The sequence below is a fragment of the Scyliorhinus torazame genome, chromosome 5, assembly GCF_047496885.1.
Source record: "Scyliorhinus torazame isolate Kashiwa2021f chromosome 5, sScyTor2.1, whole genome shotgun sequence".
In the NCBI taxonomy this organism is placed as follows: Eukaryota; Metazoa; Chordata; class Chondrichthyes; order Carcharhiniformes; family Scyliorhinidae; genus Scyliorhinus; species Scyliorhinus torazame.
Genome location: NC_092711.1, coordinates 150907624 through 150979431, shown reverse-complemented (window position 1 = coordinate 150979431; position 71808 = coordinate 150907624). Strand labels below are relative to the sequence as shown.

General features: G+C 49.1%; 1 protein-coding gene and 2 long non-coding RNA genes across 3 annotated transcripts; 1 reads left to right on the top strand and 2 right to left on the bottom strand.

Annotated features, from left to right (window-relative positions):
- Positions 1-12042: 12042 nt before the first annotated feature.
- LOC140422114 (uncharacterized) lies at positions 12043-17411 on the bottom strand. Its single transcript, XR_011947262.1, has 2 exons — positions 17162-17411; positions 12043-13150 (listed from the first exon to the last, which is right to left on the bottom strand). It is a non-coding gene; the product is annotated as an uncharacterized lncRNA (long non-coding RNA).
- Positions 17412-20142: 2731 nt separating this feature from the next.
- Positions 20143-27133, bottom strand: LOC140422054 (uncharacterized). The gene is made up of 2 exons (XM_072507031.1): positions 27043-27133; positions 20143-24479 (listed from the first exon to the last, which is right to left on the bottom strand). Exon 2 carries the CDS (start codon positions 24110-24112, stop codon positions 22937-22939), a length of 1176 nt encoding a protein of 391 aa, XP_072363132.1. The 5' UTR covers positions 24113-24479; positions 27043-27133; the 3' UTR covers positions 20143-22936.
- Positions 27134-31228: 4095 nt separating this feature from the next.
- On the top strand, positions 31229-59382 carry LOC140422119 (uncharacterized). Its single transcript, XR_011947267.1, has 3 exons — positions 31229-31533; positions 56397-56459; positions 58227-59382. It is a non-coding gene; the product is annotated as an uncharacterized lncRNA (long non-coding RNA).
- Positions 59383-71808: the final 12426 nt, after the last annotated feature.

Here is a 71808-nt window from a genome sequence, read left to right as displayed (position 1 = left end):
TGTCCATTTATCACATCCTTTATAATAGATTCTGGTATTTTCCCAATACTGATGTCAGGCTAACAGGTCTGTAGTTCACCATTTTCTCTCTCCCTTCCTGAACAATGGGGTGACATTTGCTGCCTTCAATCTGCAGGAACTATTCCAGAATCTATAGAATTGTGGAAGATGATCATCAATGTATCCACTATCTTTATATCATCACTTTTGACTGGTTCTGAGACACTTAAGTTTGGATTTCTGGTGCAGAGTAAAGTATAACCGTGGAGTGGAATTTTAGATTGTGTAAAAGGACAAAGTTCTATTTTATAAATAAAGATGGAGGTTTCTGGCAAAAATAGTGTTTAGTTAACGTTGCTTCTAAGGCATCGCAGTGGTTAGCACTGCTGCCTCACGACGCCGAGGACCCGAGTTCAATCCTGGCCCCGGGTCACTGTCCGTGTGGTGTTTACACATTCTCCCCGTGTCTGCGCGGGTCACACCACCACAACCCAAAGACGTGCAGGATAGGTGGATTGGCCGCACTCAATTGCCCCTTAATTGGAAAAATTAAAAACAAAATGTTGCTTCTAGTTTGTTTGCTGCAGTAAAAGCCATAAAACCTTAACTCCTGTTGTGTGATCCTTTACATTGTTGACTTGGAATTGATATTTTTAAAAAGTTATTGATCTGTACAGAGATCCTAATCCACAAGTTTTGACTTCCCATTTGAGCCTCAGGCAGTTTTCTGGCTCACTATTCTCGTGTCAGTGACAGCCAGGAGATGGAGCTGAGGGCTGAATTTAAGTTACCAATAACGGGGCCTGCACCCCAGTTGGGAAACTGCCATGGGTGTCGCACTAATAGAGAGACAGGAAGGTGCTGGAGGACTGACTGGGAAATGGGCCTCCAACCAATTAGGACACAGAAGGAGGTGACCAGGGCTGGTAGTGACGTGACCCCCCGGTATTCAGTGCCCCGGTGTCCAAAGTGGGGAGTCACGGGAACAGAGTAAAGAGAAACCATTTGGGTTCTGAACATTGTGAACATCCCTTTACTCTGCTTGCTATTTATTCTCAAGTAATTTTCTGTTTCTTTGTTTATCCATGTTGTTTCATTAATAAACAATTAACAATAAAAATATTTGATTTTGTTGGATTTTTCATGATTAGATTGATGTAGTTCAGGGAAAGTGGGTGAGAGGTTGACAGGCTCTTTAACAGAAAGTGAGTCCCTCTAAGGCGATTGGCAAAGGAACCAGAGGGGTAGAGGAGATGTGATTTTTCTTTTGACACGCAAAATGGGGTTCAGGTTCTGATTGACTCATTTATTCAGGCTCCTTGAGGGAGTAACACGGGATGTCAATAAAGGGGAACCTGCAGATGTGGTTTATTTAGATTTATAGAAAGTATTTCCCAAGGTGCCACATCAAAGGTCACTGCACAACATAAGAGGTCATGGTGTAGAGGGCAACATATCAGCAGGGATAGCGGATTGGTTAGCTCATAGGAAGCAGAGAGTGGGTATAAATGGGTCATTTTTGGGTAGGTAAGATGTGACAAGTGGAGTATCACAAGGATCAGTGCTGGGCCCTCAACTATTTACAATCTATATTAATGAGTTGAATGTGGTTAAATTTGCTGATGACACAAAGAGGGATTGGAAATGAATTTGTCAAGTGGACTTGGAGAATGCAAAGGACATCAAATAGGTTAAGTGAGTGGGAATGAATTGACAGATGGAGTATAATTTGGGAAAATGTGAATGTGTCCACATTATTTAAATGGGAGAGAGATTACAGAACTCTGAGGCACAGCGGTATCTGGGTGTCCTGGTACAGGAATCACAAGTTAGTTTGCCGTGTTACGACACCTGGGCTCATGCGCGGTCAATTCCAGCCCCACGTGCCCCGGAGTCACAGCACAAGCGAATTGACCAATAATTCTTATAAAAATACCCTATGTCTTTGGCCCTTGGCTGCCCAATAATCAGTCGCCATGGTTGCAAATGTAAATACGATTACTGTTTATTTATAACAGCAAACACAACTGATTTACAATAAGCCAATTCCTAATTCCCACTTTAACCTGCCCCCAACCTCTACACACACAGAGACAGACAAATACAGAGGGGTGGAAAGGGATAAAATCATAAGTGAAAGAAATTCTTTTTTTCAGATGATGTTTTTTAGCACACTTTACTTCACAGCAAGCTTGCAGATTAAAGTCTTTAGTTTACAGTCTGTAGTGATCTTCTCTGTAGGTTAATTTGTTCACGTTCTTTGTAGTTTAGAAATGCAGTACTCACACTTTTCTGGAGCGGCACCTCATCTCTGTTCAAACTTTTCTTTCAGTTTGTGGTTTGTATTCAGGTCTCCATGGTTTCAGGAATACAGCACCCACAGGCTATCTGGGAAGAGAGATAGCACTCACAGCTGACTTCTGGAGAGAGAGTTAATCAGTTCTGCCTCTTGTGCTGCTAGAATCAAACTGAAAGCTTGGGACTCTGAAAAACATCCCAGTGGGATAGGATCCAATCACCGCCTGTTACCTAGGAGCACAGCCTTTTGGACCAATTCATTGGCCACCAGCGAATCAATCAAACCGAGTCCCAACCCCAATTCTCACACTGGTGCCTAAAGATCTGCAGCTCCAGTTTAAACCGGCACAGACACCTGGATTCTTCTGCTTGAATTAAAGATACAGGCTGCTTGCCTTAAAGTGACATGTCCATTAATCATCCATGGAGCAAAAATGTAACAGCAGAAATAAAAGAACGGGGAAATAAGGTTATGAAAAGGAAGGGCCCTTCCAGCCGGTACAGCAAGTGATTAGGAAGGTGAATGGAATATTGTTATTTATTGCAAAGGGACTGGAATATAAAAGTTGGGGTGTTTTGCTGCAGTTGTACAGGGCCTTGGTGAGACCATGGGCTGGATTCTCCACTGGCGAGATTCTCTGTTGCGCCGGCAGCGCACTCACACCCGGGGATTTCCAGGCGACGGGCTGGCAACAATGGGAAACTCATTGGCCGTCTGGCAGGATGGAGAATCCCGCTGCTGGCAGGGACGCGCAGGGACGCGCCGCAGGATGGAGCATCCCGCTGCTGGCAGGGATGTGCTGCAGGATGGAGAATCCCGCTGATGGCAGGGATGCGTTGCAGGACGGAGAATCCCGCTGCTGGCAGGGACACGCTGCAGGATGGAGAATCCCGCTGCTGGCAGGGACATGCCGCAGGACGGAGAATCCCGCTGCTGGCAGGGACACGCCGCAGGACGGAGAATCTCGCTGCTGGCAGGGAAGCGCTGCAGGACGGAGAATCCCGCTGCTGGCAGGGACACGCCGCAGGACGGAGAATCCCGCTGCTGGCAGGGACATGCCGCAGGACGGAGAATCCCGCTGCTGGCAGGGACACGCCGCAGGACGGAGAATCCCGCTGCTGGCAGGGATGCGCTGCAGGACGGAGAATCCCGCTGCTGGCAGGGACACGCCGCAGGACGGAGAATCCCGCTGCTGGCAGGGACATGCCGCAGGACGGAGAATCCCGCTGCTGGCAGGGATATGCCGCAGGATGGAGAATCCCGCTGCTGGCAGGGACATGCCGCAGGACGGTGAATCCCGCTGCTGGCAGGGACACGCCGCAGGACGGAGAATCCCGCTGCTGGCAGGGACACGCCGCAGGATGGAGAATACCGCTGCTGGCAGGGATGCGCTGCAGGACGGAGAATCCCGCTGCTGGCAGGGATGCGCCGCAGGATGGAGAATCCCGCTGCTGGCAGGGATGCGCCGCAGGACAGAGAATCTCGCTGCTGGCAGGGATGCGCTGCAGGATGGAGAATCCCGCTGCTGGCAGGGATGCGCTGCAGGATGGAGAATCCCGCTGCTGGCAGGGATGCGCTGCAGGATGGAGAATCCCGCTGCTGGCAGGGATGCGCTGCAGGACGGAGAATCCCGCTGCTGGCAGGGACGCGCTGCAGGACGGAGAATCCCGCTGCTGGCAGGGACGCGCTGCAGGACGGAGAATCCCGCTGCTGGCAGGGACGTGCTGCAGGACGGAGAATCCCGCTGCTGGCAGGGACACGCCGCAGGATGGAGAATCCCGCTGCTGGCAGGGATACGCTGCAGGACGGAGAATCCCGCTGCTGGCAGGGACACGCCGCAGGATGGAGAATCCCGCTGCTGGCAGGGATGCGCTGCAGGACGGAGAATCCCGCTGCTGGCAGGGACACGCCGCAGGACGGAGAATCCCGCTGCTGGCAGGGACACGCCGCAGGACGGAGAATCTCGCTGCTGGCAGGGATGCGCTGCAAGACGGAGAATCCCGCTGCTGGCAGGGATGCGCTGCAGGATGGAGAATCCCGCTGCTGGCAGGGACGCGCCGCAGGATGGAGAATCCCGCTGCTGGCAGGGATGCGCTGCAGGACGGAGAATCCCGCTGCTGGCAGGGATGCGCCGCAGGATGGAGAATCCCGCTGCTGGCAGGGATGCGCTGCAGGACGGAGAATCCCGCTGCTGGCAGGGATGCGCTGCAGGATGGAGAATCCCGCTGCTGGCAGGGACGCACCGCAGAACGGAGAATCCCGCTGCTGGCAGGGATGCGCCGCAGGACGGAGAATCCCGCTGCTGGCAGGGACACGCCGCAGGACGGAGAATCCCGCTGCTGGCAGGGATGCGCTGCAGGACGGGAATCCCGCCCCATATTTAGAGCACTGTGTACAGTTTGGGTCTCCTTATTTCAGAAATGAGATAATTGCATTAGAAGCAGTTCAGAGGAGGTTGACTCCCAGATTCTGTAATGAGGGGGTTATCCTCTGAGGAAAGGTTTGACAGGTTGGGAATGTATCCATTGCAGTTGAGAAGAATGAGAGATGATCTTATTGAAGCACGTGAGATCCTGAGTGGAATTGACAGAGTGAATGCTGAGAGAATGTTTCCCTTGTGGCAGAGACTAGAAATAGGGGAGACTCGGTTAAAATCTGAAATGTCCGAGCAGCCACTCAGTTCAAGGGCAATAAATTCTGGTCCAGCAACTCCCACATCCCATTAAGAATTTACAAAACTCTCTCCACAAAACCTCACTCAATTTCACTCCTTTATTGTCCAGTTCTGGCTCCGCCTGGGGTAACATCTACTCCATATTTTCTTCTTGTGCGGTGAGTTCTAGGTTACTGGTACATAAGGACAGATGCTTCAAGGAACAAATCAAACATGGATGTAAAAGATTCTCCAGCTCTCTCTTTGTGGACAGTTCTTACTCAGTATTATTTCTCCCAAGCCCTTCATTGTCCCATTATCGCTTTAATTTCACTCCCACTTTGCCCATGTCCAGTGTGTTTAATTCTATTCTGATTGTTTTAAAGTCAGTTTCTCTCTGGAGTGTGTCAATGTCTTGATGATGTCACAATGGTGCCTCAATCCCCTGGCCACATTAACCATTTCATCTCCTGCTGTGTCTCCAGTAGCTGTGTGTGTTTGGGACCCGGTCTTCAGTCCATTTCACCACGAATTTAGGCTTGTTATTTTTCACATGTAACAGATCACATCTGTACACCCACACCGGTATCCCAAAATCACGTCACATATACTTAACTCTCAGATGCTCTGAAGATCAAAGTGAGTGTCTGTTTGTCTTATCTGCCCTGTTATGGTGCTGATATTTCATGTTGTGTCCAAGCTTTCAAATGTGGATTTCTTTGAAACAAAGTTCATGGGCCAGGATGTAAATATTTCCAGGAGAAAGCGATCAATTTATTCATCCCATCTAAACATTCCAGACTTTCACTGGAACACAGGTGGAGACCAGATTGATATAGGTTTGCCTTTCAGTAGTCAATGGTCAGACACCCTGTACCATTTGTCAAACTGGACTATTTGACGAACTGCGTGTTTTAATTAACATCCCTCTTTCCTCCAGTTGCTCTACTGTGGGTAAAATCCCTTCGGTTGAGGACGGGTTGATGGGTATTGTTTGGTACACGGTGGAACATTACCAGTGAATGATGCTGGTTCCATCTGTAATTGGCCACAATCATTCTAACCTTTTGCCACATTTGATGTTCATAAAGCTGATCTTTCCTGATGGTTCTGATTGACCATGTTACTTTCCCATTTTCAAAGCTTAAGGGAGAATTCAATTAGGATCAAATATCCAGACCCAGAATAGCCTGGTCCACTGGGCCTATCCAGACTGAGGATATCAATTCATGTAAACCAAATTCTATTGATGTGGAGATGCCGGCGTTGGACTGGGGTGAGCACAGTACGAAGTCTTACAACACCAGGTTAAAGTCCAACAGGTTTGTTTCGATGTCACTAGCTTTCGGAGCGCTGCTCCTTCCTCAGATGAATGCAGAGGTCTGTTCCAGAAACACATATATAGACAAATTCAAAGATGCCAGACAATGCTCGGAATGTGAGCATTAGCAGGTGATTAAATCTTTACAGATCCAGAGATGGGGTAACCCCAGGTTAAAGAGGTGTGAATTGTATCAAGCCAGGACAGTTGGTAGGATTTTGCAGGCCAGATGGTGGGGGATGAATGTAATGCGACATGAATCCCAGGTCCCGGTTGAGGCCGCACTCATGTGTGCGGAACTTGGCTATAAGTTTCTGCTCGGCGATTCTGCGTTGTCGCGGGTCCTGAAGGCCGCCTTGGAGAACGCTTACCCGGAGATCAGAGGCTGAATGCCCTTGACTGCTGAAGTGTTCCCCGACTGGAAAGGAACATTCCTGCCTGGTGATTGTCGCAGCGTCTGCATGGTCTCGCCAATGTACCACGCTTCGGGACATCCTTTCCTGCAGCGTATGAGGTAGACAACGTTGGCCGAGTCGCACGAGTATGTACCGCGTACCTGGTGGGTGGTGTTCTCATGTGTAATAGTGGTATCCATGTCGATGATCTGGCACGTCTTGCAGAGATTGCCATGACAGGGTTGTGTGGTGTCGTGGTCACTGTTCTGAAGACTGGGTAGTTTGCTGCAAACAATGGTTCGTTTGAGGTTGCGCGGTTGTTTGAAGGCAAGTAGTGGGGGTGTGGGGATGACCTTGGCAAGATGTTCATCGTCATCAATGACGTGTTGAAGGCTGTGAAGAAGATGACGTAGTTTCTCCGCTCCGGGGAAGTACTGGACGACGAAGGGTATTCTGTCGGTTGTGTCCCATGTTTGTCTTGTGAGGAGGTCGGTCCGGTTTTTCGCTGTGGCGCGTTGGAACTGTCGATCGATGAGTCGAGTGCCATATCCCGTTCGTACGAGGGCATCTTTCAACGTCTGTAGATGTCTGTTACGCTCCTCCTCGTCTGAGCAGATCCTGTGTATACGGAGTGCTTGTCCATAGGGGATGGCTTCTTTAATGTGTTTAGGGTGGAAGCTGGAGAAGTGGAGCATCATGAGGTTATCCGTGGGTTTGCGGTAAAGCGAAGTGCTGAGGTGACCGTCCTTGATGGAGACGAGTGTGTCCAAGAATGCAACTGATTTTGGAGAGTAGTCCATGGTGAGTCTGATGGTCGGATGGAACTTATTAATGTCATCGTGTAGTCGTTTCAGTGATTCTTCGCCGTGGGTCCAAAGGAAAAAAATGTCATCGATGTATCTGGTGTATAACGTCGGTTGAAGGTCCTGTGCGGTGAGTAGGTCCTGTTCAAACTTGTGCATGAAGATGTTGGCGTATTGGGGTGCGAATTTGGTCCCCATGGCTGTTCCGTGCGTCTGGATGAAGAACTTGTTGTCGAAGGTGAAGACGTTGTGATCCAGAATGAAGCGGATGAGTTGCAGAATTGCGTCTGGAGATTGGCAGTTGTCGGTGTTGAGTACTGAGGCTGTTGCAGCAATGCCGTCGTCATGGGGGATGCTGGTGTAGCGTGCCGAGACGTCCATTGTGACGAGGAATGTTCCTGGTTCAACTGGTCCATGGGTGCCGAGTTTCTGTAGGAAGTCCGTTGTGTCGCGACAGAAGCTGAGTGTACCTTGTACGATGGGTTTCAAGATGCCCTCGATGTAGCCAGAGAGGTTCTCACACAGGGTCCCATTGCCTGAAACGATAGGGCGGCCTGGTGTGTTGGCCTTATGTATTTTCGGGAGGCAGTAGAGATCTCCAATGCGGGGGGTACGTGGGATGAAAGCACGTAGGGTGCTCTGAAGATCTGGATCCAAGGTCTTGATCAGTCTGTTAAGTTGGCGGATGTGTTCCTTGGTCGGATCTGCGGGTAACTGTCTGTAATGTTCTTGGTTGTTCAGTTGTCGGTATACTTCTTTGCAGTAGTCCGTTCTGTTCAGTACGATAGTGGCCCCCCCTTTGTCTGCTGGTTTGATGACGATGCTGCGGTTGGTCTTGAGAGCGCGGATGGCATTGCGTTGTGCTTGGGTGACGTTCGGGGCTGTCTTGTGAATGCGACTGATGAATCTGGCATTGACGCGGCTCCTGACGGCTTGAGCATACATGTCGAGTCTAAGGCAGCGGCCTTCCGGAGGGGTCCAATTCGACTCTTTCCTCTTCGGTTGCCGCACCGCAGATCTCTCGGTCTGCTGTTCCGGTTCATTGGTAGTCTGCTTGGGTTCGCTGTTGGCCTCTTGGGGTCTGTGCTATTGACATGGCCATGTCAACCCTATTGACATGGGTTGAGTTCTTTTAATAGTATAATTATAATCTTTATTATTGTCACAAGGAGGCTGACATTAACACTGCAATGAAGTTACTGTGAAAATCCCCCAGTCGCAATATTCCGGCACGTGTTTGGGTACACCCGAGGGAGAATTCAGAATGTCCAATTCACCGAACAAGCACGTCTTTCGGGACTTGTGGGAGGAACCCGGAGCACCCGGGGGAAACCCACGCAGACTCAGGGAGAACGTGTAGACTCCGCACAGACAGTAACCCAAGCCTGGAATCGATCCCGGGTCCCTGGTGCTAACCACTGTGCTACCGTGCCGCCCCATTAATAGATTGTAGCATTTTCCCACCTTCTGATGTCAGGCTAATGGGTCTGTGGTTCCCCGTTTACTCTCTCCCTCCTTAAATTGTGGGGTTACATTTACCACCTTCCAATCTGCAGGAACCATTCCAGAATCTACAGAATTGTGACAGATGATCACCAATGTATCCACTATCTCTACAGCCGCCTCTTTCAACACTCTGGGATGTAGAGCATCACGTTTGAGGGCTGATTAACTTTCAACCACATTAATTTCTCCAGGACTACTTTTTTACTTATTAATCTCATTCAGTTCCCAGTCCTCAGGCTGACTACTATTTTGGCCACTTTATGAGCCTCTTCCTTTGATCTAATGGAATCTTTAACTTTTCTTGTTAGCCGCAGTTGCATCACTTTTCCTGTTCGATTTTTTCCCCTAAAGGAATCAATTTTGGTGTGTATATGTGAAATGAGTTGCAAATGTCCCAGAAGACCATAGACTGCTCTCCCCCTTGAGAGAGCGAGAGAGAGAGACAACTGGTGGTTTAACCTGAGGGTCACCACACCTCAGGCGAGGGGCAATGTTGCGAAGGTGGACCCTTCATGGATAACCTCAGCCAATACGACAGTTGAATCCCTGCTATTGGAGTCACTCCACATCATGAACCAGCCATCCAGCCAACTGAGCTAACTGACCCCCCCAGTAGATGAATAATAATGCCTGAAAATATTAGCTATTGCCTGTCTCCCATCATACCATTTAATGTGGTTTCCCAGTCTACCTCAGACAACAAGTCCCTCATACCCTGATTGGGTGTTCACCCAGATAAATTAAACAAAAACATGTAACCACCAATGCCCATCTTCATGGTAATGTGGCATGATTTAGGGGGATCCAAACAGAAATGGAAACTGAATATCTTCTCTCTTCGAAACACCCCTTCACTCTGTGATCGTTGTGAAATTTGAACCAAGGTAGTCGCAACAAGGCTCAAAGAGCGTCAGCCATCTGGAGGCAAAGCCATAGGACTGCCAAGTCGAGCAGAACAAAACCCTCCGACCCTCCCCAGTGACCAACTGACAGAATGAACAAAATACAGTCTTGGATGTAACTGAGAGCAGAAACAATAACAGCAATAGCCCTTGTAATCACTTGTGAACTTGTTGGTGTCTCAGCAGGTGCGATGAATCATGGATTCCCTTCCAACACAGAGGAGAATGACCTCTCACCAGTGTGAATTCGCTGGTGTGTCTGCAGGTGGGATGGATCACTAATTGCCTTCCCCTACTCAGAGCACGTGATTGCCTTCTCCCCAGTGTGAACTCGCTGGTGTCTCTTCAGGTTCGATAAGTCAGTGAATTCCTTCCCACACTGAGAGCAGATGAATGGCCTCTGCCCAGTGTGAACTCGCTGATGTGTCCGCAGTTTGGATGACTCACTGAACCCCTTCCCACACTGAGAGCAGAAGAACGGTCTCTCCCCAGTGTGAATTCGCTGGTGAGTCCACAGGTGGGATAACTGGGTGAATCCCTTCCCACAATGAGAGCAGGTGAATGGCCTCTCCCCAGTGTGAACTCGCTCGTGACTTTGCAGGTGGGATAACTGAGTGAATCCCTTCCCACACTGAGAGCAGGTGAATGGTCTCTCCCCAGTGCGAACTCGCTGGTGACTCTGCAGGTGGGTTAACTGAGTGAATCCCTTCGCACACTGAGAGCAGGTGAATGGCCTCTCCCCAGTGTGAATTCGCTGGTGTTTCTTCAGCCTGGAGAACAGAGTGAATCCCTTCTCACACACAGAGCAGGTGAATGGCCTCTCCCCAGTGTGAATGCGTCGATGAGTCTCCAACTCAGATGGGAATCTGTATCCCTTCCCACAGTCCCCACATTTCCACGGTTTCTCCATGTTTTGGGTCTCCTCGTATCTCTCCAGGATGGACGATCAGTTAAGGCCTCGCCCACACACAGAACACGTGTACGGTCTCTCCCCGCTGTGAATGGTGCAATGTTTGTTCAGGCTGTGTAAATGTTTAAAGCTCTTTCCACAGTCAGTGCTCTGGAACACTCTCGCTGGGGTGTGTGTGTCTCGGTGCTTTTCCAGTCACATTGATGTTTAAAATATTTTGATGCTGACAGATTCGGCAAACATTTCTCCTTCTAGATTCAAAGGCCGGTGACATTCAGATCCCAAGGTATCGAGTGACTCTGTGGGACCGAGACGTGACAATTGAGATCTCTGTCTGTAATTCCTCCTCTTGTAATATCTGTAAAAGGAGTTTTCAAAGTCAACACTCAGTACAGGATAGAAATTCAGAACAGAGAATTCTAGTTTCTATGGAACATTCCTTCCTCTCATTCCCCAATACCTCGTCTCCAGGGAGCGGACGCGGAGGGGCAGGGTATCGGAGCAGTGACTGTAGGAAGGATGAGCTAGCTGACCACTGCACCCTGGTACAGGAGGCCATTCAAGCGGGGGAAGTGGTAGTTGTCGGGGTTTCTATAATTAGGGGAACTAATAACATCCTTTGGAAGCAGGACCGAGAGTCCCACATGGTATGTTGCCTGCCCGGTGCCAGGGTGAGGGGCATCTCTAACCGGCTTGAAAGGATATTGGAGAGGGAGGGGGAGGATCCAGTTGTTGTGGTCCACGTTGGGATAAACAACATCAGCAAGACTAGGAAAGAGGACCTGTTTGGGAATATCAGAAATTAGGAACAGAATTAAACAACAGGTCCCAAGGATTATAATCTCTGGATTATTCCCTGAGCCACGTGCAAATTGGCATAGGGATGAGAAAATTAGAGAAGTAAACACGTGGCTAAAGGAGTGGTGCAGGAAAGAGGGGTTCCATTTCATGGGGCACAGGCATCAGTATTGGGACAGGAGGGATCTGTGCCGTTGGGACGGTCTCCACCTGAACCGATCTGGGGCCAGTGTCCTCGTGGAAAGGATAAATAGGGAGGTCAGAAGGACTTTAAACTAACAAATGGTGGGGGAGAGGAAGGCCTCCTGGGAACTCAATACAGTTCCAAAAACAAATAGCAGGATGGTCTGGACTGGGTACCAAATATACCGGTCATAAAGTTTACAGGAGGGACAGAGAATATGGCAGAGGGGGTGGAGTAGCCTTACTGATTAGAAATACTATCACCTCAATGGTGAGGATTGGATTTGTTTATTGTCACGTGTACCGAGATACAGTGAAAAGTATTGATCTGCGTACAGTTCAGACAGATCATTCCATACATGAGAATACACAGGGCAAACATCAATACACAATGTAAATACATAGACACAGGCATTGGGTGAAGCATACAGGAGTGTAGCACTACTCAGTGGAGGAGATGTGTGAAGAGATCAGGTCAGTCCATAAGAGGGTCGATTAGGAGTCTGGTAACAGCGGAAAAGATGTTTTTGAATCTGTTAGAACATAGAACATACAGTGCAGAAGGAGGCCATTCGGCCCATCGAGTCTGCGCCAACCCACTTAAGCCCTCACTTCCACCCTATCCCCATAACCCAATAACACCTCCTAATCTTTTTGGTCACTAAGGGCAATTCATCATGGCCAATCCACCTAACCTGCACGTCTTTGGACGTGTTCTCAGACTTTTGTATCTCCTGCCCGATGGAAGAAGTTGGAAGTGTGAACAAGCGGGTGGGAGGGATCTTTGAATATGCTGCCCGCTATCCCAAAGCAGCGGGAGAGTCAATGGATGGGACGCGGGTTCGCGTGATGGACTGGGCGTGTTCACCACTCTCTGTCATTTCTTACAGTCTTGGACCGAGCAGTTGCCAGGCCAGGCTGTGATGCTGCCAGGTAGGATGCTTTCTATGGTGCATCTGTAAAAGTTGGGAAGAGTCAATGTGGACGTGTTGAATTTCCTTAGTTTCCTGAAAAAGTATAGGCGCTGTTGTGCTTTCTTGGTCGTAGTGTTGATGTGGGTCGACCAGGACAGATTGTTGGTGATGTGCACACCTCGGAATTTGAAGCTGTAGTCAATGAATAGGAGACTGATGTCGGAGTCCTTGCTGTCGAGTTGCTCCAGGTGAGTGTAGCGCCAGGGAGATGGCGACTGCTGTGGAGGATATAATGAGGGGAAGGATCCAGCGAAGACCATGGGCTGGATTCTCCGTCGGCGGGATCCTCCACTTTGCCGGCAGCGCACTCATGCCCACGGACTTCCCGACAGCATGGGGGTGCCCACAACGGGAAACCCCATTGGCCGGCTGCCTGGATGGAGAATCCCCTCCCACATAGGTGGAACTGAGGAACAAAAAAAATCTCAAACTGTAATGGGTGTTGTGTATCGACCGTCTGGTTAGCTCTCAGGCACTAGATTGTATAAAGGCCGAAATTAGGCGAGTGTGTAGCAAAGGCAGAGTAGTATTAATGGGGGATTATAACTGACACACAATTGGGAGAGGCAGACAAGCAACTGTCAGAAAGGGAGTGAATTTCTGGAATGTGTCCGGGATAGTTTCCTGCAGCAATATGTTCCAGATGTAACAAGGGGACAGGCAATATTAGATTTAGTTATGAGTAATGAGCCCAATTTAATTAGTAGCCTAACTGTGATCACAACATGATTGAATTCAGTGTAGTGTTTGAAAGTGAAAAGCACGTTACAGACAGTAGAGTTTTAGACTTGGGTAAGGCTGACGTTAACGGGATGAGACAGAGACTGTCCTCGGTAAACTGGGGAGATCTGTTAATGGGTCAAACAACTGAAGATCAGTGGAGAATATTTAAAGAAACATTTAACGAGATAGAGAGCAAGTATATCCCCCTGAGAGGAAAAGGCTCCATTTAACAAAAAAAAAAACAGCCACGGACAAATAAAGAGGTTAGGGACCGCTTAAAACTAAAAGAAATAACGCACAAAAATACAAGACACAGGACAGATCCGGACGAATAGGATGGGAACAAGGACTCACAAAGGATCACAAAGCAGCTTGTAAGAGCGACTGAAAGGGATTATGAAAGGAAACTTGCAAGGGACATCAATATCAATGAGAAGAACTGTTTAGTTATATAAAGGGAAAGCGGGTGTGAAGAGCAATGTAGGCCCAGTAAAAGCTGGAAATGGAGATATTGTCAGTGATAATGGGGGAATGGCAGACACGCTGAACAATTACTTTGCCTCAGTATTTACAGTTGAAAAGGAGGATAACTTGCCATAAGTCCCGAAAAAATTAATAGTCGATAAGAGGACAGGGACTTAACACAATTAACATAACTATACCATCACTAACTAGGAAATTAATGGAACTGAAGAGTGACAAATCCCCAGGACCTGACGGTTTCCATCAAGGGTTTTAAAGGAAGTCGGGGAGCACATTGTAGATGCCCCAACGATAATCGTCCAGAGTTCCCTAGATTCAGGAGTAGTCCCTCTGGATTGGAAAAATGCACTTTTTGAAGTGCGGTGCGGATACATCAGCGAGTTTACACTGGGGAGAAGCCATTCACCTGCTCTTAGTGTGCGAAGGGATTCATTATTTAAGAAGGGTGAAAGGCGAAAAACAGGGAATTACAGACCAGTTAGCCGAACACGACATGGTAGCACAATGGTTAGCACTGTTGCTATACAGGGCCAGGGACCCAAGTTCGATTCCCGCCTTGCGTCACTGTAAGTGTGGAGTCTGCACGTTCTCTGCTGTGTCTGCGTGGGTTTTATCCTGGTGCTCCCACAAGTCCCAAAAGACGTGCTGTTCGGTGAATCGGACAGTCTGAATTCAGTCCCTCAGTGTTAATGTAAGCCTACTTGTGACACTAATAAAGATTATTATTATGAACATCTATGGTGGGGAAACTGCTGGAATGTATAATTAGGGGTGGGGTAACTGAACACTTTGAAAAACTTTGTTCGATCAGGGACAGCCAGCCTGACTTATTTACTGAATTTTTTGAGGAGGTGACGAGGGTAGAGGACAGGGGAATGTCTATGGATGTCATTTATATGGACTCCCAGAAGGCATTTGATAAAGTTCCACACAAGAGACTGTTAGCTAAGGTGGAAGCCCTCGGAGTTGAGGGCAAATTATTGACACGGTTAGGAAATTGGTTGAGTGGCAGGAGAGTGTGGGGATATGGGTATTTAATAAGATACAATGAAGAGTATAACACCGAGTTGTACAGAAAACAAAACATTTTATTTAACATTAACTATATACACAGCTCCAGTTGCTGAGTTAGGAGGCGAGATTACCCAAATTTGACCTGTTGCACTTTTCAGGATTAAATTCAATTTGCCACTGTTCTGCCATCTAACCAGCCCGTCCATATCATCCTGTAATCTGAGGCGTTCCTCACCATTTCCCACAACCCCAATTTTTGTGTCATCTGCCAACTTATCATATCTCCAACATTCACATCCAGATCATTGATGTATGCTCCGAACAACATGGAACCCAACACCGATCGCAGTGGAACACCATTGGACACAGGCTTCCAGTCACAAAGACAATCTTTGACCATCTCCCTCTGCCTGCTGCCAGGAAGCCAATTTTGGTATCAATTTGCCCTGGATCCCATCGTGACCAGTCCCCCATGTGAGACCTTGTGAAAAGCCTGACTGACGTCTATATGGGTTACATGTGGGCGGCACTCAAACACAGTGGGTAGCACTGTTGCTCCACAGTGCCATGGTTCCAGGTTCGATTCCCGGCTTGGGTCAGTCTGTATGGAGTCTGCACGTGCTCCCCGTGTCTGCGTGGGGTTCTTCCGGGTGCTCTGGGTTCCTCCCACAAGTCCCGAAAGACGTGCTTGTTAGGAGAATTCGGAATGTCGAATTCACCTGAGTGCACCTGAACAGGCGCCAGAATGTGGCGACTAGAGGATTTTCACAGTAACTTCATTGCAGTGTTAATGTAAGCCTACTTGTGACAATAAAGATTATTATTAACTGCACTACCCTCAACGACACGCTTTGTCACCTCCTCAGAAAATGCAAATGAAATAGAATCCACAGAATCCTTCTGCACCGACCCTCCGATAGAGCATGCTACCCAGGTCCACTCCTCCTCTCTATCACCTTAAACCCACCTACCTTTTGGACACTAAGGGACAATTGTTCATGGCCAATCCACCTATCCTGCACATCTTCTGGACTATGGGAGAAAACTGGAGCGTCCAGAGGAAACCCACACAGACAGGGGAAGAACGAGCAAACTCCACACAGTGTACACCTTAGATCTCTTCCTTTCCAATTCCCCACCCTCTTCCTTCAAACCAACTTTCCCCTTCTGATTTCCTGCTTTCAGAGACTCAAAGACTTAGAGTCATAGAGTTTTACAGCACAGAAAGATGCTCTTCAGCCTATCGTGAAAATGCTGCCTGTTCAGCCACAGCAGGTCAAAGATGAAAAGAGAGAGCAACAGCTCAGCACTTCATGAAGACAGGTAGCCATTTGATCTGACCCTCACTGCTACCAGCTCAGATACAACACTGCACAAACTTAGCAGCCACTATAGAGTTGGGATCAGCTGTGGTGAAACACTGGACTGGATCCAGGACAGGGTGAAATATAGTTTGCTTGTCAGTTCATTGGAGGGTGTGGTCAGAGATGGGTGCTGCTTCGGGTGGATCAGATGAGGATTTTAATAGGCACTGATGAGGGTGTATATTGAGATGCTGGGCGGATTGTCTGGGTTGTCAGACAGTCTCCTCTTCACTGTCAAGCGGCATGTAGAGGTCTGGCTCCAAGTCTCCAAATTGCCAGAGGACATTGTGCAGAACGTGCCCTGTCCACAACCTCAGCTCCATCTCCTTGTCCTGGTGCAGAACCAGAGGCACTGCTAGTGCTGCTTTGAAACCTGTTACAGTCTTTGTTTGGGTTGGTCTTTAGAAGACATAATCTTCCTTTGACAAAGCCATGCTAACTATCCTTTTTAAAAAATAAATTTAGAGTACCCAATTTTTTTTTTCCGATTAAGAGGCAATTTAGCGTGGCCAATCCACCTAACCAGCACATCTTTGGGTTGTGGGGGTGAAACCCACACAGACATGCTGACTATCCTTAATTAGTTCTTGCCTTCGCAACAGAAATTAATTCTGTCCCTCAGAATATTTTCCAATCATTTCCTGACCACTCAAGTTAAACTCACTGGTGGCCAGAAAAAATTGAAAATTGTCAGAGTGTCTGCAATCTCTTGTCTTGCTTCCCACAGCAGCCTGGAAATATCTCATCTGGGCCTGGGGATTTAAACAAGTCACCAATAAAGGGCAGAATAAGAACATAAATTTAATGGGGAGAAAAGAAAGGGTTTTACTTACAGACGTGAGAGGAAGTTTCAGTCTGTGTGAAGCTGGAGGAGCAGCAGCTTTGCTGGGCAGACAGTGAAGGAAGCTCCGTGCAGCCAGTGACACAGGCCCCAGACTCTGATTGGCTGAAGGATCAGCGCCTGTCCAGTCGTCCACAGGTTCCTATTGGCCAATCTCCGTCATGGAGACAATGAGGGGACGGACCTCGGCGCACGTGGGGTGGGCGGGTATTTGACCTCCCGACGCTGAGCTCTTGTCCAATCCGGAGTATTTTGTTTCTGTGACCAGGTGTTGCTCTCAGAGTGCTGGGAACGCCCCTCTGGGTCATTGCGACGTCCCAAAGAAGCCCTGCCTGAATCACACTGTTCCGCGGTGACGTTTCCGGGTTCCAATGCGCAGGCCCGGCGGGCGGGCACGAGAGCCCCGACCCCTCCTGTTGTTCCCCCTCTCCCTTCCCCTGCACATCCTGCAGACAAGGTTTCCAGGCAACCGGTTGACGCTTCCGGCCAGAGCGAGAACTAGCCCAGTGATCTCCATCTCCACCCAGCCCGGGACTGCGCATGTCCAAGGGCGGTAGTGAACTGCGCAGTGCAGAGGAGAGCCCACCCTCTGACCTTCCTGCTCAGGTATTGGCTATTGAGAAACTGGGAGGACCAAAAGGACTTTGGTCCTCCAGCCAATCAGAGCACTGCCTTTGTGTGAATAAGATTGAATGAAGCTTCACACAGACTGAAACGTCCTCCTGTCTCCAACATCTGTGAGGAAAACACTTCCTTTTCTCCCCCTTTCCATTTCTTTTCTCATTCTGACCTTCAATTGGTCACTTGCAGCAACTGAAGGGAAAGGAAGTGAATCCAGGGAGGGTGCAGACTCTGGAAAGCTTGGCCCAGGTCCCTCTCTCTCTCTTAAAGACATTGACATCCTTTGCTCCCTCAGCTTGACACATTTATTTGGCTAAAAGAATGGTCTCTTTCCCAATGTTCACAATTAAAGGGCTGGTTTCCCCAGGAGATGGCTGACATTTAAGGGTCAGTAAATTAATATTAGCCAGAGATATGTCTCGTGTTGTTATATGGTACAGATTAGATATATTATTTATGGTTCTGTAAAGTACATTTATTATTATTTCTAGTAATGTAATATTGTACTGTAACTACATCATATATTTTCAGTAATCTGTTACCTCACAGGGTTGTTAATCTTGGGATTTCTCTTCCACAGGGACCAGTGGAGTCTAGAGGTCATTGAATATATTCAAGGATGAGTTAGACAGATTTAGTTTTTCAATTTAAAGAGCCCAGTCTTTTTTTTTCAATTAAGGGCCCCCATCCCTTGGACATGTGCATTTCTGGGCCATCTGCCTGCATGGCAGATAGAGCAGTTTCTCCAGCATGGGGGAATTGTTTGGAGCCCAATATCTAATCTCCTGGGACTGGGATGAAAAGTGGGGGGAGGGGGGGGATGGCATTGACCTCAACCTGACACAAAGTACATGCAGGTAGTCACTGGATTTGATTGTGACACCCCCCCCCCCCCCAAACATTGAAGTCACCAAGGAATATGAGGGTAGTGTGGGTAAATGGAGCTGAGGTCGATTGGCCATTGAGCTCATTAAAGGATGGGGCAAGTGGGCCAAATGGCCGACTGCAGCTCCTATTTGTTATGATCTCTGTGTCCAGGACAGGAAGCAGTGAGCATAGATCTGTCAATCAGCACCTTCAGGAGAATTGGGAGGGAGAACGGAGGGAGAGTGTGTTGGATGGATATTTACAGCTTTTGGGGAATGAGAGAGGGAAGAATGTTCCATAGGAACCAGAATTGTCTGTTTTGAATATCTATCCTGTACTGACAGTGCTGACTTTTGTAAATTGTTTTTCCAAGATATTAGAAGTGGAGGAATTTCAGAGAGAAATCTCAAACGTCACATCTAGATCTGACAGAGTTATTCGATTCCTTGGGATCTGAATATCTTCGGCATTTGAATCTAGAAGGAGAAATGTTTGCTTGAGCTGTCGGCATCAACAGATTTTCAACACCATTGTGACTGGAAAAGCACCAAGACACACACACCCGAGTGAGAGTGTTCCAGAGCACTGTCTGTGGAAAGAGATTTAACCAGTTACGCACCCTGAAAAAACATTGCAGCATTCACAGCGGGGAGAGACCGTACATGTGTTCCCTGTGTGGGTAAGGCTTCAATTGTCCAACTTCGAGAGACACAAGGAGACCCAAAACATGGAGAAACCATGGAAATGTGTGGACTGTGGGAAAGGATTCAAGGCCCCATCTGCACTGGAAGCTCATCGACACATTCACACTGGGGATTCACCTGCTCTCTCTATGGGAAGGGATTCACTCAGATATCCAGCCTGCAGGCACATCAGGGACTTCATACTGGGGAGAAGCCGTTCACCTGCTGTCAATGTGGGAGGGAATTCAGTGATTCCTCCACCCTGCAGAGACATCAGCGAGTTCACACTGGAGAGAAACCATTCACCTGCTCTCAGTGTGGGAAGGGATTCACTCAGTTATCCAGCCTGAAGTTACACCAGCGAGTTCACACTGGGGAGAGGCCGTTCATCTGCTCTGTGTGGGAAAGGATTCAATTACTCATCCACACTGTGGAGACATCGACGAGTTCACACTGGGAAGAGGCCGTTCACTTGCTCTCAATGTGGGAAAGGATTCAGTGATTCATCACACCTGCTGAGACACCAACAAGTTCACAAGTGATTACAAGGGTTGGAATTTGCTGTTATTGTTTCTGCTTCAATTACATCCAGGACTGCATTTTGTTCATTCTGACAATTGGTCAATGGGGAGGGTCTGAGGGTTTCTTTCTGCTGGACTGGCCGATCTCCCGACTTTGCCTGCAGTGGGCTGTTGCTCTTTGAGCCTTGTTGCGAATACATGGCTTCAAATTTCACAAGGATCTGTTGTACCAAAACCATAGCGTGTCTTTAACACTTATGCACTGGACAAATTACCATAAGTTGTATCAGACAATAATATACTTTATTTACGATCACACAATTGTTACTGTTAATTAATCACACACACATGCAAGTTGAACTCTAAGCTAATGCACACAAGACCTTAACTTAACTTTCAAGTGACTGGCAAGTACGGGGCAGATATGGCCTTATCTGGAGTCCGCAGTCTGGCAGTGTTGAAAGTCTGTTGCTGGTCGTTGTTATCCTCGGCTCGGGTCCTTCCGTCGATGGCGTGGATGGTTTTCCTCTTCGGTCGGTGAAGGGTCACTGTTGTTGGTTACTGTTGAGAGCTGCTGTCGAGAGAGCGAATGGTGGGCTGCGCAGCACCTTTTATCCCCAGGAGTTTGAGCCCCTTTGGGCGGTCCCAGGTGAAGGCCCAATCAATCGATCAGGGCTTGATCACCTTGATCGATAATGTTCAATTAAATCCGCTACCTTGCGGGGCTTGTCCTGACCGGCCATGTCCGTTGGTGTCCGAGGCACGTATGCCTTCCCAAATGAGGAAAACTGACGCCACCAAATCTGCCACTTTGTCAATTTCCATTTAAGCCCATTGTCCCGGGATGGCCTTTCAATGGCCTTTTTCCTCGGTTGTTAGACAAACCAGCTTTTTGTCTATTTGGAAGCTGCAGCCTGTCTGTCCCTGAACTTGGCCACTTTTCCCAGCATCCTTTGCCAGACGCCACTTTAGGCGGCCACATATCCCTCTTCTTGATCCTGAACGCGAAGCGTGGTAGATCACAGACTTAGAATCAATACCTGCCCAGCATCCCCAGTCACCTGTCTATTAAGTAAGGCCCCAACACTAAACTCAGTTACATATTACAGATACTACTCAATTCAACCTTACAATTACACACTTAACTATATGGGCAGCTGCTGCTCTACATCCCAGAGTGTTGAAAGAGGTGGCTGGAGAGATACATTGGTGATCATCTTTCAAAATTCAATAGATTCTGGAATGGTTCCTGCAGATTGGAAGGTGGTAAATCTAACCCCAATATTTAAGGAGGGAGAAAGAAAATGGGGAACCACAGACCCATTAGTCTGACATCAGTAGGAGTGAAAATGCCAAAATCTATTACAAAGGATGTGATAACATACAAATTAGGAGGAGTAGGCCACTCGGCCCCTCGAGCCTGCTCCACCATTCAATAAGTTCCCGGCTGATCTGATTGTAACCTCAACTCCACATTCCCACTGACCCCCCCGATAACCTTTCACCCCCTTGCTTATCAAGAATCTATTCAACTCCGTCTTCAAAATATTTAAAGACTCTGCCTGGTTCATCTTTGGCACTGGTATGATGGTGGTCTTCTTGAAGCAGTTGGGAATCTCAGAACGGAGTAGAGAGAGGTTGAGGATGTTCACGAACACACCCGCCAGTTGGCCCGCGCAGGATCTGGGTGCATGGCAGGGACTCAGTCAGGACCCGCCGCTTTCCAAGGGTTCACTTTCAAGGCGGCCAAACTGACTTTGGAGGCTGTGACGGTGGGCATGGGTGTGCCCAAGACAGCTGGGGCAGATGACAAAGGTTTGTTGGTTTCCTGCTCGAAATAAACATCAAATGCATTGAGTTTGTCGGGAAGGGGTGCGCTGTTGCAAAAGATTCTACTCGGCTTTGCTTTTTAGCGCATTATGTTGTGTAAGCCGTGCCACAATCGATGAGAGTCCATGATTCTCGCTTATTCCGGACAACTCTTCTGTTGTCGCTTGGCATCCCTGTTGGCTTTGCAGAGGTTGTACCTAGATTTTTTTGTATAGGTCAGGGTTGCCGGACTTGAATGCCTCAGACGTGCCCTTCAGTCGGGAGTGAATCTCCCGATTAAACCATGGGTTCGGGTTGGGTAACGTACGTACTACCTTCTTTGACATACAATCTTCTACAGACTTGCTGATGAAGTCTGTGATGGTGCTGGGATACATATTTAGGTTGACTGCTGAGTTCTTGAATATGGACCAGTCGAGAAGGAGCTCTTCTGTTGCCTCAGACCAGCATTTGCACAACCTTCATAGCCAGATTCTCCAGCTTAAGTTTCTGCTTGTATGCCGGGAGAAGGAGCACCGTCTTGTGGTCCGATTTTCCGAAGTGCAGTCAGGGGATGGATCATCAGGCGCTCTTGATGTTTGTGTAGCAGTGGTCAAGGATGTTGGGGCCCCTGTTGGGACAGGAGATGTGTTGGTGGAATTTTGGCAGTGCACTCTTGAGGTTGGCCTGGTTAAAGTCCCCGGCCACGATGAACAAGGCCTCCGGGTATTCTGCTTCATTGTTATTGATAGCGGTGTACAATTCATCAAGCGCCTTCTTCACTTCCGCCTGGGGTGGGATGTAGACCGCCATGATGATGGCAGAAGTGAACTCCGTGGAAGGTAGTATGGACGGCACTTCACAGTCGGGTATTCCAGATCCGGAGAGCAGTAGTTCGCCAGGGTCACCACGTCCTAGCACCAGGAGTTGACGAGGAGACAAACCCCTCCACCCACTCCAGGTTCAGTCCTGGATGTGATGAACAGCAGGAATAACAGCAGAATCCAACCCGTCATCACTTGTGAACCCTTTGGTGTCTCAGCATGTTGGACGACTGAGTGAATCCCTCCCCACAGTGAGAGCAGGTGAATGGCTTCTTTCCAGTGTGAACTCGCTGGTGTCTCCGCAATGTGGATGATGTTTGAAACCTCTTTGTCGCAGTGAGAGCAGCTGAACAGTTTCTCCTCAGTGTGAATGCGCTGGTGGGACATCAGTACCTGAGAGCTTTTAAACCCACTCCCACAGTCGGAGCATTTAAAGGGTCTCTCATTGCTGTGAGTGACACTGTGGCTCAGCAAGTGATGACCGAGTGACGCTTTTCCCAGTCGGAGAGGTGAACGGGCTCTCCCCGGTGTGACCTCGCTCGTGTTTCATCAGGTTGGATGAGGATCTAAACCTCTTTGTGCAACGAGAGCAGCTGAACGTTCTCTCCTCAGAGTGAACGCGCTGGTGGGACATCAGTAGCTGTGAGCTTTTGAAACCCCTCCTGCAGTCAGAGCATTTGAAGGGCCTGCTCTTGGTGTGAGTGACATTGTGTTTCAGCAGGTTGGATAAATGAGCAAATCCCTTATCACACACAGAGCAGATGAACGGCTTCTCCCCGGTGTGAACTCGCTGGTGTCTCTGCAGGTGGGGTAACTGAGTAAATCCCTTATCACACACAGTGCAGATGAATGGCCGCTCCCCGGTGTGAACTCGCTGGTGTCTCAGCCGGTTGCCAATGTCAGTGAATCCCTTTTCACACTGAGAGCAGGTGAAAGGCCTCTCCCCAGTATGAACTCGTTCGTGTCTCCGCAGGATGCCAATGTCAATGAATCCCTTTTCACAGTGAGAGCAGGTGAAAGGCCTCTCCCCAGTGTGAACTCGTTCGTGTTTCCGCAGGCTACTAATGTTAATGAATCCCTTTTCACACTGAGAGCAGGTGAAACGCCTCTCCCCAGTGTGAACTCGTTCGTGTTTCCGCAGGCTACTAATGTTAATGAATCCCTTTTCACACTGAGAGCAGGTGAATGGCCTCTCCCCAGTGTGAACTCGTTCGTGTTTCCGCAGGCTTCCAATGTCAGTGAAACCCTTTTCACACTGAGAGCAGGTGAAAGGCCTCTCTCCAGTGTGAACTCTCTGGTGGCTCTGCAGGTTGCATAACTGAGTGAATCCCTTCCCACAGTCAGAGCAGGTGAAAGGCCTCTCCCCAGTGTGAACTCGTTCGTGTCTCCGCAGGTTGCCAATGTCAGTGAATCCCTTTTCACACTGAGAGCAGGTGAACGGCCTCTCTCCAGTGTGACTGCTTTGATGCCTTGCCAGCTTGGACGGGGCTGTGAATCCCATCCCACACACAGAACAGGTGAACAGCCTCTCTCCAGTGTGACTGCGTTGATGCCTTTCCAGCCCGTATGGGCCTTTGAATCCCTTCCCACAATCCTCACATTTCCATGGTTTCTCCATGGTCCGGGTGATCTTGCGTCTCACTGCGTTGGGCGATCAGTTGAAGCCCCGTCCACACACCGAACACCTATACAGTCTCTCCCTGCTGTTAATGGTGCAGTATTTTTTCAGGCTGTGTCACTGGTTAAAGCTCTTTCCACAGTCAGTGCTCTGTAACAGTCTCACACGGGTGTGTGTGTATGTCTCAGTGCTTTTCCAGACACACTGATGTTTAAAATCTCTTGAAGCAGACAGAATAGACAAACATTTCTCCTTCTAGATTCAAAGGCCGATGATCTCCGGTTCCCAAGAATTGAGTGACTCAGTCAGTTCTTGACGTGATATTTAGTTTGAGATATCCGCCTCAAACTCCTCTCGTTCGAACTTCCTGCAATCAGATTTTACAAATCATTGTCAGTACAGGATAGAAACTCAGAACAGACAATTCTAGTTTCTATTGAACATTCTTTCCTCTCTCTTTCCCTGAAATGCTCTCAATCTCTAACCCACACACTCTCCCTGCATTCTCACTCTGCTGTATCTAATATTCACCCTCCCAATTCTCCTGAAGGTGATGATTCAGGCTGATTGACAGATCCAGGACTTTAACCAGGCCAACCTCAAGAGTGCACTGCTTCCTGTCCTGGACACAGAGACCTGAAAATCTTCATGCAGGCTGCCAGACAGATATATGTCTATATTACTGGATGAAAAATGTGTGTAATATACAGATTGTATTCACTTACTTTCCCTCCCAATTTTCGTGAAGGTGCTGATCAACAAATCTCAACTCACTAAAACCTGTACAACCGTAGAGAATCTCCATATAAGTACATTTACTGATTAGAGATGGGGAAATTCTGAGGAAGAATTTTATTTAGTCATGGAGTGGTCATGACAGGGAACTCACTGCCCACAAGGGTTGTGGAAGTCCAGATGATCAATAATTTAAAATAAAATAGGATGGTCACTTGAAGAAAATAAACTTGCAGGTGAACAGGGATATCGAGGGGGAATGGGACTGACTGGATTGCTGTACAGAGAGTCAGCATTGACTTGAGTTACCAAATGGATTCTGTCAGTGCTGCAATGACTGTATGACTGGAAATATATAATGTAGGTCCAGTACTATATTACAAAACTAGAAATAATAATACATGTATTTTATTACAGAACCATCAATAATATATATAATACATACCACATAACAACACTAGACATATTTCTGTCCGATAGTAAATTTTTAAAAATTAATTTACGGGATGTGGACAATGCTGGTCAGGCCAGCATTTATTGCCCATCCCCAGTTGCCCTTCCGAAGTAGTGGTGAGTTGCCTTCTTGAACTGCTGCAGCCTGGAGGTGTAGATACATCCCCTGTGCTGTTTTTTAAAAATTTGTTTTTTATAAATTTAAAGTACCCAATTCATTTTTTCCAATTGAGGGGCAATTTAGTGAGGCCAATCCACCTACCCTGCACATCTTTGGGTTGTGGCGGCGAAGGAACGGCAATGTATTTCCAAGTCAGGGTGGTGTGTAACTTGGAAGTGAACCTCCAGGTGGTGAGGTTCCCAGGTATCTGCTGCTCTTGTCCTTCTAGATGGTAGTGGTTGTGGGTTTGGAAGGTGCTGTCTGTGGAATCTTTATGAGTTACTGCAGTGTATCTTGTAAATGGTATACACAGCTGCTACTGTTTTTCGGTGATGGAAGGTTTAAATGCTTTGTCCTGAATAGTGTCGAGCTTCTGGAATGTTGTTGGAGCTGCACTCATCCAGCAAAGTGGAGCGTATTCCATTACACACCTGACTTGTGCTTGTAGACAAGCTTTGGGGCTTCAGGTGGTGTGTTACACACCTTGGATTCACAGCGTTTGACCTGCCCTGGGAGCAACAGTATTAATATGGCTATTCCAGATCAGTTTCTGATCAATGGTAACCCCCAGGATATTGGTTGTGGGGGATTCAGCGATGGAAATGCCACTGAATGTCAAGGGGTGTTGGTTAGATCCTCTCTTGTAGGAGATGGTCATTGCGTGGCACTTGTGTCGTACAAATGTAACTTGCCACTTATTAGGCCAAGCCTGGATATTGTCCAGGTCTTACTGAATTTGGACATGGACTGCTTTGTTATCTGACGAGTTGAGAATGGTGCTGAACATTGTGGATGACTGCACATCACCACTTCTCACCTTATGATGGAAGGGAGATCATTGATGAAGCAACTGAAGATGGTTGGGCTGAGGAAACTGTCCTGATGAACTCCTGCAGTGATGTCCTGGAGCTGAGATGATTGACCTCCAATCACCACAACCATCTTCCTTTGTGCCAGGTGTGACTCCAACCAGTGGAGTTATCCCCCGATTCTCATTGACTCCAGTTTAGCTAGGGCTCCTTGATGCCATACTCGGTCAAATGCTGCCTTGATGTCAAGGGCAGTTACTCTCACCTCACTTCTGGCATTCAGCTCTTTCGTCCAAGTTTCAACTAAAGCTGTAATGAGGTCAGGAGCTGAGTGACCCTGGCGGAACTCAAACTGAGCGTCCGGGAGCAGGTTATTGCAGAATAAGTGCCACTTAATAGCAACTTTTCAAAGTCCTTCCATCACTTTGCTGATGATAGACAGTAGACCCACAGAGAAGTAATTGGCTGAGTTGGATTTGCCCTGCTTACTGTCCCCTTAAATGTCAGCCATCTCCTGGGGAAATCAGCCCTTTAATTGTGAACATTAGGAAAGAGACCATCCTTTTAGCCAGACAAATAAATGTGTCAAGCTGAGGGAGCAAAGGATGTCAATGTCTTTAAGAGAGAGAGAGAGAGAGACCTGGGCCAAGCTTTCCAGAGTCTGCACCCTCCCTGGATTCACTTCCTTTCCCTTCAGTTGCTGCAAGTGACCAACTGAAGGTGAGAATGAGAAAAGAAATGGAAAGGGGGAGAAAAGAAAGTGTTTTACTCACAGATGTTGGACAGGAGTCTGTGCAGCTCAAGCTCATTCAGGGTTGGAGGAACAACGGCTTTGCTCGGCAGAAACCTCCATGTCCAGCTTCCGCATTGAGACAATGGAGGAGCTCTGATTGGCGGAGAAACAGAGTCCTTCCGGTCCTCCTATCTTCCCATTGGGCACAAGTCAGCGGTAAAGCCAGCGGGATTGAGCTCACCCTGCACATGCGCAGATATCCCTCTCCCCGAGACATGCGCAGTCCTGGGTTGGGGGAGGGGCTTCTCGCTCTGGCCGGAGCTGTCAGCTGGTTGCCTGGAAACCGTCTCGACGATGTGCTGGGGGAAGAGGGAACAGACGGTGGGGGGGTCGGCACCCTGGGCGGTGGCCGCGCGCCGGGCTTGTGCGCTCAAATGCAGTGACGCCACTGCGGAACGGATTTATTCCTATTGGCTGGTTTAGAGGACGAGCTCCTTTGTGATGTCATAATGTGGAGGTTCGACAATGAGTGTCAGACGAAAACTTCCTCCTCTGGGCAACATCTGGGAGCAAATCAATGTCTCCCCCTTTCATAAGTTATAAGATATAGGAGCAGAATTAGGCCATTTGGCCCAACCAGTTTGCTCTGCAATTCTATCATGGCTGTGCTCATCCTGGCTTTAATTCCACCGTACTGCCAGTTCCCCATTACCCTTCAACCCATTAAAAATCTGTCTTCTCTAAATCTGGATTTAGCCCTTTACATAAATTGTGTGACATTCATGGAAGTTTGCCAACTGGAGCGTTATTCTGTTAAATTCAGTCCTCAGCTCCATCGCTGTCTGTCATTGACATGAGCAACAGAGAGACAGAAAGGTGCCCTAGGCTCAAATGGGAAGTCAAACCTTGTGACTCGAAACCAACACCTCAACATTTGTCAGTCAAATCCATGTTATTTATACTGGGGTTTTTATTATTACATTTAGGCACTGGAGGCAAAGGATGGGGGCTTTAAAGGGTAGCTTTCACTTTCTAACTTTGTATTGTCTATAGTATCAGCCGTGGCTAAGTGGGCTGTTTTCTCACCTCTGAGTCAGAAGGCTGTAGATTCAAGTCCCAGTTCAGGGACTGGAGGACAAAAATTACATCCAACATTCCTCCTTGCAGCACTGAGGGAGTGCTGCACTGTCAGAACAGCCTTCTTTCAAATAAGATGTTCAACTGAGGCCCTGTCTATCCCTATCAGATGGATGTTAGAGATCCCACAGCCACTATTTTGAAGAAGAGCAGGGGAGTTACCCCAGTGTCCTGGTCAATATTTATCCCTCAATCAACATCACTAAAAACAGATCATCTGCTCATTATCACATTGCTGTGTGTGGGATCTTGCTGTGTGTAAATTGATTGCCACGATTCCTACATTACAAAAAGTGATGACACTTCAAAGTACTTAATTGGCTGTGAAGCACTTTGGGACGCCCTATGGTTGTGAAAGGTGCTATAGAAATGCAAGGTTTTTAATTGAAGATACTGATCTTGTTATCGAGAACATAACTAATTTCAGCCACCCCCAACTTACCATTTAATAAATTCACTTTAGTTTGGACAGCATTTAAATCAATTAAGACAAAGGCAGAATTTTCTGGATAGTAAATACAAAAATAAGTTTATGAAAAGAAAAAGGTTTACTGAACTTTAAGGCATTGACTTTTCCAACTTCATGTGGGGGATCAGTCTGTAGAAGCGTAACCCTCTCTGGCTCCTTTGACAGTAATTCTTGTGGAATTCAACCTCGGAAGTCTGGCTCCTTCTTTGACAGTAATTTCCTTGGAACTCGGCCTCAGGAGTCTTCAGTACTTGGCCAGCAAGGAAGGCGTTCAGAACCTCTACTTTTATCACCAAAGTGACCGTTACCTCATAACATGACAATTGGTCAATTTGGTCACTAGATTAATTGAATTGGATCCCCAATTACTGACACCTCCTTCTCTCATTAACTTAGGCAGAAATACAATAGAACTGTTTCATACTGTCCTTTTATCTGCTTCTATAGAATCCCTTATTTTACAATATCATATGATGAGGTTAATCTGACCTTGAAGGTCTCTCTTGCCAGTACTTTTACCTTCATTACACATTCCTTCTTTAAAAATTTATAAATTTAAACTACCCAACTATTTTTCTCCAATTAAGGGCAATTTTGCGTGGCCAATCCACCTATCCTGCACAATCTTTTTGGACTGTGGGGGTGTGACCCATGCAGACGCGGGGAGAATGTGTAAACTCCACATGGACAGTGACCCTGGGCCGGGATCTAACCCGTTCTCGGCACCGTGAGGCAGCAGTGCTAACCACTGCACCACCATGCAGCCCAAAACATTCTTTACATATACAGCAATTAAGCTTTTTAAGAAATTTAGAGTACCCAATTCATTTTTTTCCAACAAAGGGGCAATTTAGCGTGGCCAATCCACCTACCCTGCACATCTTTGAGTTGTGGGGGCGAAACCCATGCGAACACGGGGAGAATGTGCAAACTCCACACAGACAGTGATCCAGAGCTTGGATCGAACCTGGGACCTTGGCATTGTGAGGCAGCAGTGCTAACCGCTGTGCTACTCTGCTGCCCTGCTTTTGCATTTTTACAGCAAATAAAAATCAGTCTTTTACGAGAACTGCTGATTCATTATTGATTCATTCATTGTAACTGAATTAAGGATCAATCAGCTGTTACTGATTGGTGGCTAAATAAAACAGTAATCTTTAATTAATATATTTGGTCACTCCAAGGTACACTGATTCAAAAAGACAGTTTGTGAAAGACAATAGCTTTATTTCTTACTCATCTTGATTGGATTCAACAAATAGCCTTGTGGTTGAGCCAGATATTGGCACAATTTAATGTTCTCTTCTTGTCAAAATTATTGAAGAATTTATTTATTTCAACAATTAATGCTCACTCAGCAGCGTCGAAGCATTCACGTTTATACAGTATTAATTTCTGAAATAAAGATCTCGTCACACGTTAGAGTTTAACATGGCTTCTGTAGAAACCAACTATTTTCTAATACACCTGATAGTTAAAAGATAGCTATTTAACGTTAATATTAAGCCCCAGTTTTAAATACCCATTTTAAATTAAGGATTTCAACACTCATAACCTCAGGTCATCTCAAAACATATAGCTTCAACAGAACAGAGACACAAAACAGCACGACACAGCATAATTCCATTATAGATCAAAACAGCACTTTTACTGAGCTCCATTGTTCTAACAAATACATTTGTAAGACAGTGTGACATTAAAACACAAGCCGTACCAGATATCATTCCAGGGACAGGGCAGGCACTAGTGTCCACAATGTGCAAAATAGCGAAGTCAGCAGAAGTCGGACACTGGTGTCCACAATGTGCAAAATAGCAAAGTCAGCAGAAGTCGGACACTAGTGTCCACAATGTGCAAAATAGCGAAGTCAGCAGAAGTCTGACACTAGTGTCCACAATGTGCAAAATAGCGAGGGCAGCACGGTAGCATTGCGGATAGCACAATTGCTTCAGAGCTCCAGAGTCCCAGGTTCGATTCCGGCTTGGGTCACTGTCTGTGCGGAGTCTGCACATCCTCCCCGGTGTGCGTGGGTTTCCTCCGGGTGCTCCGGTTTCCTCCCACAGTCCAAAGATGTGCAGGTTAGGTGGATTGGCCATGATAAAATGCCCTTAGTGTCCAAAATTGCCCTTAGTGTTGGGTGGGGTTTCTGGGTTATGGGGATAGGGTGGAGGTGATGACCTTGGGTTGGGTGCTCTTTCCAAGAGCCGGTGCAGACTCGATGGGCCGAATGGCCTCCTTCTGCACTGTAAATTCTATTATTCTAAGTCTAGTTTAAACTGGTTGTGATAATCGCACAGAATCGCATTCCATAACATACACAAGTATTCAGATATGAAACATTTAAAGCTAATGTTGCACATTGAAAATTGACAGCTAATCGTCAAATCAAACTCATTTGATTCTAACCTAAACCAATTGGGTTTTAGGTTAGAAAGATGGCTAAAGACTGATATGATTTTGTATAACCGTACGGGTCCGTATGGCCATCTTTATTCATGAATCATCTATACTTTGATCTAAATTATTCGCTGTCTCTATACTTTCACTTTTCCACTCTAGCTGTTGAAGTAAATGCAATCTGATTTGCCGTAAGCAAGAAACCATTTCTGTATTATTTCAAAGTTAAATTGTGTACAAGTTGCTTCTTTTTAAGTCCTTTTTGCTAGCCGGACTTATTAGAGAATAAGATTTAAGTGGTTCTCAATTGTAAACAAATAGAGGCAATAAACGATTCTTGTTTGCACCCAATAAATTTTAACTCAAATTTCTACTGAGTTTTAGTGTCGCAAGTGCCACTAAATCCACATGGTAGGTCTCTACAACTGGCGTCGTTTGGCAAAAGGGGAGGAGCCAGCCAGGATGAAATCAGAAGACTGAAGAAAGACCAGAAGGATGGAAGACCCAAATAAAAACGGCTAGACTGCGGTAAGAAATATCTTTTTCACCCATTAAAAGTCTTAAAGCCGCCTCAAGCAGTGCTTCGATCCCTAGAAAGGACCGTTTTATAGACTGTGTTAATTCAATCGGGTGCTGGTCGTTGAAACTAAAATAAAACAGGACTGAAAGAATAGTCGGGCTAGTGTACACAGATACACAAACAGAGTTGGCGACCAAAAAGTAAGGCTGAGTTTATGGCAGACATGACTCCTAAAATAGATTCAGGACCTTCAAATGGTAGAGAACAAGTTCCCACAATGTCCAAGGGAGGTCGCGCTGTACCGGATGTCTCTATTGATGATATATTGGGTGATCTTAGATCTTTGATTTGTCGATAATATGGACTGTCTGAAGTTGCAAGAAAGATTGAATCAAAATATGATATCCCCATAGGACAGTGGTCCCTTGATAATATCAAGAAGGCATGGGGAAAAACCACACGTTTAAATGGAGGAAAACGTATGAAATGGTCTTTTGCAGTAATGGCACAACTCCAAAAACATCAAGAGACAATCGCAAAAGCTAAATTCGATCATGACCTTAAGTTCACTAAAGACCAACTAGCAGCAGTTGTTGAAGAATTACGCGATGCAAAATCTAAACTTGAACAATGTGATCAGATTAAAACATTATTGGAAAATGAAACCTTTAAAGTTCAACAACAATCATTTCAAATTGATGAACTCCAAAAGAAAGATACTGACTCAGAATCCAAACTTCAACAGTTAATATCAGAAAATGATGGTCTTAAAAGTCAAAATTGCCAGTTATTTGAGGAAAAATGTATGTTGGAAAATGACAAGGACACCATGAAATGTCAGAACAAATTACTGACAGACAAATTAACAGCTCAAAAGCCTTCAAATCTGTCTTTAATAAATCAGCTGAACTCTCCAAAGCAAACAGCGACACCAACGGGAAGAGTTGAAATGATTTTAACTAAGGCCCAAGATATACCAGTGATATCTAAACCAAATCCTATATTATTGCAAGCTGCTACTGACATGAAAACAATGAATACACTGATCGAAGTTCCACAGGGAGAGTCTGGCAAAATGAACTATCTGTCAAGGACACTTTTACCACAGAACAAACCTAATTCTTACTCTTGAGACCGACCACAAAATGCTGCTGGCACCAATCCAAAAGCTTCTCATGGCAGCTTTAATAGACTGTGAGATGTTTAAACAAGAAAAGCCTATTCGGTTAAGCAACGAGCCTCATGGCAAACAAAGTGTAATACAACTTAACCCATTAAGCACCAAACAACTTGGAGATGAAGTGATAAAGACAACAACCTAGGTTGTAAACCATTTAAAAGATCTATCAAAAACCCATTTTGTCACTGGTTTAAAACCAGAACTGTCTGCAGCTTTAAACTTGATCCTACCCAGACCTCAGTCAGAAACCGCCTCTCCTCCTCCGTTACCGACAAATCTGTCCATAAGAGATATGAAATTCCTTTCTCGTGTTGAAGACGGCCATTTTGCGAGTTTCAGATTTCATGATTACAAACTGGTCTCCTATGATGAAGGCCCGCCCCCTGGCTACAGGGATACGCCCCAAGTCACGTATCGTAAAAGTTGCCAAGAACTGTTAACTTGAGAAAACTGTCATTATTTTGAATGTTGCTTTGTTAATTTTAGGAAATTAACAAATCTTGTTAGCAGTACTCCCTTTAACAGAATCAATGAATTGATATACAGAAAACCAAGTTCATTCAGCGCAAGATTGGTTCAGTCATATGTTCAATAAATTGTGTTTGATATTTTAGAATAAATGTTTAAAATTAGCTTGAAAATTAAAACTTCAGACAATGTGTAAGGTGTTTTTAAGGAAAGTAACTCTGATTAAAAACAAATCCATGGAGAGAACACATTGTTCGAAGACACTTGATAAGGGAATTTGGCAGCAATCCAACTTTTACTCCCAGTCCATTTGAGTGACATTTTTAAAAAACGTTGAGATGCAAATGGCATAATTCCAAGGTATCCACCCATTATACGCCCATTTTTGTTTCTGCAGGAAAATTAACCCTTTCAAGAAGCTTTTGCGCATATTCCAGAAGATGTCAAAGACTTGACAACTCACATCCAATACAAAGTTTAAAAAAAACTTTTTTTTTTACAAACGTTTAATTGAGGTTTTTTTTTTGCATTTCAACAACAACAAAATCAACAATATACATAACAAGAAAAATATAAACATGGTGCAAATTCCACCTTCCTCTCCCACAGGTCTTGCCATTACTTACCCCCCGAACCTACGCGAACCTAACCCCCTCCCCACCCTTTCTGCTGACGATTAGTTCTCTGCGAGGAAGTCGATGAATGGTTGCCACCTCCGGGCGAACACCAGCAGAGACCCTCTCATGGCGAACTTAATTTTCTCCAGTCAGAGGAAGCCAGCCATGTCCGAAAGCCAGGTCTCCGATTTCGGGGGCTTTGAGTCCCTCCATGCCAACAATATCCGCCTCCGGACTACCAGGGAAGCAAAGGCCAGAACATCCGCCTCTCTCTCCCCCTGGATTCCCGGATCCAGCGACACCCCAAAAATCGCCACCTCCGTACTCATTGCCACCCTCATATTTAATACTGTGGACATGGCATCGGCAAACCCCAGCCAAAATTCACTTAGTTTTGGACATGCCCAGAACATATGGACATAATTCGCTGCCCCCCCCCCCCCACCCCCCGCGCATTCCGCACACCTGTCCTCCACCCCATCCGGGCTGCTGTCCTGTGAGCCCGGTGAACAACCTTAAATTGGATAAGGCTGAGCCTGGCACACGTTGCAGTAGTATTGACCCTTCCTAACGCGTCCACCCAGAGGCCCTCCTCTATCTCTCCCCCTAGCTCCTCCTCCCACTTTTGCTTCAGCTCCTCGGTTTGCGTCTCCTCCGAACCCATAAGCTCTCTATATATGTCCGAGACGCTCCCCTCCCCTATCCATCCTCTAGAGACCACCCGATCCTGAATCCCCCTTAGCGGCAGGAGTGGGAAGGTTGGTACCTGCTTCCGCAAAATGTCCCGTATCTGTAAATATCGGAATTCATTTCCCCCAGCCAATGCAAACTTCTCCTCCAGCGCCCTCATACTTGGGAAGCTACCTTCCAAGAACCAGTCACCCATCCTCTCAATCCCCGCTCTCCACCAAATTCAGAACCCCGCGTCCATCCTCCCCGGGGCAAACCGATGGTTGTTGCAGATTGGGGATCACACCGATGCCCCCTCTGCTCCCACATGTCTCCTCCACTGCCCCCAGACTCTCAGGGCTGCCACCACCGCTGGACTGGTGGAGTACCGCGCCGGCGGGAACGGCAGCGGTGCCGTCACCAATGCCCCTAAACTTGTGCCCTTACATGAAGCCGCCTCCATGCGCACCCATGCCGGCTCACCCCCCCCCCCCCACCTACCACCTCCGAACCATGGCTATGTTAGTCACCCAGTAGTAATTGCTGAAATTCGGCAGCGCCAGCCCACCATCACCCGACTCCGCTCGAGCATTGCCCTCTTCACCCGCGGCGGCTTGCCACCCCCGCACAAAGCCCACCATAATCATATTGATCCACTTAAAAAAGGACCGCGGGATGAAGATGGGGAGGCACTGGAAAACGAAAAGGAACTTCGGGAGGACCATCATTTTGACCGACCACCAGAGACAACGGGAGCGTGTCCCATCTTCGGAAATCCTCCTTCATCTGGTCCACCCACTGGGCCAGGTTCAATTTGTGTAGCCTGTCCCAATCCCTCGCCACCTGAATACCCAAGTACCTAAAACTGTCCCCTACCACTCTAAACGTCAGTTCCCCCAGTCGCCTCTCCTGACCTCTCGCCTGAACCACAAACAACTCGCTCTTTCCCATATTAGCTTGTACCCCGAAAACCGGCCGAATTCCCCTAAGATTCCCATAATTTCCCCCATCCCCTCCATTGGGTCTGAGACATACATCAGTAGGTCATCCGCATACAGCGAGGCTCTGTGCTCCACCCACCCCGGACCAACCCCTTCCAGCCCCTTGAGGCCCTCAGAGCAATTGCCAGCGGCTCTATCGGCAGCGCAAACAGCAGTGGGGAGAGGGGACATCCCGGTCTCTTCCCCCGGTGTAGCCTGAAATATTCTGAAGTCGTCCTGTTTGTCCATACACGAGCTACCGGAGCCTGGTACAGCAATCTAACCCAGTCAACAAAGCCCCTTCCAAACCCGAACCGCTCCAGCACCTCCCATAAGTAATCCCACTCGACCCGGTCGAAGGCATTTTCCGCGTCCATCGCAACCACCACTTCAACTTCCCTACCTTCCAGGGGCATCATGATCACGTTTAGCAACCTTCTTACTTTGGCCCCCAGCTGTCTACCCTTAACGATCCCTGTCTGGTCCTCCCCTATAACGTCCGGTACACAGTCCTCAATCCTAGAGGCCAGAAGTTTGGCATCCACGTTCAGCAAGGCTATTGGCCTATAAGAATCACACAGCTCCGGTCTTTGTCCCTTTTCAGAATGAGCGAGATCATGGCCTGTGACATTGTCTGGGGTAAAACCCCTCTTTCCTTGGCCTCATTAAAGACCTTCAACAGTACAGACCCCAATATTCTGGAGAACGTTTTATAGAACTCGATTGGGTACCCATCCGGTCTCGGGGCCTTACCCGACAGCATGCCCTTCAAACACTCCACTATCTCCTCCAGCCTGATCGGGGCCCCCAGCCCTTCTACCAGCTCCCCATCCACCTTCGGGGAAGTCAACCCATCCAAAAAGTGCCTCATCCCATCCGGCCCCGCAGGGGGTTCCGACCTATACAACCTACTATAAAAGTCACAAAAGGTCTTGCTCACTCCTGCCGAGTCCCCGAGTTCCCATCCCCGTCAACAACTTTCCCTATTTCCCTAGCTGCCTCTCTCTTTCTGAGCTGCTGTGCAAGCATCCTACTGGCCTTCTCCCTGTGCTCATAAATCGCCCCCTTCGCCTTTCTGAGCTGCTCCACTGCCCTTCCTGTGGTGAACAAACCAAATTCCGCCTGCAGCCTCCGGCGTTCCCTTAACAACCCTACCTCTGGAGCCTCCGCATGCCTCCTATCCACTCGCAGAATCTCTTTTACCAGTCGGTCCGTTTCTGCCCTATCCGTCCTGTCCCTGTGAGCCCGGATCGAGATCAGCTCACCACTGCCTTCAGCGCTTCCCAGACCACCGCTGCTGAGACCTCCCCCGTGTCGTTTACCTGCAGGTAGTTCAGCATGCACTTCCTCAACCTCTCGCACAGCAACAGCCCCACATCCAACCTCCATTGCGGGTGCTGCTTGCTATCCATAGTGACCTGTCCATCCAGTGCGGAGCATGGTCCGAGATCGTAATCGCTGAATAACCCGTGTCCACCACCCCCGCCATCAGAGCCCTGCCCACAACAAAGAAATCTATTCGGGAGTACACCCTGTGTACGTGGGAGAAAAAAGAAAATTCCTTGGCCCTTGGCTGCCTAAATCTCCATGGATCCCCCCCCCCCCCCCCACCCCCTATCTGCTCCATGAACCCTTTCAGCTCCTTTGCCATTGCTGGCACCTTGCCCGTTCTCGAGCATGACCGATCCAGGCCTGGATCAATAACCGTGTTGAAATCCCCACCCATAATCAGCCTGTGCGATTCCAGGTCTGGAATCTTCCCCAGCACCCTCTTTATAAAATCCCCATCGTCCCAATGTGGCGCGTATACGTTGACCAGCACTACCTTCATCCCGTGCAGCTTGCCACTAACCATGATATATCGGCCTCCCACATCCGAGACTATCCTCCCCACCTCAAATGCCACCCGCTTGTTAATCAGAATCGCAGCCCCTCTTGTCTTTGAATCCAGCCCCGAGTGGAAAACCTGATAACCCAACCTTTCCTCAACCTGACCTGATCCACTACTTTAAGATGTGTCTCCTGCAGCATCACCACGTCCACCTTCAGTCTCCTCAGGTGCGCAAACACACGTGCCCTCTTTACCGGCCCATTTAGCCCCTGGACATTCCAGGTGACCAGCCTAGTTGGGGGGCAAAGGGCCCCCCCCCCCCCCCCCACAAAGGGGCAAAGGCCCCCCGCTGGTCAGCCATTCCCTTTCTTGGGCCCGCCTCTAGCCCATGCGCCGCACCAGCTATAAGCCTTCTTAACACCTGTTTCAACCTGCCTTGCCACCTTCAGAGAATTATGGACTTGAATGAGCTGGAAGCTCATTCTTCCAGCAGAGCGGGCAGAGAGGGGAGCGATTTTTGGAGGGGAGAGCTGGAAGCTAAGCTGTGTTTTTGATTTTTAACTTACTTTTTCGGAGCAGGAAACCGGAAGTCGGCCGTGGGGAGACCTGGGAAGGTTGTATTACCCAATAAATTTGAAAGGTGAGGAAACCAGAGACACTACACGTGTAGTGTCTCCCACCCTCCCGCCTCCTCTAACCTAAAAAAAAAGACTCAGTGCTGTGAGCAGGTAAGCTATTTTTTCTTTCATTTTTACTGGGAGACTAAGTAGAGTTGATAGCAGCGAGGGCAGTGGAATGTTCCTCCTGCAGAATGTCCGAGGTAAGGGAGACCACCGGTGTCCTTGCTGACTTCACCTGCGGGAAGTGCAGCCATCTCCAGCTCCTCACAGACCAGTGTTAGGGAACTGGAGCTGGATGAACTGCGGGTCATTCGGGAAGCTGAGGGGATGATAGATAGAAGCAACAGGGACATAGTTACACCTGAGAACAAAGGTAGCTGGGTAACAGTTCGAGGTGGGAAGAGGAGGAAGCAGTCAGTGCAGGGATCCCCTGTGGTCGTTCCTCTCAACAATAAGTATACCGCTTTGGGTACAGTTGGGGGGAAATTACCTAGCAGGGGTAGGCTGCAGTGACCGGGTCTCTGGCACGAGGTCCGGTTCTGGGGCTCAGAAGGGAAGGGGAGATATTAGGAGAGCAGTAGTTATAGGGGACTCAATAGTTAGAGGTACAGACAGGTGGTTCTGTGGGCACGGGAGAGACTCTCGGATGGTTTGTTGCCTCCCGGGTGCCAGGGTCCATGACGTCTCGGATCGTGCCTTCAGGATCCTTAAGGGGGAGGGGGACCAGCCAGAAGTCGTGGTGCACATTGGTACCAACGACGAAGGTAGGAAAAGGGGTGTGGATGTAACAAACGAGTTTAGGGAGTTAGACTGGAAGTTAAAAGCCAGGACAGACAGAGTTGTCATCTCTGGTTTGTTGCCGGTGCCACGTGATAGCGAGGCTAGGAATAGGGAGAGAGTGCAGTTGAACACGTGGCTGCAGGAATGGTGTAGGAGGGAGGGCTTCAGGTATTTGGATAATTGGAGTACATTCTGGGGAAGGTGGGACCTGTACAAGCAGGACGGGTTGCATCTGAACCAGAGGGGCACCAATATCCTGGGATGGAGGTTTTCTAGTACTCTTCAGGAGGGTTTAAACTAATTTGGCAGGGGAATGGGAACCGGATTTGTAGTCCAGCAACTAAGGTAGCCGATGTTCAGGACGCCAAAGCATGTAGTGAGGCAGTGGGGAAGGTAACACTGACAAAGGAGAGTACTTGCAGGCACGGAGATGGGTTGAAGTGTGTATACTTCAATGCAAGGAGCATCAGGAATAAGGTGGGTGAACTTAAGGCATGGATCGGTACTTGGGACTACGATGTGGTGGCCATCACGGAAACCTGGATAGAAGAGGGGCAGATATGGTTGTTGGAGGTTCCTGGTTATAGATGTTTCAATAAGATTAGGGGGATGGCATTGTTAATTAGAGATAGTATAACAGCTGCAGAAAGGCAGTTGGAGGAGGATCTGCCTACTGAGGTAGTATGGGTTGAAGTCAGAAATAGGAAAGGAGCAGTCACCTTGTTGGGAGTTTTCTATAGCCCCCCAATAGCAGCAGAGATGTGGAGGAACAGATTGGGAAACAGATTTTGGAAAGATGCAGAAGTCACAGGGTAGTAGTCATGGGTGACTTCAACTTCCAAAAAATTGAGTGGAAACTCTTTAGATCAAATAGTTTGGATGGGGTGGTGATTATGCAGTGTGTCCAGGAAGCTTTTCTCACACAGTATGTAGATTGTCCGACCAGAGGAGAGGCCATATTGGATTTGGTACTTTGTAATGAACCAGGGCAAGTGATAGATTTGTTAGTGGGGGAGCATTTTGGCGATAGTAGCCACAATTCTGTGACTTTCACTTTAATAATGGAGAGGGATAGGTGTGTGCAACAGGGCAAGGTTTACAATTGTGGGAAGGGTAAATACGATGCTGTCAAACAAGAACTGAAGTGCATAAGTTGGGAACATGGGCTGTCAGGGAAGCACACAATTGAAATGTGGAACTTGTTCAAGGAACAGATACTACGTGTCCTTGATATGTATGTCCCTGTCAGGCAGGGAAGAGATAGTCGAGTGAGGGAACCATGGTTGACAAGAGAGGTTGAATGTCTTGTTAAGAGGAAGAAGGATACTTATGTAAGGCTAAGGAAACAAGGTTCAGACAGGGTGCTGGAAGGATACAAGATAGCCAGGAGAGAACTGAAGAAAGGGATTAGGAGAGCTAAGAGAGGGCATGAAAAATCTTTGGTGGGTAGGATCAAGGAAAACCCCAAGGCCTTTTACACATATGTGAGAAATATGAGAATGACTAGAGCGAGGGTAGGTCCGATCAAGGACAGTAGCGGGAGATTGTGTATGGAGTCTGAAGAGATAGGAGAGGTCTTGAACGAGTACTTTTCTTCAGTATTTACAAATGAGAGGGGCCATATTGTTGGAGAGGAGATACTTGTTAGGAAGGAAGTTGTGTTGGGCATTTTGAAAAACTTGAGGATAGACAAGTCCCCCGGGCCTGACGGGATATATCCAAGGATTCTATGGGAAGCAAGAGATGAAATTGCAGAGCCGTTGGCAATGATTTTTTCGTCCTCACTGTCAACAGGGGCGGTACCAGGGGATTGGAGAGTGGCGAATGTCGTGCCCGTTCAAAAAAGGGAATAGGGATAACCCTGGGAATTACAGGCCAGTTAGTCGTACTTCGACGGTAGGCAAAGTAATGGAAAGGGTATGGAGGGATAGGATTTCTGAGCATCTGGACACTGCTTCATTAGGGATAGTCAGCACGGATTTGTGAGGGGTAGGTCTTGCCTCACAAGTCTTATTGAATTCTTTGAGAAGGTGACCAAGAACGTGGATGAAGATAAAGCAGTGGATGTAGTGTACGTGGATTTTATAAGGCATTTGATAAGGTTCCCCATGGGAGGCTTATGCAGAAAGTAAGGAGGCATGGGATAGTGGGAAATTTGGCCAGTTGGATAACAAACTGGTTAACTGATAGAAGTCAGAGAGTGGTGGTGGATGGCAAATATTCAGCCTGGAGCCCAGTTACCAGTGGCGTACCGCAGGGATCAGTTTTGGGTCCTCTGCTGTTTGTGATTTTCATTAATTACTTGGATGAGGGAGTTGAAGGGTGGGTCAGTAAATTTGCAGACGATACGAAAATTGGTGGAGTTGTGGATAGTGAGGAGGGCTGTTGTCGGCTGCAAAGAGACATAGATAAGATGCAGAGCTGGGCTGAGAAGTGGCAGATGGAGTTTAACCCTGAAAAGTGTGAGGTTGTCCATTTTGGAAGGACAAATATGAATGCGGAATACAGGGTTAATGGTAGGGTTCTTGGCAATGCGGAGGAGCAGAGAGATCTTGGGGTCTATGGTCATAGATCTTTGAAAGTTGCCACTCAAGTGGATAGAGCTGTGAAGAAGGCCTATGATGTGCTAGTGTTCATTAGCAGAGGGATTGAATTTAAAAGCCGTGAGATGATGATGCAGCTGTACAAAACGTTGGTAAGGCCACATTTGGAGTACTGTGTGCAGTTCTGGTCACCTCATTTTAGGAGGGATGTGGAAGCTTTGGAAAAGGTGCAAAGGAGATTTACCAGGATGTTGCCTGGAATGGAGAGTAGGTGTTACGAGGAAAGGTTGAGGGTGTTAGGCCTTTTCTCATTAGAACGGAGAAAGATGAGGGACGACTTGATAGAGGTTTATAAGAATTATGGAGTTTAATTTAGATAAATGTGAGGTGATGCATTTTGGCAGATCGAATCAGGCCAGGACCTACTCAGTTAATGGTATGGCGTTGGGGAGAGTTATAGAACAAAGAGATCTAGGAGTACAGGTTCATAGCTCCTTGAAGGTGGAGTCGCAGGTGGACAGGGTGGTGAAGAAGGCATTCGGCATGCTTGGTTTCATTGGTCAGAACATTGAATACAGGAGTTGGGACGTCTTGTTGAAGTTGTACAAGACATTGGTACGGCCACACTTGGAATACTGTGTGCAGTTCTGGTCACCCTATTATAGGAAGGATATTATTAAACTGGAAAGAGTGCTGAAAAGATTTACTAGGATGTTGCCGGGACTTGATGGTTTGAGTTATAAGGAGAGGCTGGATAGACTGGGACTTTTTCCTTGGAGCGTAGGAGGCTTAGGAGTGATCTTATAGAGGTCTATAAAATAATGAGGGGCATAGATAAGGTAGATAGTCAACATCTTTTCCCAAAGGTAGGGGAGTCTAAAACTAGAGGGCATAGGTTTAAGGTGAGAGGGGAGAGATTCAGAAGGGCCCAGAGGGGCAATTTCTTCACTCAGAGGGTAGTGAGTGTCTGGAATGGGCTGCCAGAGGTAGTAGTAGAGGCGGGTACAATTGTGTCTTTTAAAAAACATTTAGATAGTTACATGGGTAAGATGGGTATAGAGGGTTATGGGCCAAGTGCGGGCAACTGGGACTAGCTTAATGGTAAAAACTGGGCGGCATGGACTGGTTGGGCCGAAGGGCCTGTTTCCATGCTGTAAACTTCTATGATTCTATGATTCTATGATCAGGGGAATAGACAGAGTCGACAGTCAGAGACTTTTTCCCCAGGTGGAACAAACCATTACAAGGGGACATAAATTTAAGCTGAATGGTGGAAGATATAGGGGGGATGTCAGAGGAAGTTCTTTACCCAGAGAGTAGTGGGGGCATGGAATGCATTGCCTGTGGAAGTAGTTGAGTCGGAAACTTTAGGGACCTTCAAACGGCTGCTGGATAGGTACATGGATTACGGTAGAATGAGGGGATGTAGATTAATTTGTTCTTAACCTAGGACAAAAGTTCAGCACAATATCGTGGGCCGAAGGGCCTGTTCTGTGCTGTATTTTCCTATGTTCTATGTTCTAACCCCAAGGTCCCTCTGCTCCTGCACTCCCCTCAAAGTTGTACCATTGAGCTTATATTGTCTCCCCATGTTTCTTCAACCAAAATGCATTACCTCACATTTTACTGCATTGAAGTTCTACTGCCAGGTGTCTGCCCATTTGGCCAACTTATCAATGTCCCTCTGAAGTCGCTCAGCGTCATCCTCACAATTCACTATTCTCCTTAGCTTAGTATCATCTGCCCAATATAGGCCCAATACACACTCAGACCCGCATCACAAGGACCAATTTACTGACACTTTGTTGGTGAGCTAAGTATAATGAGAAAATCCATAAGATTCACACCACCCTCAGTGAATCGAAGTAAAATTCACTTAGATAGCACAGGGTTCACAGTTTTACAAGATTCAAGTATAATGAGAACATCTCCGCAGAGAGTAGGTCTAAAATGCATTGTCTGAGAATGTGGTGATGCAGGTTCAAACGATGCAATCAAAAGGATTGTTATTTGAAAAGCAGCAATTTGCCAAGTTATGGGGAGAAGGCAGGAGAATGGCATTAATTGAAATGTCCATTCTGAGAGATAGTACTGACATGATGGGCCAAATAGCCGTCTTCTGTGTTGTATCAACGATGTGATTGGATGATTATGGTCTCCAATGCAAATACACACTTTCTTAAATGTGCAATCTAATACTGCACCCAGTACTCCAGATGTGATCTATAAAAGTCCTGCACATCTTTATTCCTGAACTCCAATTCCCTTGCAACAAAGGCCAACATGCCATTTACCTTTCGAATTGTTTGCTGTATTTTCACGCTAACTTTCTGTGTTCCTTGTCCCAGCATTCCCCAGTCCCAATGAACATCAAAACATACAAATTTCTCATCTCTTCACAAATATATTACTGTTCTTTTCTGACAACCAAAGTAAATAACTTCACACTTTCCTAAATGATACTCCATCTGCTATCTTGTTGCCCACTCCATTTACCTGTCCATGTCTCTTTGCAGTTTCCATACCCACCCACAGCTTACCTTTCCACTGAGCTTTGTATCATCAGAAAACTTGCACATTGTAATAATTACAGGATGAGCGGAGTGAAAGGCCAAACGGGTTCATTTTAAACTGAAAATAAAACCGCTATCACAGCACAAAACAAACATCCCAGCCCTGGACTATCGGCAACTGTCGGTCTGGTTCTGGGGGCTACATTTAAAGATCTGAATGAACCCCAGTGGGGCCAGCCTCCGCCCACTCACCACGGGAACTTGTATTCTACAAATCCCATGGGGAGATCAATCAGCGATCCCCCGTGGTCCTCGTGAGGTTTATCACACATACGTTACTCTGTCTCTTTTTCTCAGTAATAATATAAATGTAAATAGCCGAGACCCAGCAGATTCTTGTGGTACGGAACATTTCCTGTCTGCCAACTTGGAAATGCTCTCCACATGCCCAGTTTCTGATTACTATTCTAACCAATCCTCTAACCATCTTGCCCCCAACTCCGTGAGCCCTTAAGGCCGCCTAACAGGACCCAAACCATGCACGGAGTATAAAGGATGAAATACTGGGCGCTTGACAAGAAGGTTACAGACATTGGGCGGTATTAAGAGACCGAAGACAGTTACTGGGATGGAGAGGGGTTTATGGCTGTTGGGGATTTGAAAGCAATTGAGGAGATACAACAATAGTGAGTATTTTTAGAGGCTGGGGAAGATTACAGCACTGTGTGCATTGTGGGGAATTAGACGATTTTACGGGAGGTAGGGAAGGTTGGAGGGGCTGGAGAAGATTACAGAGGTAGGTAGGGTTGTCGGGACTGTAGGGTTATAGGATCTGAAGGAGATTGCTGAGATAGGATGTGCTATCTCAGAGGAGAGCTACAAGAGAATACACAAAGCAGGAAGAGCTTAAAACTGGGGGTGTTCTTACAGTATTGCAGATGTTGTACCGGTTGTAGGAGGTGCAGAATATTACAAAGATAGAGAGGGTTATAGTCTATGAATGAGATTACAGAAATAGAGACAGTTATAGGGATTGACGGATTTTACAGAGCTAGGAAGGGTTGTAGGAGTTGGAGGATATAGGTTGTAGCCTCTGAATGACAAACGCAGATCAGAAGGGCCGTAGGTTTGGAGAATCTTAAAGAGAAATGGAGGGATCAAGGGGTGAAAATGTTAATTGATTGGGAGGGTTGTAGTGGTTGGAGTTGGGAACAGAGATCGATGGTCTGGAGGTGGTAATAGAGATAGGGGGCGGAGTTCTCCATTCCTGAGGCTAAGTGCCGGTGCCAACGGAGGATCTGCGGATTTTTGACGATGGGAAAATTGGCACGAACCCCTCAACGATTCCGGTCCCGGGGAGAGGCTAGCACCAGCGTCACGTGGAGCACCCATGGATCGTGCAGAAACCGGCTGGAGAATGGCCGGGTCCCGGGCCGCGAATGCACAGGGCTGACAAGCTGCACCGGGCGTGCTGGAAAACATGCCGCCGGCCGTGCTGGACTGCATACCCACCCACCTCAACCCCACAGCCCACCCCCTGGCCACCCCCCACCACTCCCTCCAGCCCTAGCAGACGCCCCCGGCCAGTGGCACGGATCCTGGCCCAATGTGGCGGCGCAGGACACTGTTCGCAGCCGGCACACCAGGTTCACGACCGCTGGGACCACACGTGGCCCGTGCCGTTTGGAACTGGGCCCATCGGAGACGGATCATCGCGGGTGGGCCGGCTGATGATGTGGCAACGGCCTTGTGACTGTGTGTGCCACGCGTCCCAATGACGCCAATTTGGAGGGGGCAGAGCATCGTGACCTGGCATCAAACCGGCGCCTGTCCCGACTCCGGCGTCGGAAGCCATTCTCCACCCTGTAGCCGATCCCAATTTTGGTGTCAGCTATGGAGAATTCCGCCCAGGGAGTGTAATAACGGCTGAAGAAGCTGACACAGTTGTTGAGGATCGTTGGCTCTGTATCAAGTTACAGTTATGGGGAGGGTTGCAAGAGCTGAGGATAGAATCAGGGGTTGGAGAATGTTAGAGAGACATTTTAAAAAATCCAATAAAGAGGCAACTGAGCGCGGCCAATCCACCTGCCCTGCACAGCTTTTAGTTGTGGGGATGAGACCCACACTGACACGGGGAGAATGTGCAAACCCCACACAGGTAATGACCCGGGGCCGGGATCGAACCCGGGTCCTTGGCTCTGTGAGGCAGCAGCAGTGTGTTAGAGAGACTTGGTCATTAGGACAGGAGGCAGCTTGTCCAGATCTGACAGAGGGAGGGGCACAAGTGTTCAGAAGTGGGAGCACACTGAGAACAGTCACACTGTGGCTTCCGGGTGCGGCGATGACCAGCTGAGTCGCACGTTTCGGCAGCTCCCTGTGAAACGGACTTTTGGGCTCTTGATAGGAGCCCCAACGGCAATTTTAACGGCTGAAAACACCGTGCGGTAAACCAGAAGGGTGTTCCCCCTGGACATGGATGGAAAAAGGAGAGGAAAGTGGCCGGATTGCAGCGGATCCTTTGGAACAACGGCAAGGAAGGCAAGCAGAAACCAAGATGGCGTCGGAAGGTGGCAGTTTCATATGGGGCCCTGAACAACAAGAGTTTTTGAAACGCTGCGTGGAGGAGATAAAAAAGGAAATGAAGAAAGAGTTGTTGGCCCCGATATTACAGGCGATTGAAGGGCTGAAAGAGGAACAAAAGACCCAGGAGCAGGAGCTTCGGGTCGTGAAGGCGAAAGCAGCAGAGAATGAAAACGATATACAGGGCCTGGTGGTGAAGTCGGAGATACAGGAGGCACACCAGAAACGATCTGTGGAGAGGTTGGAGGCACTGGAAAATAACGCAAGGAGGAACAACTTGAGGATTCTTGGCCTTCCTGAAGGTGTGGAGGGGGCGGACGTCGGGGCATATGTGAGCACGATGCTGCACTCGTTAATGGGAGTGGAGGCCCCGACGGGTCCGTTGGAGGTGGAGGGAGCATACCGAGTTATGGTGCGAGGATCGAGAGCAGGAGAAGCTCCCAGAGCCATAGTGGTGAGATTTCTCCGTTTTAAGGATAGAGAAATGGTCCTTAGATGGGCGAAGAAAACTCGGTGTAGTAAATGGGAGAACGCGGTGATCCGCGTCTATCAAGATTGGAGTGCGGAGGTGGCGAGAAGGAGGGCGAGCTTTAATCGGGCCAAAGCGGTACTTCACAAAAAAAAGATAAAGTTTGGAATGCTGCAACCGGCAAGACTGTGGGTCACATATCAAGGGAGGCACCACTACTTTGAGACGGCGGATGAAGCGTGGACTTTTATTGTCGAAGAAAAATTGGAATGATTGGACTACGAAAATGAACGTTTGGACAAAGTGGTGGGACGAGTGGGGGGGGGGGCGAAGAGGGATTGTATGATTAATCCTGCGGTATGGTAACTTTTCTTTCTCCCACAGGTGGTGATGGGGGGAGGTGGGGAGGGAGAGGAGATGGGGCGTTGGCCATGGGAGGCGGGGCCGAGGGAGAGGCGCGGGCTTGGTTCCCGCGCTATGATAATCATGGCGGGAATAGAGAAGCAGGAAGGAGGGGGCGCCGCACGGGGCGAGCCGTGATCACGGGGGGAAGCCGAGGTCAGCCAGAGTTTGCTGACTTCTGGGAGCAACATGGGGGGAGTAATTACGCTAGCGGGGGGTCTAGCGGGGGGGGGGGGGAGGGGGGAATTACTGGGTTGCTGCTGCTGGGGAAAGGGGGGAGTGGGTACGGGAAAGGATGGGTGGGGGGGCACCGTCTGGGAGAAATACAGCTGCGTGGGAACTGGGCGAGAAGCTGGAAAAAGATGATGGCTAACCGGCAAGGGGGGGGGGGGGGGGGGGGGTGGGAAGCCCCCCAACTCGGCTGATCACGTGGAACGTGAGGGGGCTTAACGGGCCGATAAAGAGGGCACGAGTACTCGCACACCTTAAGAAACTTAAAGCAGATGTGGCCATGTTACAGGAAACGCACCTGAAACTGATAGCTCAGGTTAGGTTGCGCAAAGGATGGGTAGGGCAGGTGTTCCATTCGGGGCTGGATGCGAAAAACAGGGGGGTGGCTATATTAGTGGGGAAGCGGGTAATGTTCGAGGCAAAGACTATAGTGGCGGATAACGGGGGCAGATACGTGATGGTGAGTGGCAAATTACAGGGAGAGATGGTGGTGTTGGTAAACGTGTATGCCCCGAATTGGGACGATGCCAATTTTATGAGGCGAATGCTAGGACGCATCCCAGACCTAGAGACCGGAAAGCTGATAATGGGGGGAGACTTTAACACGGTGTTGGAACCAAGGCTGGATAGGTCGAAGTCCAGGACTGGTAGGAGGCCGGCAGCAGCCAAGGTGCTTAAGGATTTTATGGAGCAGTTGGGAGGGGTGGACCCGTGGAGATTCAGTAGACCTAGGAGTAAGGAGTTCTCGTTTTTCTCCTATGTCCATAAAGTCTATTCACGCATAGACTTTTTTGTGTTGGGTAGGGCATTGATCCCGAGGGTGAGGGGAACGGAATATACGGCTATAGCCATTTCGGATCATGCCCCACACTGGGTAGACTTGGAGATAGGGGAGGAAACAAGAGGGCGTCCACCCTGGAGAATGGACATGGGACTAATTGTGGATGAGGGGGTGTGCTTAAGGGTGAGGGGATGCATTGAAAAGTACTTGGAACTCAATGACAATGGGGAGGTTCAGGTGGGAGTGGTCTGGGAGGCGTTGAAGGCGGTGGTTAGGGGGGAGCTGATATCAACAAGGACACATAAAGGGAAGCAGGAGAGTAAGGAACGGGAGCGGTTGTTGCAAGAACTTTTGAGGGTGGACAGACAGTATGCGGAAGCACCGGAGGAGGGACTGTATAGGGAAAGGCAAAGGCTGCATGTGGAATTTGACTTGCTGACCACAGGCACTGCAGAGGCACAATGGAGGAAGGCGCAGGGTGTACAGTATGAATATGGAGAGAAGGCGAGCAGATTGCTGGCACACCAATTGAGGAAAAGGGGAGCAGCGAGGGAAATAGGGGGGGTGAGAGACGAAGATGGAGAGACGGAGCGGGGAGCGGAGAGAGTGAATGAAGTGTTTAAGACATTTTATAAAAAATTGTATGAAGCTCAACCCCCGGATGGGAGGGAGAGAATGATGGAGTTTTTGGATCGGCTGGAAATTCCCAAGGTGGAAGAGCAGGAAAGGATGGGATTGGGAGCACAGATCACGATAGAAGAAGTGGTGAAAGGAATTAGGAACATGCAGACGGGAAAGGCCCCGGGACCGGACGGATTCCCAGTTGAATTTTACAGAAAATATTTGGACTTGCTCGCCCCGCTACTGACGAGGACCTTTAACGAGGCAAAGGAAAGGGGACAACTGCCCCCGACTATGTCAGAAGCAACGATATCGCTTCTTTTAAAGAAGGAAAAGGATCCGCTACAATGCGGGTCCTACAGACCAATCTCCCTCCTCAATGTAGATGCCAAGGTCTTGGCCAAGGTAATGGCAATGAGAATAGAGGAATGTGTCCCGGGGGTGGTTCATGAGGACCAAACTGGGTTTGTGAAGGGGAGACAGCTGAACACGAACATACGGAGGTTGTTAGGGGTAATGATGATGGCCCCACCAGAGGGTGAAACGGAGATAGTAGTGGCGATGGATGCCGAGAAAGCATTTGATAGAGTGGAGTGGGATTATCTGTGGGAGGTGTTGAGGAGATTTGGGTTCGGAGAGGGGTATGTTAGATGGGTGCAGCTGTTGTATAGGGCCCCATTGGCGAGTGTGGTCACGAATGGACGGGGATCGGCATATTTTCGGCTCCATAGAGGGACAAGGCAGGGATGTCCTCTGTCCCCATTACTGTTTGCACTGGCGATTGAGCCCCTGGCGATAGCGCTGAGAGGTTCCAAGGGATGGAGGGGAATACTTAGGGGAGGAGAAGAACACCGGGTATCTTTATATGCGGATGATCTGCTACTATATGTGGAGGATCCAGCGGAGGGGATGCCAGAAATAATGCGGATACTTGGGGAGTTTGGGGATTTTTCAGGGTATAAATTGAACATGGGGAAGAGTGAGCTGTTTGTGGTGCATCCAGGGGAGCAGAGTAGAGAAATAGAAGACCTACCGTTGAGGAAGGTAACAAGAGACTTTCGTTACCTGGGGATCCAGATAGCTAAGAATTGGGGCACATAGCACAGGCTAAATTTGACGCGGTTGGTGGAACAGATGGAGGAAGATTTCAAGAGATGGGATATGGTAGCATTGTCAATGGCAGGGAGGGTGCAGGCGGTTAAGATGGTGGTCCTCCCGAGATTCCTCTTTGTGTTTCAGTGTCTCCCGGTGGTGATCACGAAGGCTTTTTTCAAAAGGATAGAAAAGAGTATCATGGGTTTTGTTTGGGCCGGGAAGACTCCGAGAGTGAGGAAGGGATTCTTACAGCGTAGTAGGGATAGGGGGGGGCTGGCACTACCGAGCCTAAGTGAGTATTATTGGGCCGCTAATATTTCAATGGTGAGTAAGTGGATGGGAGAGGAGGAAGGAGCGGCGTGGAAGAGATTAGAGAGGGCGTCCTGTAGGGGGACCAGCCTGCAGGCTATGGTGACAGCCCCATTGCCGTTCTCACCAAGGAACTATACCACGAGTCCGGTGGTGGTAGCTACACTGAAGATTTGGGGACAGTGGAGACGACATAGGGGAAAGACCGGAGCACTGGGGGGGTCCCCGATAAGAAACAACCATAGGTTTGCCCCGGGGGGAATGGATGGGGGATATGGAATGTGGCAAAGAGCAGGTATAACGCAATTGAAAGATCTATTTGTGGATGGGAAGTTTGCGAGTCTGGGAGCGCTGACCGAGAAATATGGGTTGCCCCAAGGGAATGCATTCAGGTACATGCAATTGAGGGCTTTTGCGAGGCAACAGGTGAGGGAATTCCCGCAGCTCCCGACACAAGAGGTGCAGGACAGAGTCATCTCAAAGAAATGGGTGGGGGACGGTAAGGTGTCGGATATATATAGGGAAATGAGAGACGAAGGGGAGACTATGATGGACGAACTAAAAGGGAAATGGGAAGAAGAGCTAGGGGAGGAGATTGAGGAGGGGATGTGGGCAGATGCCCTAAACAGGGTAAACTCGTCGTCCTCGTGCGCCAGGCTAAGCCTGATTCAGTTTAAGGTATTACACAGGGCACATATGACTGGAACACGGCTCAGTAAATTTTTTGGGGTGGAGGATAGGTGTGCGAGGTGCTCGAGAAGCCCAGCGAATCATACCCATATGTTTTGGTCATGCCCGGCACTACAGGGGTTTTGGATGGGGGTGACAAAGGTGCTTTCGAAAGTAGTAGGAGTCCGGGTCGAACCAAGCTGGGGGTTGGCTATATTTGGGGTTGCACAAGAGCCGGGAGTGCAGGAGGCGAAAGAGGCCGATGTTTTGGCCTTTGCGTCCCTAGTAGCCCGGCGCAGAATATTGCTAATGTGGAAAGAAGCCAAGCCCCCGGGGGTGGAGACCTGGATAAATGATATGGCGGGGTTCATAAAGTTAGAGCGGATTAAGTTCGTCCTAAGGGGGTCGGCTCAAGGGTTTACTAGGCGGTGGCAACCGTTCGTCGAATATCTTGCGGAAAGATAGATAGGGGAGAACAAAGAAGGCAGCAGCAGCGGCCCAGGACTTTGGGGGGGGGAGGGATGGGGGGGATGGGGGGGTGTGTGGCCTGAGACAAGGCAGTTGCTAATTAGGGCTAGTTTTTTTTTGTTTTGTTTTGTTATTTAATATTTATTTATTTGTTGTTGTTTTTGTTTAAATTTAAAAAGGTCATTATTATCTGTATTGTTACAATGTTGTGTAAAGGATGCACAATGTACTGTGTTGGTTGACCAAAAATTTTCAATAAAATATTATTTAAAAAAAAAAAGAACAGTCACACTGCCACAGGCCATTACTCCATTTTCATCATCGGACCCGGCTGCACTTCCTCGCAAGTCAAGACTGGGATGCGATTGGATATACTTCAGTGCGGTGTTGAACCATCAAGGTGAGGCTTGGCTCAATCCACTGCAAAGTGGTAATCTAATTGTGAGGGTCATTGGTCTCGATACACTCGGGGGGGGGGGGGGGGGGGGGGTAGCACCCTGGATGGGCCGGCACCGTCAGATGAGGAGCCTGCAGGAGAATGGACATATGTGGTCAGTGGGAGGGATGGGTCAGGCTGTATGGCATTAACAACTCACGGGTGACAGGTCATCTGGGTGAGGGCCGGTGGAACGGGGATCTCTGCGGCGACCTCTACGTCGATGACAGATCTGTCCACAGCAGCCCCGCGACCTCCAGGGCCTGTTCCTCGTAGGAGATGAGGACTCTGATATCCGGCACCCCACCGCCTGTCTGGGAATTCTCCCATCTGTTGTGGGCCAACTTCTCCTGCATCATACAGAGGAGGCATTGTGAGCTGCGTGCTTCGTTCATTCATCGCCGGGGCTTGGGGGGGGGGGGGGGGCGTACGGAGGGGACTGGGGACTATGGGGGGATGGAGAATATGGGGGATGGGGAGTATGGAGTTGGGGAGTATGGGGGGGATGGGGAGTTTGGGGGGGGGGGGGGGATAGGGAGTACACTGTGTCCATAACTGGAAAATATAGGTAGACACTAACCACTCGGTCCCGAATTACTGATCATGATCCGATCCTGGCCTCTGCAACCTCCGCCCAGGCCCGGTTGACATCTGTGGGTGACAACCTCCTTCCCACCTTGGAGAACAGTGTGCCCCACGTCTCCTCCATGGCATCCAGTAAAAGCTCAAGCTCTGTATCTGTGAATCTCGGGGCCTGCTTTGGAATTGCATTAGTGCCACGTGGTGTGAATGCTGCCGCATTAGCATGTCCTAAACGGCTCCGGCAGTCACGCCCCCACCAGGACCGGGGAACACCTCCCATTCAGTCCTGGTGTCTACACTTAGCCTCTCAAACAGAGAATTCTGCCCCTTGTTCTTTGCTTCCTGACTTGATTCTCTAAATTGGGGAATTGTGGTCCCTGTGACATCACACTGTCGGGTATGATGCTATTGTGACAGAGTTCTGTGATGTCACGGTACCCACCATGTTTGTTTACGTCATCCCGCATCACCTCTTTCCATAGTTACCCAGTTTAACTCGCTGTTGACAGAATCTTTACCATTGATTTGGTCTTCTACCTGCCAACTGCTCACACAGAAAACGATTGCTAAGAGTGAACATTTTATCCAAGCACTCAGAACAATGATCGTGACTACGTGGATTATATATTGTTGGGCAAATGGTAAGATACACGGAACAGTTTGTTCCGTTTCTATCGCACAGATTGATGAAGTGAATACTGTAGAAATTATCCCCAGTGGAGATCAGGCACAACGTGTCAACAGTCAAAATACCTCAGCTGCTGTTGTGTCTGGACAGGAGATCGAAGTTGGAACCGAACAGCCAGAAGAGGAGCTGAACCTCCAGGCCCTCATGTCAGAGATCAAAGGTCAGCTGTTGTGGAGGAGGGTGATCCTGGTACCGAGCGGCCAGAATGACCAGCAGGATCTGGGAGTTTCCCTGGAGATCAGCGAAGGTGTGAGAGACTGTAAAATGATCGAGTGGACAAGCAGCGCACCTGAACCAATGGTTGAATCTCTTACTCCAGCTGTTAATCTTGATGACATTGAATGCCAAATTGAACTGCAGGAAAATAGCATCAATGGCAGTAGTGATGTGGAAGACAGATCTGCCGGTGAGGTCTCCTCTGTTGCCATCGATCATCATCCAGAGGACCAAACCTCACTGCTCAGCAACACTGAGGGAGCCACTGTGGACAATACCCCATCTTCTTCATAGATGATGAAGAAATGGACAGTATCGATCTAGAATCCGCGTCGGACGATGGGAGCTTCAGGTCCTCCGGATTTTTATTCGTGCAATTCCCGAGCAGCGGTGAGAATGACTCACTGCTGAGCAACATTGAGGGAGCCATAATGGACAATACCACAGCGAGAGGAATGGATGACAACATCGACCTGGAATCGCTGTTGGACTCAGAGACCTACAATTTCACCGGACGTTTACGCTTGCAGTTCCTGAGTGTCACTGAGAGTGAGCAGTCTATTCGGAGACCATTACTGACACATTCTGTTGAGAGAATGCAGTCTTGGTTTGCTGACAAATCAGCTCAAGTGAAGAAAGGATTGAAAAAAAGTCAAGTCGCTTCAGACACCAGGAACATCGTTGAACGCTCGGCAGTTTCCGTCAGAAGTTGGAAAGCCGAAGTTGAAGAGAAGATCCGCAGAGGCCCTGGACAATATCCCATTCCCAATAGTGCTTTCCGCCCCAAATGCCAGCTCGCCAGTTGATTCGCCGAGGTAGAGCTCGGAGGGCCAGGCACGTTGAGGATCAGAGGGCACTGGGGTAGGGGGGAGGGGCCAGGTAAAGGGTGATGAGGGAGTGGGGCTGGGGGTCGTGAGGGTTGGGGGGTGGGGGGGCTCTCTCGGAAATGGGATATTGTGCAGCACATTAAACAACTCTCTCACAAACATTTTGATGCCTCTGTTGTGTCTGCAGAGGAGATCGAAGTTGGAACTGAACAGCCAGAAGAGGAGCTGAACCTCCAGGCCCTCATGTCAGAGATCAAAGGTCAGCTGTTGTGGAGGAGGGTGATCCTGGTACCGATGATCGGACACTGGGAGCTTCAGGTACACCGGAGTTTTATTCGTGCAATTCCCGAGCAGCGGTGAGAATGACTCACTGCTGAGCAACATTGAGGGAGCCATATTGGACAATACCACAGCAAGAGGAATGGATGACAACATCGACCTGGAATCGCTGTTGGACTCAGAGACCTACAATTTCACCGGACGTTTACGCTTGCAGTTCCTGAGTGACACTGAGAGTGAGCAGTCTATTCGGAGACCATTACTGACACATTCTGTTGAGAGAATGCAGTCTTGGTTTGCTGACAAATCAGCTCAAGTGAAGAAAGGATTGAAAAAAAGTCAAGTCGCTTCAGACACCAGGAACATCGTTGAACACTCGGCAGTTTCCGTCAGAAGTTGGAAAGCCGAAGTTGAAGAGAAGATCCGCAGAGGCCCTGGACAATATCCCATTCCCAATAGTGCTTTCCGCCCCGAATGCCGGCTCGCCAGTTGATTCGCCGAGGTAGAGCTCGGAGGGCCAGGCACGTTGAGGATCAGAGGGCACTGGGGTAGGGGGGAGGGGCCAGGTAGAGGGTGATGAGGGAGTGGGGCTGGGGGTCGTGAGGGTTTGGGGGGGCTCTCTCGGAAATGGGATATTGTGCAGCACATTAAACAACTCTCTACACAAACATTTTGATGCCTCTGTCACTTTCCTCCGCAATGCGGGCTGACCCCCGGACACTTTGCCTGTCTCTCCAGACAATCCCCCCTCCCCCTGGCACCAACCCACCCTCCGGCCGTGATCATCTCCCGGGAGCTGTGTCCCAGCCCCTGGGTGTTCGGATGTTGGCTGCTGCGTGTGTGGTGTTGACCCCCACACAGTCTCCAGGCATCAAGGTTCGATTGGAATACGAGGCAATGACTCCCACATGCTACATGGCCCCACTTGGCATGACACATGGGATTGGGATTCAAGGGTTGGCATGGTGGCGCCGCGAGGGATTGCCCCCCCCCAGCGTTTCCCCTCCACCCTCCCATGGTGGCCCACCCCCAGCCGAGGGTTCCCCACCCCCCGCCGAGTACTGGGGTGGCAAGACCAGCCCCACCCCCCGGTCTCTTTCCTGTGCACAAAGATTGCTGCTCCCCTTCTCGGCTCCCCACGGAAACCCTTCCGCCAGGTGCACGTTTTGAAAAAGGAGTATCAATGGGCGCCGGCGTGACCACTTGCTGGGGAGGCCGGGAAATGACAGGAGGCCGTTGGATGACAGGTGCCTCTCGTTAATTGTATGGAAATGGGCCTTAAATCGGTGATAGTTGGTTTCTGCCACGCTACGGCGGGATTCCGAATTCACCGACGGGAGCAGGCCGGTTGCATCGCAAACTGTTTGGCACCTGGCGCGGTTACTGTTTTTGGCCTCGCCCACTATTTCCCGGCCTCGTTACGCTTGAGCACAGGTGTAATGAGGCCGGAAGATCATGCCCAGAATTTCTGTTGGCACTGGGGAGCTGAACTCAGAGATCAGGCCGCCATTTTGAAGAGCACCGTCTCCCTTCCAGGGCCCCCACCCATCACCCACTCCCAACTTCCTGTAGGCCCCTACTTACGGGCCATGTACTCCCCCTCCCTTCAAACCCTCCCTCCACCCTCATATTATGGGCAAGCTCCCCCTCGCCCCTTGGAAGAGACAACCTGGGGTGGACCAGGCGGAACGGCACCCAGGGGGGTCATCAGAGACTCCAGGGTGGTCAGGGTCGCCCTCTGGCCTTATCCCTGGTATGCGGTCAACTTTGCACTGTCCAGCTGGCACCCTTGCACTGCAACCCTGGCAACCAGGCAGTGCTCCTGCTGGCTCGGCAGTGCCATCCCAGCACCTTGTTCAGTTTGGGTTTAAAGTTAAAGCCAGTTTAATATTCTGATTCAGAATAAAGTTGTGTTTAACAATAGCCAAGCCGTAGTTTTTATGATGTCACTCCTGGAGTGAATCATTCTTTCTGCACACTCTTACAAAATAAACTAAAATATTGGGTTTTGGTCCAGTTTCCTAGACATCGTTGGGGCCGGGGCGGTGATCGTAGTATCGAGGCTGTCTGCTGCTCACAGGTAACCGGAGTCATTGTGATCCCCATAACCTTCAAAGGTTCCCCTGTATATATGGCCAACGTGGCCCTGGAGTCTCGCAGGGCTCGGGGCAAGATGCCCATCCGGAGTTGCCGGAATGTTTATTCCCTGACGGTGGAGACGTCAGCTCCCGTAACCGCCTCTATTTATCGGGAATGGCCATTGACCAAGAGTGTTATCTTTATCAGGGACACCGTAGGGATGATGATGCAGTTTAGTATTGCTCATTCTGACAGCTCTGACTGGCTCATGTTTTTTGGCCACACTTAAAGCAATCTTGCGGCTGACATTTGTCGTCCTCCCAGAAGGTTTGCCCAGTACTTCTAGGGTTTTGTGTCTGTCTAGAGATGCCAGAATGTCCTTGCTGAATGTCGAGTTGATGGTGAGTGTGGCACGAGAGCTTTCATAGGGAATTCTGTCCTGGTATTCCCAGGGATCATCCCAGCCGTGTAGAATCGGTAACGCTGCAGGTTTACGGACAGTTTAGGGTCGTAATGTTTCTTTACTAAATCCACAAGATGGTTGAACATCTGGGCCCTTTCTTGCCTGTTATGGGCCAACTTCTCCTGTGGGACAGAGAGGGCAATGTGAGCCACATAAAAGCTTCAGTGGCGGCGGAAGGGGGAGCTGTGGCGGGTGACAGGCATGGGCACCGCTGCTGATGATGGGTGGGGTGCGCAGGTTGGTGCCAAGGTGTACTGGGGGTGGGGGTGCTGTGCAAACCACAGGGCCGTGAGGATAAGGGGGTGCCGCCGCGGTGGCGTGTGAGACTGGTGCGAGGTGGCGGATGCTAACTCACCCCTGCTGCCCGATGGAGGTCGTTGATCTTCTTGCGGCACTGGGTGTCGGTCCTCCTGGTGACACCCCCCCCGAGTTGATGGCCGCTGCCACTGCCTCCCAGGCGGCACTGGCTGACCTGTGGCTGACCCTCCAACCACTTGGAGGAACAATTTATCCCGTGTGGACTCCACCGTGTTCAACAGTCTGGTGAGGTCGGCATCCCTGAATCACTGTGCAGGTCTCCTTGGCCACATGGCTGTGTGCTGTCTGGGGTTTGCTCTGTGAAATGTGTGAATGCCGTGAGCTTTTGTCCTCTAGAAAATGAGTGAAAAATTGATAATGGAAAATAAGGAGCTGCCTGATGAATTGAACAGAATTGTATAATTGTTCATTCGAAAGGATACAAGTAACTTTAGGGGTTGCCCATTTAAGGCAGATTTGAGAAGTATTTTCTCTCCGAGCGGGATGTGTCATTGGAACACTCTTCCTCAAAAGGCAGTGGAAGCAGAGTCGGTGAATATATTTACAGCTAACTGGATAGATTCTCGACAAGTAGCAACGTGAATGGTTGTTGGGGGCAGCTGGGAATGTGGCGTTGAGGTTACAATCAGATCAGCCATGATCTTGCTTTTCACCTGATTATTAAGCTGACGTTAGCCACCCTATTTCTGCTTCATCTTACACTTCAGTTCTTTTATCATCCTGGGAGCTCAACGAGTTGTCCTGCTTTTCCTTCTTGTACGAATAAACACTGACGGTACCTGAAGTATTTAATCTCTAGAAGGGGACCACTGTTCTGTTACAGTTTTGCTGCCAATCGTTGGTTGCAATTAATCCGGAATAGGTTCTAAATCCCTTGAAATTGGCCCCAAGTGTTTTTATTCTCGATTCTTTCCTGTTCTTTTCCAGAGCTTATCTAATTCTTGTATGTTCTTATTTTCCCTTTTCCCTAAACGTTGCGGAGACCAGCAGTAAGCAGAAAAGTGCGGCGAGAGCAGCGATCGCTAGATCAGCGAGGAGGATAACGGAGCGGTGAGAGCAGCGATCGCGAGATCAGCGGGGAGGATAACGGAGCGGTGAGAGCAGCGATCACTAGATCAGCGAGGAGGATAACGGAGCAGTGAGAGCAGCGATCGCTAAATCAGCGAGGATAATGGAGCGGTGAGAGCAGCGATCGCTGGATCAGCGAGGAGGATAACGGTGCGGTGAGAGCAGCGATCGCTAGATCAGCGAGGAGGATAACGGAACGGTGAGAGCAGCGATCGCTAGATCAGCGAGGAGGATAATGGAGCGGTGAGAGCAGCAATCACTAGATCAGCGAGGAGGATAACGGAGCAGTGAGAGCAGCGATCGCTAAATCAGCGAGGATAATGGAGCGGTGAGAGCAGCGATCGCTAGACCAGCGAGGAGGATAACGGAGCAGTGAAAGCAGCGATCGCTGGATCAGCGAGGAGGATAACGGTGCGGTGAGAGCAGCGATCGCTAGATCAGCGAGGAGGATAACGGAGCGGTGAGAGCAGCGATCGCTAGATCAGCGAGGAGGATAACGGAGCGGTGAGAGCAGTGATCGCTCGATCAGCGAGGAGGATAACGGAGCAGTGAGACAGCGAGCGGGAGACCAACAGCATGGATAAACGCTGCACTGAAACAGATTATTTGCTCAAATTCAACTTGTGTTTAATCCAATTTCTTCATACAAATGTAGTTGTATGTAGACAAACTCAAAATGTTTACTGATATAATTTGCCTGTGTTCATAGATATACAATGTGTAAAATACAAATTTTAATGTTATGTATTTAATTAAGTTTACTTTTTAATTAGGTTTACTTATTGGTTTAAAATTAATTAATTGATCTAGCTTGCATTAGAGGTGTTTATATTAAATTCAATGTTTACAGATTTAACCCTACACGCCTCCTTGTGTTGTGATGATCGATGTGAATGTTTCTTCCAGCTCCAATCACACACTCACAGAGAGGGAAAAATGATAAAGAGAGGGAGAAAGAGTGAGAGTGTGGGAGAAAGACTGAAGGCCTCGGGCCCTGTTGACAGAACTCTGCTCACAGCCTGCTCAGTGTCTGCTCCCTCATGGCCTCTGTTTCAGTGCCCCCTCTGCTCAAGTCTCACCCACTGTCACCACACTTTGTCCCAGGGTAGAGGGGAGTTATAACCTGCCTGCTTACCATTGGCTGGAGACTAATGACAATCCCACAATCCTGTGGGAGTATGAGCTTCCCCATTGATGGGGGGGCAGAGAAATCATTAGCAGACTCCCTGTATAAATAAAGCTGGCCAGTTTGGAACTAGCAGGAAGGAGTAAGCAGCAAGTGAGCTTGCTGCTGTTGTGTATATATGTTATTGTAAATAAATGTTATTTCTTTGTATCCTTGAAACTCGTGCTGGATTCTTCGTGGCCCTCACAAAACTGGCGACGAGAATTAAAGTGAATAGCTGTCTACACTACTGAAGCCACCTCCCTGGATTTTTGTTGGATACAGGTTGGAAGTAGTTTTCTATTACACCATGCCTCTGTACGGACGTTTGGATGTTTTTGATGCTGCGCTGGAAAGCTGGAACCAGTATGCACAACGGATGCGTCAGTATTTCCGGGCAAACGATATCACCGAAAATGAGCGCCAGGTGGTCATATTGCTCACCGCCTTTGGCCAGCATACGTTTGGGGTGATTAGGAGCCTTACGTACCCAACTTTGCCGGACACCAAAACGCTTGAGGAACTTGCGAATTTAGTGGGGCAGCATTTTAACCCAGCCCCGTCCACGATAGTCCAACGTTACCGGTTTAATACCGCTGAGAGGACCCCAGGAGAATCCCTTGCCGACTTTCTATCCAGGCTACGCAGGATTGCGGAGTACTGTGACTATGGTGAGACCTTGTCAGAAATGTTACGCGACCGTTTGGTTTGCGGTATTAACAATGCAGCCACCCAGAGAAACTTGTTAGCTCAGCCAACATTGACTTTTCAACAGGCCATTCAAATAGTATTGTCCCGAGAGAGTGCAGAACTAGGAGTGCAGGAGATACAGGGAATGGAAGTGCATGCCTTGAGGCGCTCCCACTTCTGTCCGAAAACGTCCCCCCGCACTCCTGCGGCACCTTGGGCGAGACGACGTCCGGATCGACGCCAGTGGCCGTCGGACATTCCTCCCCGAAGGGAGCCTTCTCCAGAACCAATGGATGAGGAGCCATGTCCGTGTCAGACTTGTAGGCGCCGACCCCGTCTCGGACGCCGGTCCTGGGGGCGCCAGAGGCGCCGTCGTTCCAACCGAAACTGGGACCAGCCCAGATGCCGTACCTTCCATGTGGTTGAACCTGCGGCGACTACTCCTGAGGACGTGGAGTTGGAGGACGACTGCCTGCAGCTCCATTGTGTGGCAGAACCCCGTGTGGCCCCCATTAAGGTGACAGTACGTGTCAATGGTCACCCGCTTGAGATGGAGTTGGACACTGGCGTAGCGGTCTCCGTGATCGCCCAGAGGTCATTCGACCGCATCAAGCAGGGTATACAGACCCTTACATTAACCGACACACAGGCCAGGTTGGCCACCTACACGGGGGAACCATTGGACAGCGCAGGAACTACGATGACCCCTGTTGTTTATAAACGCCAGGAGGGGCGTTTCCCACTTATCGTGGTGCGCGGCCATGGGCCCAGCCTGTTGGGTCAGGACTGGTTGCGCCATTTGCACTTGCAGTGGCAGCACATCCTCCAAACAGTTTCTGGAGGGTTGACTGAGGTGCTAGGACGATACCCAGATGTATTCCAGCCCGGTTTGGGAAAAATAAAATACGTAGCCCGTATCCAAGTCGAACCAGGAGCCACGCCGCGCTATTTCCGGGCGCGCCCGGTGCCTTACGCCTTGCTCGAGAAGGTAGAAGGGGAGCTCACTCATTTGGAAACTTTGGGTATTATCAGGCCCGTCCGTTTCGCTGACTGGGCAGCACCAATTGTACCTGTAATGAAGCCAGATGCCACAGTTCGCTTGTGCAGCGACTATAAACTTACAGTGAATACACGGCTTCCCTACTCGACCGATATCCAATGCCTCGCATAGTGGATCTCTACACAAAGCTTGCAGGTGGACTCTCGTTCACAAAATGAGATATGAGTCACGCCTACCTACAGTTGGAGCTGGACCCTGCCTCCCGACCATATGTAACGATTAATACACACCGGGGCCTGTATGAATGTACACGTTTGCCCTTTGGAGTATCCTCTGCCTGCGCTATTTTTCAACGCGTTATGGAGGGCATTTGAGAGGTTTACCGTGTGGCGCTGTCTACTTAGATGACGTTTCGATCACAGGGACGTTGGAGCAGGAGCATTTGGAAAATCTGGAGGCTGTCGTTACTCTTTTCGGAGGCTGGCGTCTGGTTACGTCGCACAAAGTGCGTCTTTCAGGCAAAGGAAGTAGTCTACCTGGGTTATCGGGTGGAACACGAAGGTTTGCACCCCGTCGCAGAGAAGGTGCGTGCAATTCAACAGGCCCCCGCCCCGACTGACACTTCGAATCTTTGTTCTTTTCTTGGCCTCGTAAACTATTACGGGAAGTTCCTCCCCAATCTGGCAACTACGCTGGCCCCGTTGCATCTTCTGCTAAAGACAAATCACACCTGGGTTTGGGGTCAGCCGCAAGAAACTGCTTTCCGGCGGGTAAAACAACAATTGTCGTCGTCCGGGTTACTAACCCACTATGATCCTGGAAAGCCTTTGCTTGTCACATGTGACGCATCCCCTTATGGTATTGGGGTCATCCTGTCCCACAAGATGGAGAACAGGGCCGAGCGGCCGATAGCTTTCGCCTCCCGCACATTGACTGCAGCGGAAAAAAAGTATGCGCAGATCGAGGAGGGCCTTGCAGTGGTCTTTGCGGTGAAACGTTTCCGCCAGTACGTGTATGGCCGCCACTTCACTTTCGTGACTGATCATAAGCCTCTGCTGGGACTTTTCAGAGAGGATAAGCCAATACCGCCCATTGCTTCCGCACGGATCCAGCGCTGGGCTTTGTTGCTCGCTGCATACGAGTATTCTCTGGAGCACAAACCAGGAACGCAGATAGCGAATGCCGACGCACTGAGCCGATTGCCTTTATCGACCGGCCACATGTCGACCCCCACGACCGGTGAGGTGGTTGCAACCCTAAATTTTATGGACACCTTGCCTATCACGGCATCACAAATCCGTGAGTAGACCCAGACGGAGCCAGTCCTGTCAAAGGTTCGACACATAGTCCTGTATGGTGGGCAGCAGAGACAGCTCCCAGGCGAGTTGCAGGCATTTTCCTCCAGTCTGTCAGAATTCAGCGTGGAAGACGGCATCCTCATGTGGGGGACGCGTGTGATTGTGCCGGAAAAAGGACAGGAACTGATACTAAGAGACTTGCACAATGGGCATCCAGGTGTGACCAAAATGAAAATGTTGGCCCGGAGTTATGTTTGGTAGCCAGGCATCGACACCGACATTGAGAAGGTGGCCCAAAACTGCTCCATTTGCCAGGAGCTTCAGAAGCTTCCGCCGGCCGCGCCCCTACATCACTGGGAATGGCCAGGGCGGCCTTGGGCACGCTTGCATGCAGATTTTGCAGGCCCTTTTCAAGGATCCATGTTCCTTCTATTAATCGACGCCCAGTCTAAATGGCTAGCGGTGCATAAGATGCAGGGGACAACGTCCTGCGCAACAATTGAGAAGATGCGTTTGTCTTTTAGTACACATGGCCTCCCCAAGGTGCTGGTCACGGATAACGGCACTCCATTCACCAGTGAGGAGTTTGCGAGGTTCATTAAGATGAACGGCATACACCATATCCACACTGCCCCTTACCACCCGGCTTTAAATGGGTTGGCAGAGCGCGCAGTGCAGACATTCAAACGAGGCCCAAAGAAGCAGTCTTCCGGGTCAATGGACACGAGACTGGCTCGCTTTTTGTTTTCGTATGGAACCACCCCCCATGCGATGACTGGGGTAGCTCCCGCAGAACTCCTAATGGGCCGGAGACTTCGCACCCGCCTTAGTATGGTTTTCCCAGACATTGGCGCAAAGGTACGCTGCACACAAGAACGGCAGGGACAGGGTTTTTCTCGGCATCGGCCAATTCGGCAGTTTGCACCCGGTGACCCAGCGTTTGTTCGCAATTTTGCTGGTGGTGCCCAGTGGGTCCCTGGCGTAATCTTTTGCCAAACGGGCCCTATATCTTACCAGGTGCAAGCCCAGGGTCGTCTCCAGCGCAAACATGTAGACCACGTTCGGTCCAGAAGACTATCCCTTCCAAAGATTCCCCGCCCCCGGAGTTCATTTCTACAGCCGCAGAGACCAGAGACAATGGTCCTCACAATCTTCCTCTGGTGCCTCACTCACAGCCTGCGCAGGTCGTTACAGACCCGCATGGAGATAGAGACGCCGAGATGACAGAGGCAGCAGACTCTGACTCCGAGATGGAGACACAGGACGCATCAGAGGGGGAATCCTCGGGCACACGGGCCGTGGATGTACAACCGTTACGCCGTTCATCACGGAAGCGCCGGTCTCCGTCTCGTTACACGCCGCCCGATCCAGCGCCTCGTGCGAATGGTGTCCGGCCTGCGGCAAAACGAGTCCGACGCCCTCCTTCGCCAGGGTCTTCGGTGGATTCCTTGGACTTCGGGGGGGGGGGGGGGGGGGGGTGTTATAACCTGCCTGCTTACCATTGGCTGGAGACTAATGACAATCCCACAATCTTGTGGGAGTATGAGCTTCCCCAATGAGGGGGGCGGAGAAATCATTAGCAGACTCCCTGTATAAATAAAGCTGGCCAGTTTGGAACTAGCAGGATGGAGTAAGCAGCAAGTGAGGTTGCTGCTGTTGTGTATTTATATGTTATTGTAAATAAATGTTATTTCTTTGTATCCTTGAAACTCGTGCTGGATTCTTCTTGGCCCTCACAAAAAGGGGGCAATTACCAGGTGACATAGGTTTAAGGTGCGAGGGGCAAAGTTTAGAGGAGATGTACGAGGCAAGTTTTTTACACAGAGGGTAGTGGATGCCTGGAACTCGCTGCCGGAGGAGGTGGTGGAAGCAGGGGTGATCGTGATGTTTAAGGGACATCTTGACAAATACATGAATAGGATGGTAATAGAGGGATACGGACCCCGGAAGTGTAGAAGATTTTAGTTTAGACGGGCAGCATGTTCGGCACAGGCTTCGAGGGCCGGAGGCCCTGTTCCTGTGCTGTACTTTTCTCTGTTCTTTGTTCACACTGCTCACAGACTCAGATTTTATTAATGCTCTGCTCACTGCATCAGCCTCCATCACCACTCGGCTCAGGGCCACAGCCTCTGTGGCTCCACTGCTCCCATCCCCCCACTGAGCCGCTCACGGCCTCAGCCTCCGTCACCACTCGGCTCAGGGCCACGGCCTCTGTGGCTCCACTGCTCCCATCCCCCCATCCCATTACTGAGCCACTCACAGCCTCGGCCTCAGTCACTACTGTTTGGGGCCTGAGCCTCTGTGACCGCACCACCCACTGCCTCGGTCTGAGAACATTCTGCTCACAGCACTGCCTTCTCCGAGGCCAAAATACTGTGGGTGGAGACTGCCAGTTAGAATGCAAATCAACACAACAGACTTCAACTGGCATCTAAAAAGTGACTGGGTGGTAACATAGAAAATAGAAGCAGGAGGAGGCCATTCAGCCCTTCGAGCCTGCTCCACCCTTCATTATGATCATGGCTGATCATCAAGTTCAATACTCTGATCCCGCCTTCCCCATATCCCTTTATCCCTTTAGTCCCAAGAGCGATATCTAATTCCTCTTGAATTACACAACTACTTTTTGGCCTCAACTACTTTTTGTGTTGGCGAATTCCACAGATTCCCCACTCTCTGGGTGAAGAAATTTCTCCTCACCTCAGTCCTAAAAGGTTTACCCCTTATCCTCAAACTATGACCCCTAGTTCTGGACTCGCCCACCATTGAGAACATTCTTTCTGAATCTACCCTGTCTAATCCTGTTAAAATTTTGTAATTTCTTTGGGATCCTCTCTCATTCTTTTAAACGCCAATGAATTTTATCCTAACCGATTTAGTCTCTCCTCATATGACAGTCCCGCCATCCCTGGGATCAGCCTGGTAAATCTTCGCTGCACTCTCTCCACAGCAAGAACATCTTTCCTCAGATAAGAATACTAAAACTGCGCACAATATTCCAGGTGTGGCCTCAGCAATGCCCTATACAATTGCAGTAAAACATCTCGATTCCAATAATTAAATCCTCTCGCTATGAAGGCCAACATACTATTTGCCTTCTTTACTGCCTTCTGAACCTGTGCGCTTACTTTCAGCGACTGATGCACGAGGACACCAAGTTCTCGCTGAGTACCCACCTCTCACAATTTACACCCATTCAAATAATAATCTGCTTCACTATTTTTGCTCCCAAAGCTGGAGCTGAATATGGAAGTGAAAGGGGATTGAGACATGAAGGGAGGGAGACTGGTACCGAACGAGTATCTGCCTTTACCACAGAACTTGGTGTCCAAGGCATTGCTGACTCACGGCACCGAGGACCCTGGTTCGATCCCGGCCCCAGGTCACTGTCCGTGTGGAGTTTGCACATTCTCGCAGTGACTGTGTGGGTCCCATCCCCACAACCCAAAAAAGATGTGCAGGGTAGTTGGATTGGCCATGCTAAATTGTCCCTTAATTGTAAAAAAATAATTGGCTGCTCTAAATTTATTTTAAAAAAGAACTTGGTGTCCAAGCCAGAGTGAAAAAGGAGGTAGTCGAGACACTGATGGGTTAAACGTTGACAGTGAGGTATTTGACAGACTGAATTTACTGAAAATCGGCAAGTTACCAGAACCGGATGAGACAAGTTTACGGATACGGAGTTTATATTAACTACAAAGGAGACGAACACAGCAGGAGAACAGCAGAGGTTACAGAGATAGGGAGGGTCACAGGGGCTGAAGGAGGTTGCAGAATTCAGGAGTGTTGTAGGGGTAGACAATGTTACAGAGATAGAGAGGGTCGTCGGGGCTAAAATAATTTTTACACAGAGAGGGAAACCTATATGGATAGCAGGATGCTGGGGACAGAGGAAGGGATGTAGGGTTGTGCATGAAGGTCCCTCCTTCTCAATGTTGCCCCTCACCTGAGGTATGGTAATCCTCAGGTTAAATCACCACAAGTTAGCTCTCCCCCTCAAAGGGGAAAGCAGCCTATGGTCATCTGCAACTATTGCGACTTACTTACTTTACTGTAGGGGAGCGAACTATTATAGAGATAGGGAAGGTTGTTGGGGCTGTATGATGTATGAAAGTTCAGGTGGGGTGTCACATCAATAGGAGGTTTCAAAGATAGGAAGCGTTGTAGGGATGGGAGGAAGCTACAGAGATAGGAAGCGTTGTAGGGATGGGAGGAAGCTACAGAGATAGGAAGTGTTGTAGGGATGGGAGGAAGCTACAGAGATAGAGAGAGTTGTAGGGGCTGGAGGATGTGACAGAGACAGGGAGAATTGTACAGTTGAGAGAAGGTAACAGGCATGGGGTGGTATTAAGAGTCTCAACACAGTAACTGGGATGGAGAGAGTTTTATGGCTATTGGGATTATCAGACAAGGGAGCAATTGAGGGGATACAGCAATAGTGAGTATTTTTAGAGGCTGGGGAAGATTACAGCTCTGTGTGCATTGTGGGGGCATCGAGGATTTAACAGAAAAAAAAGAGGTTGGAGGGGGTTAAAGTGGTTTTAGAGATAAGGTAGGGTTGCAGGGGCTTTAGGGTTGCAGCATCTGGAGGAGATTGCTGTAATTTGACGTGCTATCTAAGAGTTGAGCTAACGGGTGTTATGGAGGGTGGAGGGGATGTAGGAACTGAAGAATATTACAACGATAAACAGGGTTATACCTCTTAATGAGGTTGGAGAAATAGGGATAGTTTTGGGATTGGAGGAGGACACAGAGATAGGAAGGGTTGTAGGAGCTGGAGGATATAGGATGTAGCCTCTGAATGACAAACTCAGATCGGAAGGGGCGAAGGTTTAGTGGATCGTAAAGAGAACTGGAGGGTTCTAGTGGGAGGAAAATGTGAGATTGATGGGGATCGTTGCAGAGATTGGAATTGGTAACAGAGATAGGGCGAGTTAGATGGTCTGGATGTACCGAGAGAGATAGGGCGTGGGGTTCTGCGGTTCCCCAGCCGCGTGGTTCTCGGCGGCGCGCCATTCGCCGGCGGCCGGATTCTTTTTGTTTAAATATTTTATTGGAGGCATTTTCAAATATATACTTAACAAAGAAGAAAAACACAAAATAACCATGGCAACAGCGAACAGCCACAACATCCTTACTCCCTCCCCCCACCTCAACTTGGTGCCACCCCGGGCCTTCCCCCCGCCACCCCCCCCCCCCGTTTTTTAAAAGAAACATTTCATTGATGTATTTCTTTGGCATTGTAACAGCAACAAAATAACAATTGTTATTTTTGGAGGAGGTAGTGGAGGCAGGGACGATAGGGACATTTAAGGGGCATCTTGACAAATATATGAATAGGATGGGAATAGAAGGATACGGAACCAGGAAGTGTAGAAGATTGTAGTTTAGTCGGGCAGTATGGTCGGCACGGGCTTGGAGGGCCGAAGGGCCTGTTCCTGTGCTGTACATTTCTTTGTTCTTTGTTCTTTGTTCAATGTACATAACAAGGAAAATATTAACCTAGTGCAAATACCACCTCCCTCTCCCACAGGTTCAACAATTACTTACCCCCCTAATCATAGAATTTTTTTTTACAGTGCAGAAGGAGGCCATTCAGCCCATCGAGTCTGCACCGGCTCTTGGAAAGGGCACCTACCCAAGGTCAACACCTCCACCCTATCCCCATAACCCAGTAACCCCACCCAACACTAAGGACAAGTTTGGACACTAAGGACAATTTGTCATGACCAATCCACCTAACCTGCACATCTTTGGACTGTGGGAGGAAACCGGAGCACGCGGAGGAAACCCACGCACACACGGGGAGGATGTGCAGACTCCGCACAGACAGTGACCCAAGCCGGAATCGAACCTGGGACCCTGGAGCTGTGAAGCAATTGTGCTATCCACAATGCTACCGTGCTGCCCATAATCAACGCGAGCCTAACCCCCCCCCCCCCTTCTGCTGATGATTAATTCTCTGCAAAGAAGTTGACGGATTGTTGCCACCTCCGGGTGAACCCTAACAGAGACTCTCATGGCAAACTTAATTTTCTCCAGGCAGAGGAAGCCAGCCATGTCCAAAAGCCAGGTCTCCGATTTCGGGGGCTTTGAGTCCCTCCATGCCAGTAATATCCATCTCCGGGCTACCAGGGAAGCAAAGGCCAGAACATCTGCCTCTTTCTCCTCCTGGATTCCCGGATCCGGCGACAACCTGAAAATCGCCACCTCTGGACTCATTGCCACCCTCGTATTTAATACCTTGGACATGACGTCGGCAAACCCCTGCCAAAATCCCCAGCCTTGGACATGCCCAGAACATGTGGACATGGTTCACTGGCCCCCCCGCGCACTTCGCACACCTGTCCTCCACCCCAAAGAATCTGCTCATCCGAGCCACTGTCATGTGGGCCGGTGAACGGCCTTAAATTGGATCAGGCTGAGCCTGGCACATGTTGCGGTCGCGTTGACCCGACTCAACGCGTCTGCCCAAAGGCCCTCCTCTAACTCTCCCCCCAGCTCCTCCTCCCACATTTGCTTCAGCTCCTCAGTCTGCGTCTCCTCCGATCCCATAAGCTCTTTATATATGTCCGAGGCGCTTCCCTCTCCTATCCATCCTCTAGAAACCACCCTATCCTGAATCCCCCTTAACGGCAGGAGTGGGAAGGTTGGTACCTGCTTCCGCAAAAAGTCCCGCACCTGCAGATATCAAAATTCATTTCCCCCCGCCAATGCAAACTTCTCCTCCAGCGCCCTCATACTCGGAAAACTCCCCTCTATAAACATGTCGCCCATCCTCTCGATCCCCGCTCTCCGCCAAATTCGGAACCCCCCCGTCCATCCTCCCCGGGGCAAAGCAGTGATTATCGCAGATTGGGGACCATACCGATGCCCCCTCTGCTTCCACGTCCCCTCCACTGCCCCCAGACTCTCAGGCCGCCACCACCACTCAGACTGGTGGAGTACCGCGCTGGCGGGAATGGTAGAGGCGCTGTTACCAACGCCCTCAGACTTGTGCCCTTGCAAGAAACCGCCTCCATGCGCACCCACGCCGGCTTCCCCCCCACCAGTCACCTCCTCACCATGGCTATGTTAGCCGCCCAGTAATAATTGCTGAAATTCGGCAGCGCCAGCTCACGATCCCCCTAACTCCACTCGAGCATTGCCCTCTTCACCCGCGAGGACTTGCCCCCCGTCACACACAGCCCACAATAACTTTATTGACCCGCTGAAAAAAGGACTGCGGGATGAAGATGGGGAGGCATTGAAAAATGAATAGGAATCTTGGGAGGACCGTCATTTTTACCGTTTAATCTCTGCCCGCCAGAGACAACGGGAGCGCATTCCATTTCCGGATCCCTCCTTCATCTGATCCTCCAGCCGGGCCAAATTCTATTTAGTCGCAAATCCATCGCCACTCGGATACCTAGGTACCTGAAACTGTCCCCTACCACTCTGAATGGCAGATCCCGCAGTCGTCTCTCCTGATCTCTCGCCTGGACCACAAACATCTTGCTCTTCCCCATATTGAGCTTATACCCCGAAACCATCCTGGATGACCTGCATCAACTGCTCGGATGGTCGCAGCGCCGCCACCCCAGGCGTCCGGTCCTCGGCCATGCTGTCTCCTGCTGCAGCTTCAACACAGCTCTTGGCTAACTTTTTATTTCTGCCTTTTCGTGCACTTCTGGTTCTTTGCTCCATACACGAATACGTGGAAACAGTGTCCAATTGATTCAGCCTTTGAATTTACTGTTTAAAACCAGAAAAAAGTCCAGGGGAAAGGTCCAAAAGTCCGACCAGAGCGGGAGCCACCAAATGTGCAACTTACTCCTTCATAGCCGCCACCGGAAGTCTCCCTCCATAGCCGCCACCGGAAGTCCAGAGTTGGTGAATTGGCCACTCTACATTGCTCCTTAATTGGAAAGAATGAATTGGGTACTCTAAATTTAAAAAAAAAACACTCCTGTCTCTGCCTGGAATGGACCCACATTGGTCATTGCTAATCTTTTCCTTTTCACATTCCTATAGGAGCTTTTCCAGTCGTTTTTTATGTTTATCGCTCTCATATTCTATTTTCTCTTGATCAGTTTCTTGATCCTCCTTTGCTGAATTCTCAAACAAGTTCTCAATCCTCAGGCTTACGACTATTTTGGCCACTTTATGAGTCTCCTCCATTGATCTAATGGAATCTTTAACATTTCTTGTTAGCCACGGTTGCATCACTTTTCCTGTTGGATTTTTGCTCCTTAAAGGAATCTATGTTTGTTGTATTTGTGTGAAATAAGAGTCGCCAAAGTCCCAGAGGACCAGAGTCTGCTTTGCCCTCTTGAGAGAGAGAGAGCTGACTGGTGGTGATTGAATCTGACGGTCACCACACCTCAGGCAAGGGGCAATGTTGAAAAGGTGGGGCCTTCATGGATAACCTCAGCCGGTACGGGAGTTGAACCCCCTGATGTTGGAGTCGCTTTGCATCACAAACCAGCCATCCAGCCAACTGAGTTAATTCTCCCTGGTGTGAACTCGTTGGTGTTTCCGCAGGTTGGATAACGTGGTGATGGCCTTCTCACACGGAGAGCAGGTGAACGGCCTCTCCCCAGTGTGAACTCGCTGGTGTGTCTGCAGGCTGGATAACTCAGAGAATTTATTTCCACACTGAGAGCAGGTGAACAGCCTCTCCCCAGTGTGAATTCGCTGATGTCTCCACAGGTGAGAGAAACCATGGATATGTGGGGACTGCAGGTGGGATAACTGAGTGACTCCCTTCCCACACTGAGAGCAGGTGAACGGCCTCTCCCCAGTATGAACTCGCTGGTGTATCTGCAGGTTGGATGAGGAAATGAATCCCTTCCCACACTGAGAGCAGGTGAACGGCCACTTGCCGCTATGAACTCGCTCGTGTATCTGCAGGCTGATCAACTGAATGAATCCCTCCCCACACTGAGAGCAGGTGAATGGTCTCTCTCCAGTGTGAACTCGCTGGTGTGTCCGCAGACTGGATAACTGACTGAATCCTTTCTCACACTGAGAGCAGGTGAACGGCCTCTCCCCGGTGTGAACTCGCTGGTGTGTCTGCAGGTCAGAATACTGAGTGAATCCCTTCTCACACTAAGAGCAGGTGAAGGGCCTCTCCCCAGTGTGACTACGTTGATGAATCTCCAGCGCAGATGGGACTCTGAATCCCTTCCCAGTTCCCACATTTCCATCGTTTCTCCATATTCTGGGTCTATCGTGTCTCTCCAGGGCAGACAATCAGTTGACGCCTTGTTCACACACAGAACACGTGTACGGTCTCTCCCCACTGTGAATGGTGTGATGTTTTTTTCAGGCTGTGTAACTGGTTAAAGCTCTTTCCACAGTCAGTGC

Bases quoted from the DNA above. Each gene is read 5' to 3' on its own strand.
- LOC140422054 (XM_072507031.1), bottom strand. From the start codon at position 24,112: ATGGAGAAACCATGGAAATGTGAGGATTGTGGGAAGGGATTCAAAGGC.